This window comes from Nuphar pumila, chromosome 17 (genome assembly GCF_984573655.1).
Source record: "Nuphar pumila chromosome 17, dmNupPumi1.hap1.1, whole genome shotgun sequence".
NCBI lineage: Eukaryota > Viridiplantae > Streptophyta > Magnoliopsida > Nymphaeales > Nymphaeaceae > Nuphar > Nuphar pumila.
Window position 1 is genome coordinate 8,152,825 of NC_143265.1, and position 72,089 is coordinate 8,224,913.

The 72,089-nt window shown below is 38.0% G+C and overlaps 1 protein-coding gene across 1 annotated transcript; it reads right to left on the minus strand.

Annotated features, from left to right (window-relative positions):
- Positions 1-29,320: 29,320 nt before the first annotated feature.
- Positions 29,321-51,751, minus strand: LOC149811545 (uncharacterized). Its single transcript, XM_089993298.1, has 3 exons — positions 50,314-51,751; positions 32,574-33,099; positions 29,321-32,284 (listed from the first exon to the last, which is right to left on the minus strand). The coding sequence occupies exons 1-3, from the start codon at positions 51,296-51,298 to the stop codon at positions 29,800-29,802; spliced, it is 3,996 nt and encodes a 1,331-aa protein (XP_089849424.1). The 5' UTR covers positions 51,299-51,751; the 3' UTR covers positions 29,321-29,799.
- Positions 51,752-72,089: the final 20,338 nt, after the last annotated feature.

Here is a 72,089-nt window from a genome sequence, read left to right on the forward strand (position 1 = left end):
TGTATGTCTCACAAATAGAGCCATCTACTCTTGCTTTATTCCGAACCTCTTTTTTTAGGTCAAATATGCATCTGTCAACAATATACATCTCGGATTACAATAAATTTCTCAATAGCATTGAAAAGATTTTTTTTTAAAAACATATACCTTTCAAATGGGTACATCCACTAATATTGCACAGGTCCACCAACCCTAAGTTCATATAGCAAATGTATGATCACATGTTCCATAACATCAAAAAATGCTGGTGAAAAAATCTTCTCTAACTAACAAATAGTAGTTACTATAGATTTCTCAAGATTCTTTACCTCAGATACTACGATTTCTGATGCGCACAATGTTCTAAGAAATCTTCTCAACTCGAACAATACCCCCCATATAGGTTTGTCTAACATATCATAGAATGCTAGAGGTATCAACCGTTGCATAATGACATGACAATCATGGCTCTTCAACCCATATAATTGTCCTTCGTCTATCTTCACAGACCGAACAATGTTAGAGATGTATCCATCTGAAAATCTCAATTCTCTAAACTATTGACATACCTGCTTTACTTGATCTGGCTCACGCACGTACCTTGCCTTTGGTTTCGGTATTTTATCATTGTACTCTTTTAGTTCTAATTCTAGTCTTTACATATTACTTTTAAATCCATACGAGCCTTCAGATTATCCTTCATTTTTTCTTTCACATTCATTATCGTATTGAATACATTATCAAAGATATTTTTTTTCACATGCATGACATTGAAATTATGTCGTATCAATAAGGTCGACCAATATAGTAGTTTCTAAAATATAGATTTCTTTGTCCAATTGTGATCTTTCCCAAATACAATAAAAAGCCTCGCACTACGGGCATCTGTCAGTCCATATGGAAAGTATCGCAATCTTATTAAAATCTCTATGCCTGACAACCTTGTGAGTGAATCTTCCATTTCAGTTGTGCCTACTCGAAACACAGTCTTTTGTCGTCGAAATGGATGATCGCTGGGTAGAAATCGACGGTGACAATCAAACTAGCCCGACTTCCTTCCTTGCGTCAATCTAAACGATTTTGTATCTTGCATGCAGTACGAACATGCTAACCTCCCATGTGTGCTCCAATCAGATAACATACCATATACAGGGAAGTCAGTGATTGTCCATAGAACAACAACCTACATATTGAAGTTTTGTTTTTTATGGGCATTATACGTGAGAACACCATCATCCCACAGTATTTTCAGTTCATCAATCAATGACCTTAAATATACATCAAGATTGTGATCCGGATATGTTAGACCAGAGATCAATAGAGACAAAAAAAAGATTTTGACGCTTCATACACAAGCTTGGAGGAAGGTTGTATGGGGTGACAAATACCGGCCAACAAGAGTATGGAGTTGATCTACCCCCAAATGGATTAAAATCATCTATACATAAACCTAGCCTAACATTTCTCACTTCCAAAGTGAATTTATGATGAGTACGATCAAAGTGTCTCCAAGCTTCTGCGTCTAAAGGATGTGTGATATTGTTTTCATCATGTCAAACTTTATTTGTATGTCATATCATTTGTTTAGCTGTCATCGAAGACATATAAAGTCATTGCAATCTAGGGGTGAGAGAGAAGTAGCAGAGTGACTTATATAACACTTCTTTTGACCTTGTGCTACCATTTCCCTCTGTCTTTGGCTTGAACCAAGAATGTCCACATGATGGACATGATCTGCTATTTTCTTAATTTTTGAAATACAACATGCAGTGATTGAGACAAGCATCTATCTTTTGATACCACATACCCAAAGCATTGACCATAACCTTCACACGATAGAGATTTTGTAGCAATTTCTCATCTTTGGGCAACATACTCTTCACAATAGAGCACAGACGGTGAAAACATGATTGACTCAAATTATACTCTGACTTCAAATTTAGTAGTTGAAGAACTGCAGACAAGATAGTGTGACTCTCGCAACTATTCTACAGTGGCTCATCAGCATCTCTAAGTAACTCATAAAATATACTAGCAACATCGTTTGTTGCTTCTTCGTCTACCCCGGTTGGTGTACCACTATGTCCCATAGCAGATATTTTAACGCACGAGTAAATGTAGTGCATGATAATCCATATGTGGATTTGATATTTGATGTCGTAGGACCAAAAGTATTCATGAAGATATTGTAACTCTATATCTTCATGAATACATAATCAAATTAAAAAAAACTTCATGCAATACATTCAAATAATTCTAACACGTTACAATATATTCAATTCATAACTCTATACCCATCAAAGATACATAATCAAATCGAAAATAAGTTCATGCAATATATTCAAAATATTGCAATACCTTCAAAACATTCAAATCATTATAATACATTTCAATACATTCAAATCAATCTAATCATTCAGATCAAATATATGTATGTATTACAAGATGTATTTCACTAGCTCGAGAATGATTCTTCATCACTTGTTTGACTTTCATACTCTTCTTCTTCCTCCTCCTCGTCTTCATCATCATCTTCTTCTTCTTTATTTAGCGCCCATCTATTTGGTATATCATTTAGATCACATTCTTCCATGCATGTGGCATTGGACAATGGTGATATGACATGCATACAATGTGCCACATCGTGACTATAAAAGAAGTCATATATATCATCTGATTGATAGTAATCACCCTCTTCAGCAGTCTTGTCTTCCAGTAACTGATCATACTCAGAGTATAGTATAGACTTCACCATACAAACTGCCCATCATTCATTTGTATCTGACTTCCTTGTAGTCGGATATGATGTATAGTAAACTTGTTGAGCTTGGAAGGCTAATATAAATGGTTCATATGTTCCAAACCTTGATTTATGATTCACCTCCACAATGCCTCAGGCTTTGTCGACTCTTGTTGTTGTGGGATCAAACCAATGATACTTGAATAAAGTTAAGCTATTAATTGTGCCTAAGTAAGTCAACTCCATTATTTCTTCTATAACACCATAGTAGTCATGTTCATTTTCACAGTAGTTGTTACCCTTGACTCACACGTCAGTATTTATCGTTGACACTGTAGTCTTTTGTATAGAATCGGTAACCATTTACGATGTACCCGTTGTAACATTGCACAACTTTGGAAGGACCATTTTGTAAATCATATATTTCTTGATCTTTAACATCACCATGGCGGACCTACAAGCATAAACAATAATTGTGATCGCGACCAATTAAGTATCTTATTGTTGTTTACAGGGAAAGAATGTATATAATCGTCTTTACCAACTCTTTCAACCGTACCACAAACTTATTTTCATGTTCTTTTTGTACTTCTGCATCAGTGAGATGTGGAAGTTTTCTTCGCAACTCCAGATCAAATCCTTTGTATTTAACAAAAACTTATTTTACTGAACCATGTACGCATGTATAGAACTTAGTGTTACATACTAAGTATACTTACTCGATGTATGGGTCGATTGCTGAGCAATTAAAAAGAATATAGATTTGTGGTGCGTCTTGCTCTCGATCTTACAAGAGTCTTGACCGGTAACTGCCAAATGCATTCCCAAGTGGTTGAAATATAGACAATTTGTCAGTTACAGTTAATTGTACTCCATCGTCATTATGAGGTAGGCATGTATAGCGTGTTGGAATATGAAGTTCAAATTACATAGATAAGAAATTTGAAATCTCTTCCAAAGTGTATGTCTCACAAATAGAGCCATCTACTCTTGCTTTATTCCGAACCTCTTTTTTTAGGTCAAATATGCATCTGTCAACAATATACATCTCGGATTACAATAAATTTCTCAATAGCATTGAAAAGATTTTTTTTTAAAAACATATACCTTTCAAATGGGTACATCCACTAATATTGCACAGGTCCACCAACCCTAAGTTCATATAGCAAATGTATGATCACATGTTCCATAACATCAAAAAATGCTGGTGAAAAAATCTTCTCTAACTAACAAATAGTAGTTACTATAGATTTCTCAAGATTCTTTACCTCAGATACTACGATTTCTGATGCGCACAATGTTCTAAGAAATCTTCTCAACTCGAACAATACCCCCCATATAGGTTTGTCTAACATATCATAGAATGCTAGAGGTATCAACCGTTGCATAATGACATGACAATCATGGCTCTTCAACCCATATAATTGTCCTTCGTCTATCTTCACAGACCGAACAATGTTAGAGATGTATCCATCTGAAAATCTCAATTCTCTAAACTATTGACATACCTGCTTTACTTGATCTGGCTCACGCACGTACCTTGCCTTTGGTTTCGGTATTTTATCATTGTACTCTTTTAGTTCTAATTCTAGTCTTTACATATTACTTTTAAATCCATACGAGCCTTCAGATTATCCTTCATTTTTTCTTTCACATTCATTATCGTATTGAATACATTATCAAAGATATTTTTTTTCACATGCATGACATTGAAATTATGTCGTATCAATAAGGTCGACCAATATAGTAGTTTCTAAAATATAGATTTCTTTGTCCAATTGTGATCTTTCCCAAATACAATAAAAAGCCTCGCACTACGGGCATCTGTCAGTCCATATGGAAAGTATCGCAATCTTATTAAAATCTCTATGCCTGACAACCTTGTGAGTGAATCTTCCATTTCAGTTGTGCCTACTCGAAACACAGTCTTTTGTCGTCGAAATGGATGATCGCTGGGTAGAAATCGACGGTGACAATCAAACTAGCCCGACTTCCTTCCTTGCGTCAATCTAAACGATTTTGTATCTTGCATGCAGTACGAACATGCTAACCTCCCATGTGTGCTCCAATCAGATAACATACCATATACAGGGAAGTCAGTGATTGTCCATAGAACAACAACCTACATATTGAAGTTTTGTTTTTTATGGGCATTATACGTGAGAACACCATCATCCCACAGTATTTTCAGTTCATCAATCAATGACCTTAAATATACATCAAGATTGTGATCCGGATATGTTAGACCAGAGATCAATAGAGACAAAAAAAAGATTTTGACGCTTCATACACAAGCTTGGAGGAAGGTTGTATGGGGTGACAAATACCGGCCAACAAGAGTATGGAGTTGATCTACCCCCAAATGGATTAAAATCATCTATACATAAACCTAGCCTAACATTTCTCACTTCCAAAGTGAATTTATGATGAGTACGATCAAAGTGTCTCCAAGCTTCTGCGTCTAAAGGATGTGTGATATTGTTTTCATCATGTCAAACTTTATTTGTATGTCATATCATTTGTTTAGCTGTCATCGAAGACATATAAAGTCATTGCAATCTAGGGGTGAGAGAGAAGTAGCAGAGTGACTTATATAACACTTCTTTTGACCTTGTGCTACCATTTCCCTCTGTCTTTGGCTTGAACCAAGAATGTCCACATGATGGACATGATCTGCTATTTTCTTAATTTTTGAAATACAACATGCAGTGATTGAGACAAGCATCTATCTTTTGATACCACATACCCAAAGCATTGACCATAACCTTCACACGATAGAGATTTTGTAGCAATTTCTCATCTTTGGGCAACATACTCTTCACAATAGAGCACAGACGGTGAAAACTTGATTGACTCAAATTATACTCTGACTTCAAATTTAGTAGTTGAAGAACTGCAGACAAGATAGTGTGACTCTCGCAACTATTCTACAGTGGCTCATCAGCATCTCTAAGTAACTCATAAAATATACTAGCAACATCGTTTGTTGCTTCTTCGTCTACCCCGGTTGGTGTACCACTATGTCCCATAGCAGATATTTTAACGCACGAGTAAATGTAGTGCATGATAATCCATATGTGGATTTGATATTTGATGTCGTAGGACCAAAAGTATTCATGAAGATATTGTAACTCTATATCTTCATGAATACATAATCAAATTAAAAAAAACTTCATGCAATACATTCAAATAATTCTAACACGTTACAATATATTCAATTCATAACTCTATACCCATCAAAGATACATAATCAAATCGAAAATAAGTTCATGCAATATATTCAAAATATTGCAATACCTTCAAAACATTCAAATCATTATAATACATTTCAATACATTCAAATCAATCTAATCATTCAGATCAAATATATGTATGTATTACAAGATGTATTTCACTAGCTCGAGAATGATTCTTCATCACTTGTTTGACTTTCATACTCTTCTTCTTCCTCCTCCTCGTCTTCGTCATCATCTTCTTCTTCTTTATTTAGCGCCCATCTATTTGGTATATCATTTAGATCACATTCTTCCATGCATGTGGCATTGGACAATGGTGATATGACATGCATACAATGTGCCACATCGTGACTATAAAAGAAGTCATATATATCATCTGATTGATAGTAATCACCCTCTTCAGCAGTCTTGTCTTCCAGTAACTGATCATACTCAGAGTATAGTATAGACTTCACCATACAAACTGCCCATCATTCATTTGTATCTGACTTCCTTGTAGTCGGATATGATGTATAGTAAACTTGTTGAGCTTGGAAGGCTAATATAAATGGTTCATATGTTCCAAACCTTGATTTATGATTCACCTCCACAATGCCTCAGGCTTTGTCGACTCTTGTTGTTGTGGGATCAAACCAATGATACTTGAATAAAGTTAAGCTATTAATTGTGCCTAAGTAAGTCAACTCCATTATTTCTTCTATAACACCATAGTAGTCATGTTCATTTTAACAGTAGTTGTTACCCTTGACTCACACGTCAGTATTTATCGTTGACACTGTAGTCTTTTGTATAGAATCGGTAACCATTTACGATGTACCCGTTGTAACATTGCACAACTTTGGAAGGACCATTTTGTAAATCATATATTTCTTGATCTTTAACATCACCATGGCGGACCTACAAGCATAAACAATAATTGTGATCGCGACCAATTAAGTATCTTATTGTTGTTTACAGGGAAAGAATGTATATAATCGTCTTTACCAACTCTTTCAACCGTACCACAAACTTATTTTCATGTTCTTTTTGTACTTCTGCATCAGTGAGATGTGGAAGTTTTCTTCGCAACTCCAGATCAAATCCTTTGTATTTAACAAAAACTTATTTTACTGAACCATGTACGCATGTATAGAACTTAGTGTTACATACTAAGTATACTTACTCGATGTATGGGTCGATTGCTGAGCAATTAAAAAGAATATAGATTTGTGGTGCGTCTTGCTCTCGATCTTACAAGAGTCTTGACCGGTAACTGCCAAATGCATTCCCAAGTGGTTGAAATATAGACAATTTGTCAGTTACAGTTAATTGTACTCCATCGTCATTATGAGGTAGGCATGTATAGCGTGTTGGAATATGAAGTTCAAATTACATAGATAAGAAATTTGAAATCTCTTCCAAAGTGTATGTCTCACAAATAGAGCCATCTACTCTTGCTTTATTCCGAACCTCTTTTTTTAGGTCAAATATGCATCTGTCAACAATATACATCTCGGATTACAATAAATTTCTCAATAGCATTGAAAAGATTTTTTTTTAAAAACATATACCTTTCAAATGGGTACATCCACTAATATTGCACAGGTCCACCAACCCTAAGTTCATATAGCAAATGTATGATCACATGTTCCATAACATCAAAAAATGCTGGTGAAAAAATCTTCTCTAACTAACAAATAGTAGTTACTATAGATTTCTCAAGATTCTTTACCTCAGATACTACGATTTCTGATGCGCACAATGTTCTAAGAAATCTTCTCAACTCGAACAATACCCCCCATATAGGTTTGTCTAACATATCATAGAATGCTAGAGGTATCAACCGTTGCATAATGACATGACAATCATGGCTCTTCAACCCATATAATTGTCCTTCGTCTATCTTCACAGACCGAACAATGTTAGAGATGTATCCATCTGAAAATCTCAATTCTCTAAACTATTGACATACCTGCTTTACTTGATCTGGCTCACGCACGTACCTTGCCTTTGGTTTCGGTATTTTATCATTGTACTCTTTTAGTTCTAATTCTAGTCTTTACATATTACTTTTAAATCCATACGAGCCTTCAGATTATCCTTCATTTTTTCTTTCACATTCATTATCGTATTGAATACATTATCAAAGATATTTTTTTTCACATGCATGACATTGAAATTATGTCGTATCAATAAGGTCGACCAATATAGTAGTTTCTAAAATATAGATTTCTTTGTCCAATTGTGATCTTTTCCAAATACAATAAAAAGCCTCGCACTACGGGCATCTGTCAGTCCATATGGAAAGTATCGCAATCTTATTAAAATCTCTATGCCTGACAACCTTGTGAGTGAATCTTCCATTTCAGTTGTGCCTACTCGAAACACAGTCTTTTGTCGTCGAAATGGATGATCGCTGGGTAGAAATCGACGGTGACAATCAAACTAGCCCGACTTCCTTCCTTGCGTCAATCTAAACGATTTTGTATCTTGCATGCAGTACGAACATGCTAACCTCCCATGTGTGCTCCAATCAGATAACATACCATATACAGGGAAGTCAGTGATTGTCCATAGAACAACAACCTACATATTGAAGTTTTGTTTTTTATGGGCATTATACGTGAGAACACCATCATCCCACAGTATTTTCAGTTCATCAATCAATGACCTTAAATATACATCAAGATTGTGATCCGGATATGTTAGACCAGAGATCAATAGAGACAAAAAAAAGATTTTGACGCTTCATACACAAGCTTGGAGGAAGGTTGTATGGGGTGACAAATACCGGCCAACAAGAGTATGGAGTTGATCTACCCCCAAATGGATTAAAATCATCTATACATAAACCTAGCCTAACATTTCTCACTTCCAAAGTGAATTTATGATGAGTACGATCAAAGTGTCTCCAAGCTTCTGCGTCTAAAGGATGTGTGATATTGTTTTCATCATGTCAAACTTTATTTGTATGTCATATCATTTGTTTAGCTGTCATCGAAGACATATAAAGTCATTGCAATCTAGGGGTGAGAGAGAAGTAGCAGAGTGACTTATATAACACTTCTTTTGACCTTGTGCTACCATTTCCCTCTGTCTTTGGCTTGAACCAAGAATGTCCACATGATGGACATGATCTGCTATTTTCTTAATTTTTGAAATACAACATGCAGTGATTGAGACAAGCATCTATCTTTTGATACCACATACCCAAACCATTGACCATAACCTTCACACGATAGAGATTTTGTAGCAATTTCTCATCTTTGGGCAACATACTCTTCACAATAGAGCACAGACGGTGAAAACATGATTGACTCAAATTATACTCTGACTTCAAATTTAGTAGTTGAAGAACTGCAGACAAGATAGTGTGACTCTCGCAACTATTCTACAGTGGCTCATCAGCATCTCTAAGTAACTCATAAAATATACTAGCAACATCGTTTGTTGCTTCTTCGTCTACCCCGGTTGGTGTACCACTATGTCCCATAGCAGATATTTTAACGCACGAGTAAATGTAGTGCATGATAATCCATATGTGGATTTGATATTTGATGTCGTAGGACCAAAAGTATTCATGAAGATATTGTAACTCTATATCTTCATGAATACATAATCAAATTAAAAAAAACTTCATGCAATACATTCAAATAATTCTAACACGTTACAATACATTTAATTCATAACTCTATACCTATCGAAAATCATAATCAAATCGAAAATAAGTTCATGCAATACATTCAAAATATTGCAATACCTTCAAAACATTCAAATCATTATAATACATTTCAATACATTCAAATCAATCTAATCATTCAGATCAAATATATGTATGTATTACAAGATGTATTTCACTAGCTCGAGAATGATTCTTCATCACTTGTTTGACTTTCATACTCTTCTTCTTCCTCCTCCTCGTCTTCATCATCATCTTCTTCTTCTTTATTTAGCGCCCATCTATTTGGTATATCATTTAGATCACATTCTTCCATGCATGTGCCATTGGACAATGGTGATAAGATATGCATACAATGTGCGACATCGTGACTATAAGAGAAGTCATATATATCATCTGATTGATAGTAATCACCCTCTTCAGCAGTCTTGTCTTCCTGTAACTGATCATACTCAGAGTATAGTTTAGACTTCACCATACAAACTGCCCACCATTCATTTCTATCTGACTTCCTTGTAGTCGGATATGAAGTATAGTAAACTTGTTGAGCTTGCGAGGCTAATATAAATGGTTCATATGTTCCAAACCTTGATTTATGATTCACCTTCACAATGCCTGAGGCGTTGTCGACTCTTGTTGTTGTGGGATCAAACCAATGACACTTGAATAAAGTTAAGCTATTATTTGTGCCTAAGTAAGTCAACTCCATTATTTCTTCTATAACACCATAGTAGTCAGGTTCATTTTCACAGTAGTTGTTACCCTTGACTCATACGCCACTATTTATCGTTGACTTGTTGACACTGTAGTCTTTTGTATAGAATCGGTAACCATTTACGATGTACCCGTTGTAACATTGCACAACTTTGGAAGGACCATTTTGCAAATCATATATTTCTTGATCTTTAACATCACCATGGCGGACCTACAAGCATAAACAATAATTGTGATCGCAACCAATTAAGTATGTTATTGTTGTTTACAGGGAAAGAATGTATATAATCGTCTTTACCAACTCTTTCAACCGTACCACAAACTTATTTTCATGTTCTTTTTGTACTTCTGCATCAGTGAGATGTGGAAGTTTTCTTCGCAACTCCAGATCAAATCCTCTGTATTTAACAAAAACTTATTTTACTGAACCATGTACGCACGTATAGAACTTAGTGTTACATACTAAGTATACTTACTCGATGTATGGGTCGATTGCTGAGCAATTAAAAAGAATATAGATTTGTGGTGCTTCTTGCTCTCGATCTTACAAGAGTCTTGACCGGTAACTGCCAAATGCATTCCCAAGTGGTTGAAATATAGACAATTTGTCAGTTAGAGTTAATTGTTCTCCATCGTCATTACGAGGTGGGCATGTATAGCGTGTTGGAATATGAAGTTCAAAATACATAGATAAGAAATTTGAAATCTCTTTCAAAGTGTATGTCTCACAAATAGAGCCATCTACCCTTGCTTTATTCCGAACCTCTTTTTTTAGGTCAAATATGCATCTGTCAACAATATACATCTCGGATTACAATAAATTTCTCAATAGCATTGAAAAGAAATTTTTTTAAAAACATATACCTTTCAAATGGGTACATCCACTAATATTGCACAGGTCCACCAACCCTAAGTTCATATAGCAAATGTATGATCACATGTTCCGTCACATCAAAAAATGCTGGTGAAAAAATCTTCTCTAACTAACAAATAGTAGTTACGATAGATTTCTCAAGATTCTTTACCTCAGATACTATGATTTCCGATACGCACAATGTTCTAAGAAATCTTCTCAACTCGAACAATACCCCCCATATAGGTTTGTCTAACATATCCTAGAATGCTAGAGGTATCAACTGTTGCATAATGACATGACAATCATGGCTCTTCAACCCATATAATTGTCCCTCGTCTATCTTCACAGACCGAACAATCTTAGAGATGTATCCATCTGAAAATCTCAATTCTCTAAACTATTGACATACCAGCTTTACTTGATCTGGCTCACGCACGTACCTTGCCTTTGGTTTCGGTATTTTATCATTGTACTCTTTTAGTTCTAATTCTGGTCTTTTACATATTACTTTTAAATCCATACGAGCCTTCGGATTATCCTTCATTTTTTCTTTCACATTCATTATCGTATTTATACATTATCAAAGATATTTTTTTCACATGCATGACATTGAAATTATGTCGTATCAATAAGGTCGACCAATATAGTAGTTTCTAAAATATAGATTTCTTTGTCCAATTGTGATCCTTCCCAAATACAATAAAGAGCCTCGCACTACGGGCATCTGTCAGTCCATATGGAAAGTTTCACAATCTTATTAAAATCTCTATGCCATACAACCTTGTGAGTGAATCTTCCATTTTAGTTGTGCCTACTCGAAACACAGTCTTTTGTCGTCGAAATGGATGATCGCTGGGTAGAAATCGATGGTGACAATCAAACTAGCCCGACTTCTTTCCATGTGTCAATCTAAACGATTTTGTATCTTGCATGCAGTACGAACATGCCAACCTCCCATGTGTGCTCCAATCAGATAACATACCATATACTGGGAAGTCACTGATTGTCCAAAGAACAACAGCCTACATATTGAAGTTTTTTTTTATGGGCATGGTACGTGAGAACACCATCATCCCACAGTATTTTCAGTTCATCGATCAATGACCTTAAATATACATCAAGATTGTGATCCGGATACGTTGGACCAGAGATCAATAGAGACACAAAACGATTTTGACGCTTCATACACAAGCTTGGAGGAAGGTTGTATGGGGTGACAAATACCGGCCAACAAGAGTATGGAGTTGATCTACCCCCAAATGGATTAAAATCATCTATACATAAACCTAGCCTAACATTTCTCACTTCCAAAGTGAATTTATGATGAGTACGATCAAAGTGTCTCCAAGCTTCTGCGTCTAAAGGATGTGTGATATTGTTTTCATCATGTCAAACTTTATTTGTATGTCATATCATTTGTTTAGCTGTCATCGAAGACATATAAAGTCATTGCAATCTAGGGGTGAGAGAGAAGTAGCAGAGTGACTTATATAACACTTCTTTTGACCTTGTGCTACCATTTCCCTTTGTCTTTGGCTTGAACCAAGAATGTCCACATGATGGACATGATCTGCTATTTTCTTAATTTTTGAAATACAACATGCAGTGATTGAGACAAGCATCTATCTTCTCATACCACATACCCAAACCATTGACCATAACCTTCACACGATAGAGATTTTGTGGCAATTTCTCATCTTTGGGCAACATACTCTTCACAATAGAGCACAGACGATGAAAACATGATTGACTCAAATTATACTCTGACTTCAAATTTAGTAGTTGAAGAACTGCAGACAAGATAGTGTGACTCTCGCAACTATTCTACAGTGGCTCATCAGCATCTCTAAGTAAGTCATAAAATATACTAGCAACATTGTTTGTTGCTTCTTCGTCTACCCCGGTTGGTGTACAACTATGTCCCATAGCAGATATTTTAACGCACGAGTAAATGTGGTGCACGAAAATCCATATGTGGATTTGATATTTGATGTCGTAGGACCAAAAGTATTCATGAAGAATTTGTAACTCTATATCTTCATGAATACATAATCAAATTAAAAAAAACTTCATGCAATACATTCAAATAATTCTAACACGTTACAATACATTCAATTCATAACTCTATACCTATCGAAGATACATAATCAAATCGAAAATAAGTTCATGCAATACATTCAAAATATTGCAATAACTTTAAAACATTCAAATCATTATAATACATTTCAATACATTCAAATCAATCTAATCATTCAGATCAAATATATGTATGTATTACAAGATGTATTTCACTAGCTCGAGAATGATTCTTCATCACTTGTTTGACTTTCATACTCTTCTTCTTCCTCCTCCTCGTCTTCGTCATCATCTTCTTCTTCTATTTTTAGCGCCCATCTATTTGGTATATCATTTAGATCACATTCTTCCATGCATGTGCCATTGGACAATGGTGATATGATATGCATACAATGTGCGACATCGTGACTATAAGAGAAGTCATATATATCATTTGATTGATAGTAATCACCCTCTTCAGCAGTCTTGTCTTCCAGTAACTGATCATACTCAGAGTATAGTATAGACTTCACCATACAAACTGCCCATCATTCATTTGTATCTGACTTCCTTGTAGTCGGATATGATGTATAGTAAACTTGTTGAGCTTGGAAGGCTAATATAAATGGTTCATATGTTCCAAACCTTGATTTATGATTCACCTTCACAATGCTTGAGACTTTGTCGACTCTTGTTGTTGTGGGATCAAACCAATGACACTTGAATAAAGTTAAGCTATTATTTGTGCCTAAGTAAGTCAACTCCATTATTTCTTCTATAACATCATAGTAGTCAGGTTCATTTTCACAGTAGTTGTTACCCTTGACTCATACGCCACTGTTTATCGTTGACTTGTTGACACCGTAGTCTTTTGTATAGAATCGGTAACCATTTACGATGTACCCGTTGTAACATTGCACAACTTTGGAAGGACCATTTTGTAAATCATATATTTCTTGATCTTTAACATCACCATGGCGGACCTACAAGCATAAACAATAATTGTGATTGCGACCAATTAAGTATCTTATTGTTGTTTACAGGGAAAGAATGTATATAATCATCTTTACCAACTCTTTCAATCGTACCACAAACTTATTTTCATGTTCTTTTTGTACTTCTGCATCAGTGAGATGTGGAAGTTTTCTTCGCAACTCCAGATCAAATCGTCTGCACTTAACAAAAACTTATTTTACTGAACCATGTACGCACGTATAGAACTTAGTGTTACATACTAAGTATACCTACTCAATATATGGGTCGATTGCTGAGCAATTAAAAAGAATATAGATTTGTGCTGCGTCTTGCTCTCGATCTTACAAGAGTCTTGACCGGTAACTGCCAAATGCATGCCCAAGTTGTTGAAATATAGACAATTTGTCAGTTACAGTTAATTGTTCTCCATCGTCATTATGAGGTGGGCATGTATAGCGTGTTGGAATATGAAGTTCAAATTACATAGATAAGAAATTTGAAATCTCTTCCAAAGTGTATGTCTCACAAATAGAGCCATCTGCCCTTGCTTTATTCCGAACCTCTTTTTTTAGGTCAAATATGCATCTGTCAACAATATACATCTCGGATTACAATAAATTTCTCAATAGCATTGAAAAGAATTTTTTTTTAAAACATATACCTTTCAAATGGGTACATCCACTAATATTGCACAGGTCCACCAGCCCTAAGTTCATATAGCAAATGTATGATCACATGTTCCATAACATCAAAAAATGCTGGTGAAAAAATCTTCTCTAACTAACAAATAGTAGTTACGATAGATTTCTCAAGATTCTTTACCTCAGATACTACGATTTTTGAGGCGCACAATGTTCTAAGAAATCTACTCAACTCGAACAATACCCCCATATAGGTTTGTCTAACATATCATAGAATGCTATATGTATCAACTGTTGCATAATGACATGACAATCATGGCTCTTCAACCCATATAGTTGTCTCTCGTCTATCTTCACAGACCAAACAATGTTAGAGATGTATCCATCTGAAAATCTCAATTCTCTAAACTATTGACATACCTGCTTTACTTGATCTGGCTCACGCACGTACCTTGCCTTTGGTTTCGGTATTTTATCATTGTACTCTTTTAGTTCTAATTCTAGTCTTTACATATTACTTTTAAATCCATACGAGCCTTCGGATTATCCTTCATTTTTTCTTTCACATTCATTATCGTATTGAATACATTATCAAAGATATTTTTTTTCACATGCATGATATTGAAATTATGTCGTATCAATAAGGTCGACCAATATAGTAGTTTCCAAAATATAGATTTCTTTGTCCAATTGTGATCCTTCCTAAATCCAATAAAGAGCCTCGCACTACGGGCATCTGTTAGTTCACATGGAAAGTATCGCAATCTTTTTAAAATCTCTATGCCAGACAACCTTGTGGGTTAATCTTCCATTTCAGTTGTGCCTACTTGAAACACTGTTTTTTGTCGTCGGAACGGATGATCGCTGGGTAGAAATCGACGGTGACAATCAAACTAGCACGACTTCCTTCCATGCGTCAATCTAAACGATTTTGTATCTTCCATGCAGTACAAACATGTCAACCTCACATGTGTGCTCCAACCAGATAACATACCATATACAGGGAAGTCACTGATTGTCCATAGAACCGCAGCCTACATATTGAAGTTTTATTTTTTATGGGCATTGTACGTGAGAACACCATCATCCCATAGTATTTTCAATTCATCGATCAATGACCTTAAATATACATCAAGATTGTGATTCAGATACGTTGGACAAGAGATTAATAGAGACAAAAAAAGATTTTGACGCTTCATACACAAGCTTGGAGGAAGGTTTTATGGGGTGACAAATACCGGCCAACAAGAGTATGGGGTTGATCTACCCCCAAATGGATTAAATCCATCTGTACATAAACCTAGCCTAACATTTCTCACTTCCAATGTGAAGTTCTGAAGAGTACGATCAAAGTGCCTCCAAGCTTCTGCGTCTAAAGGATGTGTGATATTGTTTTCATCATGTCGAACTTTATTTGTATGTCATATCATTTGTTTAGCTGTCATCGAAGACATATAAAGTCGTTGCAATCTAGGAGTGAGAGAGAAGTTGCAGAGTGACTTATATAACACTTCTTTTGACCTTGTGCTACCATTTCCCTTTGTCTTTGGCTTGAACCGAGAATGTCCACATGATGGACATGATCTGCTATTTTCTTAATCTTTGAAATACAACATGCAGTGATTGAGACAAGCATCTATCTTTTGATACCACATACCCAGAGCATTGACCATAACCTTCACACGATAGAGATTTTGTGGCAATTTCTCATCTTTGGGCAACATACTCTTCACAATAGAGCACAAACGGTCAAAACATGATTGACTCAAATTATACTTTGACTTCAAATTTAGTAGTTGAAGAACTGCAGACAAGATAGTGTGACTCTCGCAACTATTCTACAGTGGCTCATCAACATCTCTAAGTAAGTTATAAAATATACTAGCAGTATCGTTTGTTGCTTCTTCCTCTACCCCAGTTGGTGTACCACTATGTCCCATAGCAAAACCCATTTTTGGTCCTACGACATCAAATATCAAATCCACATATGGATTATCGTGCACCACATTTACTCGTGTGTTAAAATTATGCCAAAATTCTTCACCATGGAGCGTCAAATTCTAATAACAATTAACAAAACCCTTCCTGTATAGGTGATGTTTAACTTCATGATGTTTTACAAATTGATTGTTCTTGCACATCGTGCAGGGGCATCTGATCCGACCGGTGGGATCCACTGTAGTGACACTTGCTGTTGCGAATTCAATAAAACTGACAACACCATCTATATATTCATGTGACACCTCATTAATAACAATCCTACGGTGCATTCATTCACGGTTTGCAGTCATTTTGTCCTATAATATTGCAGATATTATCATCATTAGTTAAAAGAGAATCTTAATAATTCTACGATGAAACAAATATCTAATTTATTTTTTAATTCTTATTTGGTGATTATTTGTGAGCAATTTTTTCTTTAAAGTAATACGTAGATTTTCGTGTGTAACATCATCACATCATATTTATACAAATCACTAGGATATTTAGAAATTTGAAATCACATTATATAAAATGATACATTCATTTGAACAAAAATTTCATTATACAATTTCACATAAAAGGCATAATCAAATGGAAAATTACTTCATGCAAGCATGGATACAAACACATCAAGCATTGCAATGCATTCAAATCATTCATATCAAAACAATATCAAACATGTACCTACAGCAAACACACTCCAATATCTCACTAACTACTATCATGCCTAGCATGGAATCCGTACTCCAAAAATAAGAACATTTCTATTCTCATATATTAAAATCATGCTAGCATGATCTCCAAACTCCATCAAAGCAGTCCTAAATATCCACAACTAAGTGAGTGTGTGAATAGAAAAGTGTTGCATCTAATAAATTAAATAACATGTGATGCGCTTGCATCACTTACTCTCCACGGGTATTTACCCAATTTGAATTGCTTTTGCCTTTGCATTTTTTTCTTATTTCTTTATGCATTGAATTTTTAGTCACATGTGATGCTTTGCACTAAGCATCGGGCAATTAGCTCAGCAATGTACCTGTGAAACACATATATAAAAAACAAAACAGGGAGGGGGCTCGACCCCTCCCTGGCGAAAAAAAATGCAAGGGAATTGGCCCCTCCCTCTCTTCTCGTAAGACAGGGGGCAAAAAAAATATAGGGAGGGGGCTCGACCCCTCCCTGGCGAAAAAAAAGGCAAAAAAAAAGGGGGGAGGGGGGCGAGCCCCTCTCGGGCATCTTGTAAGACAGGGAGGGGGCTCGGCCCTTCCCTGGCAAAAAAAAAGGGGAGGGGGTCGAGCCCCTTCCGAGCATCCTGTAAGACTGGGAGGGGGCTCGGCCCCTCCCTATAAAAAAAATGACAAAAAAAAAGAGAGGGGGTTGAGCCCTTCCCGCGACTCTCGTAAGACAGGAAGGGGGCTCGGCCTCTCCTTGACAAAAAAAAAAAGGAGGGGGCCGAGCCCCTCTGGCAACTCCCGTAACACAGCTAGGGGGCTCGGCCTCTCCCTGGCAAAAAAAACATAGGGAGGGGGCCGAGCCCCTCCCGTGACTCCTGTAACACAGGGAGGGGACTCGGCCCCTCCTTGACAAAAAAAACATAGGGAGGGGGTCGAGCCCCTTCCGCGACTTCCGTAACACAGGGAGGGGGGCGGGGGGCGATGGGAGGCGGGCCAAGGGGCGACGGAAGGCGAGTCGGGGGTGACGGGAGGCAGGCCGGGGAAACGCGGCAGAGACAAAACAAAAAAGAGAAAGAAATAGGAAAAAATTAGGGATTTACGGGAAAATTAGCGACGAATTCGCGATGGCCAAATTTCGTCGCTAAGTTGTCACTATTTGGTGACGACTTAGCGATGAAATAGTTATGCCGCTGATCCGTCGCTAAGTTGCGGCGGATATGGTGATGGAATAAAATCCATCGCTAATCCATCGCAAAGTAGCGGCGAATTATCCACATAATATTTTCCATCGCTAAAATCATAAATAAACGATATTTTAGCGACGAATATCTTTCTCTCATTAATTCGTCGCTAATTGGCGGCAGATTTTGTCTATCGCAAATATCCGTCACTAATTAGCATTTTTCTTGTAGTGATATCTTGATCCTAGCCATCCAATTGCATGCATCTAAACTGCTAACAACAGTCCACATTCCCAATTGTTCATATGAGCCGCATACTTTCGATGGTATGATAAATTGCACGTCATCTTTTGTTTTTGAAAAAGAGTAAAATAGATTTTATTTATGAATAAGGCACAAGGCCTATGGCGATGAGAGATCGACCCCCAAGCTTGCTTGAACAGATGGACGATCATTGAAAATGGGATGAGTCCAAGAGGCATCCATCCCTCACCATTTTAGTTTGACCATAAAAAATACATCATAGAGAATATAAAGTAATATGTCATAGAGTTCAATGTTCTTCCTGAAAATCTTACTATTCATGTGATCATATAATAAATTTGTTAATTTACCATAAAGCATGCTTTAGATTAACTAAGTTAAATGGTAAAATATTATTTCTAATAAGAATAAAATGACGTTGTGCATTGCACCAAGATGACACTATTTAAAGAATTTCTATGTTTAAATTGCCAAATGTGAACCAGAATAAATTCAGTCATGCAATCGGATCTGCTTGAAAATGCACAAGTAAACCAGATTCTACTGATTGATAATGTGTGTGTGTGCGCACATGCATGCATATCCGAATTATGACTTGAAAAACAAGTGATATTATGGAGATAAACCGTTTTGATTCGGATCGGATGTGGCCAATACTATATTCGGCAATAGGATGTTGGCTAAACGGATTTGAATTCGGATTCAGATTTGGTTTTGGATGGTGAAAAGCTCATAAATGGATTCAGACATCCGTGAAATTCAAATATTTCTCTTATACAGTAACAAAAAATGAAAATCATACATCCAATTATAATCAAATAATTTAGTCAGATATTAGATAAATTGATTCACTGACATCCCTAGGTGATATGCTGAATAAACAAAAGGGTTATTTACAAAAGCTTAATTTTTTTCTATAATTCATGTTTATACCCTGAAAATTAGGTAATTCAAATGCATACTCACTTTTATGTTTAGCTATTAAAATGATATGCCACAAAGATAAGATACGGATAAGACATGACATGCCAGTTGAGTTCAAAGAATGTTTGAAAATTAACATAGGAAGACAGACATTTTTAGCTTTAAAGCACTAAAAATATATTTTTTGATATTTTAAAATATATATATTAAAAATATTAATGCAATAGTTGTACATGTCAGAGTCGTGTCATAACGTGCCCGACTCATGTCACCTATGACACTTCCTCTAGATGGCATGCCACTGGGACATAGTTCAAATGCATCTGTGATAACTATATTTCACCTATGGATAATAATCAGTAAATTCCAAACAATACCAACCTTACCATCATTAATCTCTGTTTCTTTATTTATAACAAAATGGTACACCAACTCTCTCTCTCTCTCTCTCTCTCTCTCTCTCTCTCTCTCTCTCTCTCTCTCTCTCACAGGTACCGTTTTCTTTAGAGGAGATCAAGCTGTTAGGAATTTATCCAATTTCAAATCTTCTAGATCGGATGGTTTTTCGGTTGACTTTTACAAATTATATTGGGAGACAGTCACTCAAGACCTTCACGCTCTTTTTGCAGAGTTTCACCAGAACGCAAGATTGCCATTTGATTACCGTCGGTTCATGATGGTCACATTTCAGACCGATCTCAATATTGGGTGCTTTAAGAAGGATCGTTGCTAAGGTATTAGCAACGACACTAAAAGGTGTCATCTCATCTCTTATTTCTCACACCCAGCTCGGCTTCATCCCAGCTAGAAGCATCATTCATGGCTACATCATTGCATCTAAGGTGGTGCATTCTATGCAGGCCTTTGTATATGTCAAAGCTAGATATTTGCAGGGTCTTTGATTCAGTGTCATGGATCTATTTCTTTCAAACTCTAGAAGCTATGTGATTTGGGTAAGGACGATAGATCAAACAGATTATCTTTAAGGATGAAGCAGTGGCAGTGGTGAATGGCAAAAGGGGAGGGTCATTTTTGGTGGAGTGCGGGCTCCAACAAGGGTGCCCCTTATCACCATTGCTTTTTAATATTGCAGTCAAGGGGCTTGTCGTTTTGATGCATAGAGCAGTCGAAGCAGGACTTCTGAACCCCTTTTCTTTGATGGGTTTTTTTAGCATGTGGTTCAGTTTGCAGATGATATTATCATTTTTGGAGAAGCTTCTTTACCACAGATGACCATGATGCTTCTCATTCTAAAGATTTTTGTTACTATCTCAAGGTTGCACGTCAATAAAAGGAAAAGTTTCATCTATCTATTCAACGCTCACAGAGAGACACTCAAGCGGGAGCATCTACTATTTTTTGTTGTCCAATGAATGAGTTTTCGACCACCTACCTGGGGTTGCCATTACAAGTAATTCAGCTGCGTGCCCCGACGTGGACAAAAGTTATTGAAGTAATTCATCATCGATTAAGTTCTTAGAAGGCCAGATATATGTCCATAGGAGGTTGGGTTACAATGATAAAGTATGTGCTTTTTTCGTTGCCTTCTTATCTCTTATTGGTGTTGCAGATGCCTTTTTCAGTTGTCAAAGATATTAATATGATTTTAAAAAGCTTTCTATGGAACAGATGTCTTGGCGGCAAGAAGAAGCACCTAATTGCATGGCCATTGATAACACAACCTGCACAGCTAGAAGGCATGGGCATTCTGAACCTTAAGCTCAGAAATATGGCCAATATTCTCAAATGGTGGGCTGATTAGGATTCTTCCTCGGATCCCTCGGCTATTTTTCTTAGATGCAAATATCACCTTCATCAAGGTGATTTAATCGATTGTCTTAATATGATGCGCATGTCGAGTTCTCATTTGTGGAAAGCATAAAAGCAGGTCCTCACGTATTGTAGACATTTCGGAGGGACTTCACCAGATTTTTTTTTAATGGGCAAGGGACACATCTGGCGTAGTTACCATTGCTAAAGTTTATGGATCGCTGCATCCTCCTGGAGTCGATTGGTTACCCAGGGATCAACTATGGGAAAATGGCCCCACTTCACGATTTAGGATCTTAGCATGGCTTATATTACATGATCGTGTACAAACCCAACTCAACCTGAAATGGTGGAGCTTTCAATTTACCAATAAATGCATGTTGTGTGGGTCGCAAGAAGAATCCATGGAGCACCTCTTTTGGTACTGCCACATCACGCAAGAAATGTTTCAGGCTATGTGGACGGTTCTTGAGGTGCAAGTCAGAAATGACTTCATTTTCAGAGATCTCATTCGGGCCTACAAATAAGGCGTAGCAAAAAATGGAGATTCATCTAGAGAACATGATTGTTCAACTTGTGGTGGGTGATTTGGACTACACGACGTGATTTATTGGGGTGGGCGTGTAGTCTTGACGTTGCTGGTGCACCAGATCAACTATGATGTCTTGAATGCCATTCGCATTCGGTGGGAAAGTGCAGGGTTGCTTGGTTTGCTGGCTGTGATTGTTTAAGCTTAACTCCTTTGTTGTTGTTTTTATGTTTTGTTTCTTCATCTGGTCCTGGGTCCAGCTCTCGTTGGTCCAGGGGTCTTTTTTTGCAATGTTATTGGAATTCTCTCTCTCACTCACTCAGTGAATATGTTTTCTTTCTCTGTCCCAACTCTCTGAATATAGATCCCATCATACGACAGTATCCATCGTATGTTGATCTTAGCCATCCAAGAATGCTTAAGATTAATCCAAATTCTCACCTGTAATGTAGATTAATCCTAAAATCCAGATGCATTTGTTGGACAGCCAGGATCTATATGGGATCTGACGGCATTTTTTTTTTTAGGGAAGTAAAATTCATTAAAATAGCAAACAGAATAGAATAACAGCCCAGATGAAGAGATTAATACATGGGACATTGGTTTACTGTTTGGATCCCCATCTTTTGGATGCAGTCTTGTGTATTTATTCTTTAGGAAAATAAGGTCCAAGCAAAAAATCCAGCACGCGAGGAGGGCCCAACGCTCCAAATAGCTTCCTTGGGTTACAAACCCATGCTGTCATTTAGAGTAGCTGAATAACAGGAAGACACCGCTAACACACAATCATTGGAGAGGACACATTTGATGCTTGACAGTGGCTGATCTTGTGACCCATATTTGGGTTTACTTCTTTTTTTTTATCATTTGAAATTTAATTTAATTTATTTTGAATATTTTTTATTTAAGTCATTTTATAATGGATATTGGATCCTTGTGCTTGATTAGTATCTTAATTAAGATAAGTTTTATCTTTTCTAAGAGCAAGTTATGTAGTTTGCTTTGATTGAGATTTGGGAGACTATAAAAGTAGGAGAGATCTACTTAGAATTCAGAGTTGAATCTTTCGAGATTGTTATTTTTTTGTTAATTCTAGTTATTTCTTGTTTTCTTATCATTTTCAATAATTTTTTTGAGAGTTTTTTTTTAGTATTTTCTTGCTTTTCTAAATTCTGAGCATAAGAGTAACCTATAGCCCTCTTCTTAAGTCATCTTGCTTTACAAATTGAATGAAAAAATGAAAGACCTTGATGAGGCCTTTCCATATAATCGACCATTCTCCACTTGCATAGGAACGCCTTGTTGAGTTAAGAGAGCTTTCTATTTCTCAAACATCCTCTTGCAATGGCAGACTGGATGACATCCCAATTGACAAGAACTTTAGTTGGCCCCAAACAGAGCCGTACCTGTGTTTTATGGGGCCTAAGGCAGAGGGAAAAAATGGGCCCCTTATTAATAGTAGGAGTTCGGGGGCAGTGCCTCCGAATTTTTTTTTTTAAAGAGTCAAAATAACAATAAAATTTGCATTCACATTAAACAAATATAATATTCTAAATATTTATATTATATTAAATAAAAATAAGGGGAGCTCGGGCTTTAAACATGGGGCCCTAAAATTTTTTTGGGCCCAGGGGCCCTGAGGCCCAAGCCTCATTGGCCTCTTTACAGGTCCGGCTCTGGCCCCAAACCATCCCACATGCATAGTTTAAAAACTACAGGCGTTGACCCGACTTTAACAAAACTCGGCTTAGTCATAGGCTAACTCGGCCAAGTCATGGGCGAGTCATGCATATATATGCATCTATAATATATTTTATATATAATTACACATATTATATGAAATATAATATATATATATATATATATATATATATTATATAAAAATATGATTATACATATATTAATACAATTATACATTAAATATATTATATAATGTATATTATATATATAATATATTGATAAAATACTATAAAATATAGATAATGTATACAATATTTTATATATTTTATATATAATATAAAAACATGACTTAGCCGAGTTGACCCAGCTGAGCCACGAGTCACCTGGTTTTAAAACACTCCCCACAAGGTCTTAAAATTTGTTGTAATTCTTGCCTCAACCTTCTCCAGTAAAATGATATATGGCTAAATGGTAAATGAGAAGGCATCTTAGAACATGTCGACTGGCTGATTGGGTGCCGACCATGAGTCAATCTGTTTTTGAACCCTTTCCTCTGCTTTGACCAAATGAGGTGATAGGCATGACAAGTCCCAAATATTCAAGTGAACAGGGAAGCAAATCATCAGGTCATGCTGAACATGAGCATTTTTGCACATGCCGACATCGTGGCTTTGGATGAATGCCACGTCATTTTGTTTACTTTTGAGCTTTTTAAAATGCAAATCGGTTGGCCACGATATCGGCACGAGCAAAAACGCTCATGTTCAGCATGACCTGATCTGCTTTCGCTAAAGAATGGCAGTCAAAAAGTCTTTCAACAAGTAATATGTGTTGATGAGGTGTATTCAAGCATACAATTCTCTTCCCTAAGGGAGCTGGGTTGGGTGCAGTGTTGTGAAAAGCGTTGAGGCGTGTCGAGGCGCTCTACCAAAAAGTGAGGCGAGACATAAAGCATATGCTTTTAAAAAGAAAAAAAAAATTCAAAAAAAGATTTATAAAAAAAAAATATCTAAAAATATAAATAAATAAAGCAATACTTTATTGATGAAGTAACAACTAATAAGAAATAAAAACTCTCAAATAAATACTAAAAAATATGAGATCAACATATAAAAGTAACTAAAAAACTGATTATTAATTATATAATTAAAAATTATAATATCCTATAAAGCAATAAGCAATAGAAAATCTTAAATAAGTACTAAAAATATGAGATTAACCTATAAAAGTAACTAAAAAATTGATTATTAATTATATAATTAAAAATTATAATATCCTATAAAACAATAAGCAATAGAAAATCTCAAATAAGTACTAAAAATATGAGATTAACCTATAAAAGTTAAAAAATATGAGATTAACATATAAAAGTAACTAAGAAACTAATTAAATACAATTTTTTTTCTTTCTTCTTTCTTCTTTCTTCTTTCTTCTTTCTTCTTCTTCTTTTTTGAGCCTCACACCAAGGCGAGGCAAGGCGCACCTTTTGCACTTCAAGGCGCGTTTTTAATAGCACTGGTTGGGAGTTTATGCATTTGGTGTTCCCAAGGTAAAATCTTGGTCAAATTACTTTGGTGGTCCGGTTTGGAATCCGGTAGCTAAGATGAAAGTTTGTGCATTTGGGATGAGAAGTGAAGCCCTTTCTCCTTTGTATTTACACTAAAGAATATGGATTTGGCAACTGCCACTTCTTCAAATGCATAAAAGCACATGATTCCATTCCAAACATAGACATGTTTGACTTCGAGGTTAAACCAAAGATCAAAATATCATAAGATCAAAATATCATGGGCATATTGCAATTCATCGAGAAGTCAAACGAATTTGAAACTGAATTCTCAATGAAACCGGGCGATGTGATTTTGCGAAACAAAGGATAGTGATTCTTTGTGTGATCTTGTTAAAGCATTGAGAGGGGATAGAGGGCAACCCCCTCTTCATTTTAAGCCGTTCACCTCTTTCACCATTGACTGATAATGCAATTTGGGAAGTAGAGAGCAACTCCATTATCCAATCGACAAAGTGAATGGGTAAAGCCATGTTTAGTAAGCATTGCTTTAAAAAAAACACCATGTTGTATCAAAAGCCTTATAGATATCAAATTTAAGGAGGAACAAGGGCTTACCACAACCATTGAGAGAGTGCACGCGTTTACCATTAAAACTGTGGGTGTCAATGAGTCGAGTTTGGTTCGGACCCAGGTGGAACCAGACTTGGACCAGATTTTTGGGTATGGTATCGGGTCGAAACCCAGGTCTAATCGAATCCACTATAAAAAAAACAATACCCGGACCCAATAAAAACTACATGAACCAAACCCGGACCATACCCACTAAAACCATATTTTTATCATTTTTACATTGAAAATTTGTGGGTCTTAATTGGAACTCGGGTCAGATCTGGGTCCGGTATAAAATTTTACAAACTATGTCAGTGTCCATGTATTAATCAGACCTTCAGGTTTGGATCCGGGTCTTAATCGGGTTTTCTTATTTATCACCATATCCGGAATCTATAGGGTTTGGTTTGGGTCGGGTCCGGGTATAAACCAGACCCTTTGACACCCCTAATTAAAACCCCTTCATGGATCAGCCTACCCTTGATAAAAGCTGATTGAAACGGGGATGTGAGGGAGGGCAGCATCTCCTTCAAACGGTTAACAATCACTTTAGCAAAAATTGGCCTAAACCTGAGGCTTTTGGAATAAGAATAAAATTTGATTTGTTTAATTCTTTCAAGAAATCACAATTAGAAAAAAAAAATCTGGTTCCTTCATTCTTTCGAATCCACAATTTAATGTGTTTAGACAGAAATCCTGATTTACAGGCCAATCTGAAAGCAGAATTTCGGGAAGTCCAGCCAGTGAAAAGATCATGTATAATATGATTACACAAATATTTGTGCATTAAGCACCTGATCACCCTCCATCTTGGGGACATGACTATCAGTTGTAAGGCCCAAGGCCTGATGAAGGGCAATCAAAGTGCTTAATGCACAAATTTTATGCCATGTGATCGCACGAACTGAAATTGAAATTCGCATTTGATTTTCCTCATGAGTTCAATAATCAGGGGCTCATGGTCAGTTACCAGCCGAGTGCAAACATGTCCCAAGAGATCATGGAAGGACTCGAACAGAACTGGAGAGACTAGAATCTGGTCAAGACGCCTCAAGGGGAACCAGGGTTGGACCAATTTTGTATGAAGGTATTGAAGTCCTGCATCCAGCGCGAAACCTTGATCAAGAGATTGCATTCATCCATAGTGACAAAAGTTTTAAACACTTTTTTTCGGCAGTCAAAAACTCGCAAGAATTAGAATTTTGTTTTTAAAATCTTGCATTCTTTTGGCAAAATCTAGGCAATAAAAAATAAATTAAAATGTAAAAAAATAAATGTTTAAAGAAAATATAAATAAAAAGGTAAAAAAATAAAAAAAACGTATCTTATCTACCCATTTCTTCATGTGCTTTATCACATCGTTCAAATAGGCTTTCACTAACGATGTCAAGCACTAAGAGCATTAAGCAAATGTCACATTATATATATATATATATATTAGGCCTCATTTATCGTTCGGCCCCATAGGTTTTAAATGTTTTATGATAGATCTAGACCGTTAGATTTGTTTAGCATGCTTTATTTAGTGGGATTCGACTCTTGGATCTTGTTTTTTGACAACAAAAAAAAACATATTTTTATGAGGCGGGAAAAATTGGTACCTTCATAGCCATTGATTTTGGATCACCAGAAAAACCTATATGCAGGTCAGATTTCGGTGATCCAAAAGTCATTTTTCACTAAACAAAACCTATAGATCACAGTTACGGTGTTAGACATGAGAAAAAATACTTAAAACTATAATTTTTTAATGGGCCTAACATGACCTAACGAAAAAGTGGGACTAAGGAATGCATTACCCTATATATATAAACTTTTTAATGTTTTTTTCAAAATTGTGACCGTACATCTTGATTGATTTACTAAAGATGGATACTTGATCATGAATTTTGGATAGAAAAGATGGTATTTGGAGTCTTAAAAATTTATTAAAATTGTATGCCGTTGATTTTTTTAACTTATAAAAACCTATTCATGCACCAGAATCAAATGCTCCGAGAACTTATTCTTATAAAAACAAGTATATAGATCACATCTGTACGGTCAAAAATAAAAAACAACAATAAAAATCCAATAAAATGTGTGGTGAATAGGTGTTCTCTCTCTCTCTCTCTCTCTCTCTCTCTCTCTCTCTCTCTCTCTCTATATATATATATATATATATATATATACAGAGAGAGAGAGAGAGAAACTCATGTCTTCGAACAGCTAAAGTGTCCAAAAAAATTGGACACTTGTGCATTGCTGAACGTGCAGTGCACTTTTTTTAACACGCCTGAGACTTTTAGCGGCGGTTTCGAATTTTTTTGGTTGGAAGGGAAATCCGTTGGAAGAACTGATATATGTGTGTGTGTGCGCGCAACCTTCAATGATTCCGCACAAGTGAACCCTCGTTGTAATATCGTACATGAAGCAATAACCGAGATTGTTGGCAGCAGATCAAATTGTTTTATCCACCAATCAGCGAGTTTTCTTAGAAACAAAGGTAAGGTCCTTATTTTGATGAGAAAAGTACTCAAGAGTCGGCCAATTTATTTGAGCTAATCATGTCATACCAGTTTTGAGCCAGTCTTGCACTCGGTTTGGGATCTGTATTTGAGATGGAGGGGTAGATGGGGTTCCACTCAATCCATTACTCGTGCTGCGGTAGGAAAGATTTCGGACAGCAAATTTCTTTTCCTTTTTTTTATAAGGCAAGCTAGGGTTAGTACAAGAACAGCCGCACCATGTGACAGAGGGATTCGATCCTGGGCCTTCAGCTTGACACAGGACCCCGCTTACCACCACCTCGGTACATGACAGAAAAGATGCAGTTCACAACTCCACTCTCATCATCCAATTTTCTCTCCTCTCCAACACTGGCTCCCTCCCAAACAGAGCCTTAGTAATCTATGCATCCAATTAACGAAGAACCAGCTGCAATTCAAGGTTTAAAGTTAAAAAGAATTGCTAACCAGGTCGGATAAAAAGAGGACCCAGCGAAGCTAACGAAGGCATCTCAAGGGTGATCATGCTGTTTAGATGGTTGGGCATTATGGGTCACACCCATACACAACCACCACCGGCAGTGTTTACGAATAGGACCCAATTCTGGTCAATGCTCCGGCAATGCTTTGACACAATATATAGAAAACTGAGTACTCAGCACTTGCGAAACAGGAGTCAAATCCAAGGGAGAAAAAAAACCCTTACCGAACCACACATTGGCTGGCCTCTGGTTGGTAAAACGCTTTAAGTCTTCCCCACACCTTGCAGAAAGGGATGCCCATGGGTTTCAAACTTGTTACATCCCGTCAAATTGATGAGATTCACAAGGACCCCCTGCCATACATACATACAGCACAAAAGGCTCTCTCTCTCTCTCTTTATGTCTCTTTCAAAATTCTCAATGGAGTACTTAACAAGCAATGAAACAGCAACTGACTCAGAGTTCATGAAAATCTTGGCCCAAGTTTAAAAACAAAGATACAATTGTTTCTATCAGAAGCCACGCCCTGCTCAATCATGAAGAATTAGCACAAAAACACAAACTTCAATTTTAGCTAGCCACAAGGTCCGCATTTAGATTCTGCAAATCAGCAGCAAAATAAACAAAAAGATGTCCACTGAGCAGCAGCAACCCATGAAATTTCACCAAAAAATCTCACTAATCAGCTCCATGAAATTTCACGTCTCACTAATCATCCCCCTCCACAAAAGATTCAGTGGCTTCCTCATAGATTCTAATATCTCTTCCATCAGTTATGGACTTCCCAAGTCCACTAATACCTTCTCCATCACCAGATTTCTGCTCCATTAATGGGGATCATGGGCCATCTTCATTCATGGCAGGATGGCATCTCATGAGTGTGCATTCGAGGCTCCATGGCCAACGGGTCCATAGATGTTTTCACATCCACAGTTTTCTTTGCGGTACTCTTGGTAGGGAAGTCCAATTTTAGCTTCTTCGATCTCTCGGAATCATTTTGTTGATCTGGATCAGAATCATCCCCAGATGCTAAAGATCTAGATTGCCCGTTAGCATGCCTATGATGAGATCTACTCTTATCTTCTCTCAAGTTTTCCGAATCTTCCTCAACAGCAGATTGTTTGCTGATGATCCTCTTACTTCTCTCAAGTTCCCTGTTGTCTAATTTTGACTTCTCATAAGCACGCCTATGAGACCTACTCCTGCCATCAGTTGAATTTCTTGAATATTCCTCCGCTGATTGATCTTTGACCATGTCTCGGTCATCTGACCTTGACTTCTCATGACCACGCCTATGTGAATTGCTCCTATCATCTCTTGATTCTCTTGAACAGTCCTCACCAACTCTGTGATCAGACCGTGACTTCTCATAATCATGTCTATTGGATCTCTTATCATTCCTTGAATCTCTTGATTCATCGCCAGAGATAGACCTGATAGACCTGTCCCAAGTCTCATAATGTTTGGATCGCTCCTTCCGGTCTGATTTGGACATTTCATAAGCATGACCACGAGACCTCCTATCATCCCTTGAGTCCCCATCTCCATCAATATATCGGTCTCCAGAAGTCCCTTTATGTCTGTCGAGATCTTTGTTATGTGTTTTAGATCTATGAGATTTGCTTCTCTCATCCCTCAATCCACTTGAACCCTCCTTTGTAGCAAATTCTCTGTAATCCAGCTTTGATCTCTCATGAGCATGTTGATAAGATTTATGCTTATCATCCCTCGACACTCTCAAAACTTTCTCAGCATCAGGTCTATCAGTGACAGCCTCGTCTGTTCTACCACATTCTCTATCATCTATCTTTGATTTGTCATAAGAATAGTGAGACTTGTACTCTTTCAATTCTCTCGAGTCCTCTTCAGCATTAGATGGACTATCAATAATCTTATCAGCTTTTCCAGGTACTATACCATCTGACTTTGATTTCCCAGATGCAAGATTCTGAGGTTTGCTCCTATCTTTCAAATCTGTAGCACATTCCTCAGCAACAGAGTTGCAGATAATCTCATCCATTTTATCAGGTTCTCCAGAATCTGATTTTGATTTCTCATAATACTGAGATTTACTAGAATCATCACCCCCAGAATTTCTTGAACCTTTCCCAACCATAGATTGATCATCAACAGTCTCATAAGCTTTAGTGAGTTCCAAATATTGTGATTTTGATTTCTCACAAGTATGCCTACCTGATTCAGTCCTATCAAATTCTCGGTCTGCAAAATCTTCCTCAATGAAGGATTTATCTTCAAAGGTCTTGTTAGCATTACCACTTTCTCTTAGATCTGTTTTTGACTTCTCGAATTTGTCAGTGTCATCTGAGACACTTAGGTTACCATTTTCAACTGACATAGATCCAGCATGCCTTGCATGGTGGAGCAGACCATCCTTAGAACAGGTATCTTCCCTCAAGCCTCTCAAATCTTCCTCATTAATTGATTGATCACTTTTAGTCTCACAATTTTCACCAAGTTGCGAGAGATCTGTAACCAATCGATCAGGTTTATTAGCATTATCAGATTGGTCTCGACCTTCTGGTGACAAGGATCCAGAGCGCCTGGTATTGGAAGGTGATGCTAAATAGGGATCCTGCAAAGCATCCTCAGCAGTAGTTTGATCCTTGGCAGCTTCATCAGGTTTGGGTAAGTTAGAGTTAACACTCCTTGACTTCTCTGATTTAGTTGTACCTTCTTTATCATTAAGTTGATACCTATCCTCCCGTGATGAGTATCTAGAATGTCTGCCACTGCGAGATGTCTCACATGTGCCTTCTGTTACAGGCTTATCTTTAACACCATCAGCTTTATCATGCTTTCTGTTATCTGTTTTCAACTTCTTGGTTTTACCATCATCTCTCTTGTCATTATCATATTGCCTACCTTCTGCTGATAGAGATCTAGAGCGTCTACTATGGCGAGGAGACCTTTCATAGGCTCGCCTTGGAGATGATCTTGATTCTCGCCTATAGTTTGGTGACCTTGAACCAGCATGAGATGACCTTGTGCGAGGAGTGCTACTCCTGCTCTTGTTTCTTCTTGAAACAGATGAATAATGATCCCGTGATCTCTCCCTTTCGTGCCTTTGGGATCTTCGATAGCTACTTGTCTGGCCTCTGTAAGACCATTGTTCAGACTCATGGCTACTGTAATGATGTCGAGATCTCACCGGAGATCTTGATCTCCGCTCCCTGGAATGCCTTTTTAACGGAGATACAAAGCGGGAGAGCTGGTGCCTTTTTAAAGGAGATGCTGAGCGGGAGCGCTGGCTGTTTCTATATCTGATGGGTGATCTTGACCTAGACTTTGATCTTGGCCGAGGGCTGGAGTCTGACCTGCTCAGTTAGTTTTTCAAATCAGTACCTTCACAATCAGAATATGCAACTTCAAAAGATCTAAACAAATGAGAAATAAAAAGAAATATGCTAAATAGATATCAATAGAGGCAATAAAATCATGCACCAATCAAAAGATGTAATTGGAGGTAGAATGGTATGACATGCAATGTGTCAGAAAAATAAAAGAAAAAAGAAAATTTGTGATGAGAAGTTGACAGATATTTTGCTATGGAGATGCACAAATTTGAAATATCAAAAATTGATAAAACACCGAAAGAAAGACTACCGCTGCTTCTTGTTTGGTTCCTTATCATCCTCCCCACTCCCATCGCCATCAGCTTTTAGCATCTTGCTTATTTCTGCAGCCCTGGCTGATGCAATTTCTGCAGCAGACTTCACGGATGCTGCCTTGTTTGCAGCGTGTTGTGAAGCCAGAGTTTGTTGCATAATCAAGGCCTGCTGGAACTGCATTTGTTGCATGGCAACTGCTTGTTGCATCATCAGAGACAAAGATGATTGTGGTGCAGAGGAGTTAAGTAGACTCGTTTTAATAGGAAGAGACTTTGCCATTTCAACATTCAATGGACGGCCCCCAATATCCATGTTGTTTAAGGCTAAGGCTGCAGTTGCTTCTTCAGGCTTTGAGTATTCTATATATGCAAAATGTTTTGAATCTGTAATGCTACATTCAACAACGGTTCCACAATAGCTGAAAAGCTGTTTTAACTGTTCAACAGTTAGAAGGGGGCTGAGATTGCTAACTTGTAATGTTCTTTTCAGAGTATCACTCTTCCCCACTTTGCTCAAGGAATCTGCTAACAAAAAATAATGTATTCCATGTTAATGATCATTATTAAGATACAGAAAATGAACAATGCCACCGACATGAGACAAAACGTGTCAAAGGCAATTTAAAAATAGTAAGTGGATGTCCTATGGAAGGCAGTTTCTTGGAATCAGCAACTTTTCTTTTCTTTAAAATTGTGTTTTTTTTTCAAAGGAACGGTCAATTAAGATTCTGAAGACAATCACCTCCAACCCTATAAGGAAAAAGTTGAAGACTTCCAAGGTAGGAAGACAATAAAAACAGGCAACAGGTGGCAGCACTATAAAGATAATGCACAAGATGCCAACCCAATCAAAAATAAAGTGGTAAGATGGTTGTGCGGTTGAGCCACAGCTCTGGGTTTATTAACTTTAGTTCCTCTTGAACCCAGTGATATCCAATTTCAAGCCTGCCTTAACCGTAGAACACCTGGTTAAAGAAAAAAAAGGAAAAAAAAAAGAAAGAAACAAAAAAGGGGAAAAAAAGGAAAAAGAATTCTATCAGACCAGAGAGACTCATCTTTGACTGACATTATGAAGAATCTGACAGTTTCCTATCCAAAACATAGTGCCAACAATTGCACACAAATTTACATCCTGCACAAGATAAATGCACGTTCACCAAGTTTTAACACGAGTCCATTAGTAGGCATGAAAGCGCGCATCCATTCACCTGTAGATCAACTGGAATCAACAGTGAACAGAGCAGCACCTAAGATAGTAAGCACAAACATCAAGTGACAGATATCAGAGTGACATGCTAATCGAGAAAAAAGATACAGATCATAATGTATACATTCTATGCAGCATAATGCACCAAACTAAATATAAAATCAACAACATGCCTTAATAAAAGCATTCGTTCATTAGGTAATTAAATCATGCATACTAACTCTTAATGTCAACCAATTAACTATGACAATATCTATTAACAAATAGATAACAAATAAGAGAGAACAAGAAAATGCCTTGGAAAGGAAAGACAGAAAATAAAAGAGATGACTATACATCATTCTCATATAAATCTAGACTTCTAGTTTCTACGAGACGATATAGGCAGCACAAAGTTTAGAAACGTATATCAATCCTTTCATGATTAACACTGTATTCATTAGGGTGACGGAAGCTCAAAATTTATTCTAGTTTTCAAACCCTGCATATCAAGCAGAAAGAAAGTTATGAACAGCTATAGAAACCCTTGCAATAATGCTCGCACACAAATACACAAAGTGCATATACATGGAATTTCACACGAATGCACATAATTGTTGCCATGAATGGGTTAGGTATAAGGGGGCCTATCATCCAGATTCAACCCTATAAGGCCTAGTGTCCAAACAAAGTATAACCCCTTACAGATTTACATGCAAAACTATTATTGGTTTAGTCATATTCATATATACACTATCCACCCCCTATCCAACAAATGTTCAGTTGTTCACCAATATTGGTCACAATAATATCACTGAAGGTTTTCCTTGAGGATTTGAAAATAAGTTGTTTTTAATGGAAAAAGAATCTCAGAAATTTCTAAGAAATATCTAATAAATTGAAAGTAATAAATAACTAAATTATTCAGATTATATTACAATAAACACTTCATATGTTTATTTTTCAAACTTTTGTTAATTTACCAAAAGATTTAGGGTTTCTTATTTTAAAAAATTTAACAACAGAATAAATTAAAAAATGCTGCAAAATATTTGATTACTATGGACCAACAATATGTTCTTCTATATGCCATTGATCTTTTACCCAGAATATGTGGCCTCATTATCTCATCCTGTGATCAAGCCCTCCAATTCTCAAGCTTTTCATATATCATTTAGGCCATCGTTGATTCCAGCCTAACATAACATTTTCTTTGATGGTAGGGGGGGAAACAATTTTGGTGATTTATTAATGCGTTCTACAAGCAGTGGACACATGAAAACGTTCATATTATACTGTAAAATAATGCAAACCATCTATTTCTTTTAGTTAGCCTTTGACAAAAAAGCAACCGCCATTGATTTTCAGCAATCCCCAATTGGAAGAAGACTGATTTGTGAGAGCACCTATGTCACCTGGGTACGGGTGCAGGTACGGATGGTATGACACGGCAATTTTAAAAAATGAGGGTACAAGGACACAGCTATATATATATATATATATATATATATATATATATATATATATATATATAAGTCAGTCATGAGTTTGACCCATGACTGATTCAGACCTGGACCAAAACAGACCCAGGTCTAGTCCAAATATGGGTTGCTTTGACCCAAGCCTGAATCAGTCCTGGGTCTAAACAGATCTAGGTCATTTATACCAGGGATACCACCCCTAGGCATGTGGAAGTATGCTTCCCTGAAGGGCAAAACAAGGGCGGAAGCGCTCATTTTAATTGGGAAGTGTGTTTTCCATTATTGGGAAGTGTGATTTCTATTATTGGGAGTGTGCTTCCTCGCTAACTAGAAGCAAGCTTCCCTTTCCCTATTATCGGATTAGACTTTCCTTTTTTTAAAGGTTTAAACAGTTTTACCCTTTTCTTAAACTGTTTTTACCAAAAATATAAAAGAAATCATGTTTTTAACGAGGGAAAAATGGTCATTTATGAAAATTTCGTGAAAAAACCCCAAATTGATAGGGACTCTCTCTCTCTCTCTCTCTCTCTCTCTCTCTCTCTCTCTCTCTCTCTCTCTCTCTCTCTCTCTCTCTCTCTCTCTCTCTGCGACCTTCGCCGGCGATGGTTGTTTCAGGTACGGACGCTCTATCCCTTTTTGTGTCTCTCTCTCTGACTCTCCTGGTTCCTCTCTCTCGCTTGCTCTGTCTTTCTTATCTCTCACTCTTGTCTCTCTTCTCTCTCGCTCTTTGTCTCTCACTCTCTCTGTCTTTGTCTCTCTTCTCTCGCTCACTCACCACATTTGTTGTAATAAAGTCTCGAACTCTCACTCGCTTGCTTTCTTTAATATTCGACTCAAACTTGACTGACACTGAAAGTGTGTTTTCATTGTTAGAGGAGCATTACTTTCTTTTCACAAATTGTGTGTTCCCTATAAAACATGCATATGCGATTGGTACTTTTGATTAAATGTCTGAAAAATGTATTCAAGTAAAAAATGTTTCAGCTAATGTTTTTGTATCACTCTCGGCTTTCTTCTAATGCCACTTTCTACTTGCTTCCCTAAGCTTTATTTTGTATGCATCAAAATACCTCTTAGACACTTGTTTCTTGAGAAAACAGTGTGGATGAACTGAAATTGGTATATTTAATTACCTATCTAGAAAATGTCTTTGTAACATTGGTGATCCTGCACGCCAAAAGCACCATATTGGATCAACATCCACACTATGTATCAATACAGAGAATATATCTTGTTATGTGGTTGTGATTGAAGTACCTAGGCATCATAGCTGATGATGGTTTAATTGGCTGGGTTGCTTTTTAGGGCATGCTTGTTTAATCCCCATGAGAATCAATCTCTCACACAAATGAGATTGATTTTCATATTGCTCCATTTTCTCATGTCTAAGCAAACATGAGAAATGGGGCATGAGAGTCCATTTGTCATGTCCTTTGCAAATGTAAGTATGATTGTCATTTGCCATGCAAATCATTCTCTCATCTGCCCCCATGTGATTTTGATTCATATGAATCTATTTCTCACTCGGAAATGGACTCCAAAATGGTGGGGCCAAGCAAACATGTCCTTAATGTCTTAAGACAGACTATTTAATCAGTAAATCCTTGATCAAGTCGTGTATATTCTTCAAATTCTAAACCATTGGTATTTTTCACTGTTTATTGATTGTCTCTAACAAAACTTTTCAGACAGTCTTGAGTCTTGACAAACTTTAGAGTTTAAAACTTTACTTTTGTAATGCAGGTATCTTTGCTTCACTAAGGTATCTTGGATTGTTCTTTGCTTCACTAATGACTTTAACAAACGACGAGCCTGATCATGACGAGGCTGATTCTATAAGGAGCTTGATTGTTCATATGAGTTTGAGGAAGCAGATGAAGATTATTTCAACAAAGATGAAGAAGAATATGACATGGATGGGAACTATGAAGATGACCCAGAACAACCTAACATGCATAAAAGTACAGTACTATGGTGCCATGTATGTAGACAAAATAAAAGTGAGAAAGGCAAGCAAGGTGGAACTCATGTGTTTATGTGCAAGCACTGTAAAACTATATATCATGGGTCATAAACTCGAGTTTTTGCATATTTCATGAGAGCTCCAAAGGGAAAGTGTGTTGGGATTGCCTTTTGTCTTGTGGTTGCAAAAAGTAAAGAGTTGGCAAGGAAAATTAAGAGGCAACTTCAACGAGTGGAAGCTTCATCAGGCACATTTCAATTGAAAATATAAAAAACAGATAAACTAAAGCATATGACTCCTCCTACATCTTCTTTTGCCTCTAGTGGAAGTGTTGTTGATATTTGTGGTACCTTTAAAAGGTATAAAGAAACGATGCAGATCATAAAGTCATTAGGTTTTTTATGTACAAATGGCATACCTTTCAATTTCCTTTGATCACCATATTGGGAAGAAATGGCATCGACAATTAGTAAAGAGGCGGGATATAAGCCTCTGTCATATCAAAAAGCTCGAACATCGTTACTTGATAATGAAGAGTGTGTTTACATAGAGTTAAGTGAATTTCGATAAAAGTTTGAGGGATTTGGAATTCCCATTGTCTCAAATGTTTGGACAAATATAAAAAACAAGTACCTGAAAATATACTATGATCAAATTGTTTTGGGTTGATGTTTTTATATGCGAGTGACTTTTCTAATGTATGACAATCGCTACAAATATTGTCAAGTTCTGAAGACGAGATTTAAACTTGCGGGTCTTCTGACGTATTGCAAGTATTTACAGACAATGCAGCAAATTGCAAGTTAGCTGGTAAAGAATTATAGTAAATATGCAAGTACATTTTATAGTCACTTTGTGTCATGCACACCCTCAATTTGATCTTCAAAGATTTGGCACGTGAGTTTAATTGGTTGGGAGAAACATTTGCAGAGTAAAGAAGTCGTGAAGTATATCACAAATCATTCTAAAGCATTAGCAATCTTTAGAAGCAATGAAACATTGGAGTTAATAAAGATTGCAATAGCTTCACAATACACTACTCTGAAGCGCTTGCTTGATGTAAGTGAAAGCATAAGGCTTACTATCATATCAGATAGATGGAGTGAGTGAAAGCAATCATGCACTGATGATACTACGAAAAGGAAGGCTATTATGACAGAAAATATTGTTTTGATGAAAAATATTGAGATTTTGTTTGTTTAGCATTATTGATCACAAAACTCATCTATAAGATGATCAAATTATGTGATCAATAAGGCCTATAATTTGTGAAGTATATAAAAGCATGGACAATATGTTGGGGATATCAAAGGCAATCTAAAAGAACAACTAAATTTGTATAAAAAGATTCATAGGATTATCTAAAATAGATGGAATAGAATGAGTGTGCCCCTCCATAGTCTAGCCCACATGCTTACTATGAAATATTATGAGGCAGAGTATCTCAAGATCCCAGCACCAAGAAGGGACAAACAAGCTTCTCCTGGTAAAGGTTTAATTGTATTTATTTGATAAAGTATAAACTTTAAACTATAATGATTTAATTATTTTATTCTTTCATTTGCATTTTCTTGTTATAACTTAACAATCTTTTTTTTTCTGCAAAAAAAACAATGATATTTTAGATGGTGCAATGTTCGCGCTTGATATCATATCTAGTGGAAATGAAGAACTATCTTCACTTTTCAAGTCACAACTTGTGGCTTTTGCATTGAGAAGTGCAAGATTTAGCCGGAATGCAGCAAGAATGGATGCATTGAATTCTACAATGTTAGTCTTTAAGTGGTGGCATTTTTATGTTGGTGATACGCTCGAGTTGAGAATATTAGTCATTAAGGTTTTATCTCATCCTATCAGCACATCTTTTGTCGAAAGAGTACGGAGCACCTATACCTAATTTATAATGTTAAAAGAAATAGGCTCAATGAAGATTGTGTTGGTACCTTGGTGTATATCCATTTGAATCTTCACTTGATTGACATGTATAATTAAAGTTTTTGTACTTTTGTTTTAATATCTTATAAAATATTTATGTATCATTGATTATTTATTAGCATTCATATTTTGTATTCTTGTCATAAAAATGTGCAACAATCGCTACAAAGGACCTACTTGAAAATGAGATATCAATCCAGAACTTCTTATTGTATAAGAAAAAACATTGAGATTAGAGGATATGCACTTGAGAGACTTGGATGATAGTGCACAACAATCAAGCAATATTTTCAAAACCAAAGATGCACAATCAAGAGTTTCATTGCCTTCGATAATCACAAGTAGAAATGAGGTTGAAGAGGATTCAGATCAATCAAATAGAGTTGAGGATAGGACTAGTAATAAAGAAGAGCCACTGCCAGTTACCCAAGGCTGGATTGATCATTTTTTTCGCAGCAGACCTAGGCAAGGTATGCATTATGTATCTTGGGATTTTTTCACTTTCTTCTATATGTATATTATTTATATTATAATTTTAAATTAAGATTTTTGTACATTTTAAGCTTTTAACATATTTATTATAAGAAATGGAGGGTGTGCAGGCACGGAGGACATGAAGAGGCAGGAGGAAGTTTCTCCAAATCTATTACTGACCTGAAGGTAAAGAGAAAGATTACAGATTATTGCTTATTGACTATGAAATGAACTCTTAAATCTTGATTATTTATTTTGATTATATAGTTAGAGTGTTGGACTATAGAAACTCTTATGTTGCTTTGACCGTTTGGCGGTGATTTTTTGGTCACGGAGTTGTAATATTTTGTTAGTTTGATTTTGGTGATTTGAAGTTTGAAATTTGAATGTTGAAGTGAAATAGTGAATTATGTTAATTTTAAAGTTTAAAGTTTATACTTTAAACTTTGAAATGCTTGAGATTAAATTATGTTTTTTATTGCTTAAAGCCTTGAATGCATAATTTGTTTTGTGCATTTAAAAATTTAGCCATATCTTTATGTAATCTTTTAGTTTATTGATTTTTCTATCTTGCATATCACAATCTTAAAATAACAAGTCATTTGATTGATTTTTTAAAAAGGTACGCTTCTAAATCAAATTTATTAGTTTTCTTGATGTATGAATATGAATTATTATTTTTCTTGATGTATTATTTATCAAATGCTTGCAACATGATACATTTGTTAAATGGTGATTGCACTTGCAACAAGAATATGAATTATGAATTGCAATTGTTAAATGGTTGCACTTGCATATATGATTCAGTTTTGATATTAACAGAGCTTTAATGTTATCTACTTATGTTTTATTGTCAATGATAACATAAATCTTATATTTTGGTAAATTGCAACAAACATAATCACATTTTTCGCTTCTCTTTCGATTTTTATTTGCTTCCCACTCAATCCTAGGTCGCTTAGTTTTTTGTTTCCCCCTTTGAATCCTAGTTCGCTTCCCTTCTCACTTCCGAGACAATTCTCAGTTTGTTTCTAAGTCGCTTCCCGCTCCCTAAAATTTTAAAAGTACCTCGCTTCCGGCTTTCGCTTGCCGAATCATTTCCCGCTCCCGCTTCCTCGATTGGCAACTCTAATTTATACCCCGGCCTGATTCAAACTTGTGTTAGTCTCATGACGAAATCAGACATGGATAAACCCAGGCTTGATTCAAACCTGGGCTACATCAGGCCTGACCTAGATCAAAACTAGGCTTAGGGATCAAACCCAGGCCTGATTCAAACATGGGTCAGATTCATGTAACACCTGGCTGCTTCTTGAGCCAGGTGTAGTTGTTCTCTGCCTTTCACCGACATCAAACAAAAAAAAAAGGTTTGGGTCAGGGTTGGACCTGACCCGAAGCAGTGCAGGACCCGACCCACAGCGTACCCGCACTACGTCTGATACCCACACACTTGTCGACGCACATCGACACAGATAGGCCAACCATTTTGGTGTGTCCTGGTTAAATAGGAGAGCACTTACTCCTAAATAAGATTACAAAAACTCTACATAAATAATTATCTAGCTAACTGCAATACCAGGCATTGCCTACTCAACTTGAATCCCTTGATTGCCTAATTTGTCACACAGCCTAATGGCACGATTATAAGGACATTTTTGTCCTTTATCATCACCCATTCATGGGCAAAACACCTGAAACTATTTTTAAGAAGATTTTGAGAAGACGACCTTGGTTTTGAAGAACTTCATCACTTTTATATTTCTTCCAAAACCCTACGTTCTCTCTAGAACAATCCCTTTCAGGTATAACTTGTTACTCATTTATTTTGCTACTTTTAGTTGCCCAATCTGCATGTTAGTTATTAAAGGTTGATCAATGTTACAAGCAACTTGCAAGTGTCATGGGTCTACTTCTTCAATAAGTCAATGTGGCACGACGGTCCTTCCTTACCGACGTAAGCCTTCTAGTCGCTCGCTTGCACAAGAAAACGAGAAAATAGAGAGAAAGAGAAATCGCAATCACTCGAAAGCAATCACAACGAGAGTGAACAAAAGAAAGTTCTTCGCATTTACATTCATTCACATTTTTGCCCGAATGCTCATTACAGTTCAGACCTACGGGCTGATCCTTCAGGGTATTTTTCAACCTAAACCAAAGTACACGGGTGGCCCAAAGAAAGTTGCAAGTGACTCGACACTTTACATCAAGACTCAACCAAAGCAAAACAGACTCTAGACACAATTGTACAAAGTAGGTCGCAGGAGAACAGACTCCCCCCTTCAAGTCATGAGTCGCCCTCGGCACCATCTGCTTCGTGGTAGGCCCTGACTTCGACCGGATAGTGGTTCTTCATCCAGAATGCTGGCTCTCACGTCGGCTTCGTTGTCTTCTCCTACTGCACCAGATACTTCTTCGCTTCGCCCAAGTAATTGACCTTGTGGCAAAGGATCTTACTGAGACGTTTCTCGGCCCGTTGTGCTGCTGAGTCCCTCAACAGGATAAGAGCACGTTGTGACACGCTACGTTCTGGATCTCTCTCGTCTGCATGGAATAGTTTCAGGTTGCACACGTGGAACACCGAGTGGACCTTGAAGTTTGGGGGCAGGTCCAGCTTGTACGCTAAGTTACCCACTTTCTTGGTGATGGTAAATGGTCCCTCGTACTTCCTGATCAATATGTGGTGCCATCCACGGAAGATGTCTGCGCGATCCGAGTAGAGTTTCACCAACACCTGGTCCCCAACACAGAACCCAACAGGACGACGATGCTTGTCCGCCCACTTCTTCATCCTCTTGGTTGTTTTGTGCAGAAACGCCTTCATCAGCTCGGTATGCTTGTGTCAATCTCGAACAAACTGATAGGTAAATGATGGTCTTCCCTTCTCCTGCGCGACTAGAGTATGTGGGGTCAGCGACTGTTGTCTCGTGGCTATCTCGAACATGATGTGGCCTAAAGACTCGCTCTTCTGAAGATTGTAGCAGAATTGGGACATGTCTAGGAGCTTTACTCAATCCTTCTGAATGGCGCTAACAAAGTGCCTAAGGTATTGCTCCAATAGTCTGTTGATGCGCTTTGTCTGCCCATCAGTCTGTGGGTGGAAACTTGTTGAAAATAGTAGATCGGAGTCGAGTAGCTGAAACACTTCACGCCAGAATTTGCCCGTGAAGCGAGCATCGCGATTGCTCACAATGCTTCTTAATACACCCCAATGCTTCACCACATGCTTGATGAATAGCTCTGACGTCTTCTCTGCAGGGCAGTCTTTGGAAGGTGGGATGAAGGTGGCGTATTTAGAAAAACGGTCCACCACCACCAGGATGGATCCGAAGTCATCTACCTTCGGCAAGCTAACAATGAAGTCCATGAAAATGATTTTCTAAAGATGTTTTGGGATAGGTAGAGGCTTAAGGAGAACGAAAGTCTTATGGGTGGTCTCCTTGTCTTTCTGGCAAACTACGCACGTTCGCACATACCCCTCCATATCGTCTCTCATTTGTGGTCAATAGTAATCGCGCTCAAGGAGTGCTAAGATCTGCTCCTGACCTAGATAACCTGACCATAAAGTATCATGGCACTCCTTAAGCAATTCACGATGAAGGCTTCTCCACTGCGACACAAAGACGCGTACTCCTTTAGTCACGAGGACGTCGTCCCGAAGCCAGAATCACCGACTCTTTCCCGCTTATGTCGGAGAGACAAAGTGTTGCGTTGTTGTGTATTGTTGCATTCCTTCGCAGATGCGGTCTAGCAATGCGTCCTTCAAGTGAACTTCAAAAGGCTCTGCCCGTACATCTGCCAGTTTTGCCTTTCGACTCGGAGCGTCACCAACAACACTAGTCTTCCCTACCTTATTCTGCAAAGTGAAGTCGAAATCAGCTAGAAACATTTGTCATCGAGCTTGCTTGGGTGTCAACTTCTTATGTGTTTGGAAATAGCTCTTGGCGACGTTGTTTGTCTTGACAACGAACTTGGCACCCAGGAAATAGTGTCACCTGGTCCTGAAGCAATGCACGATTGTCGTCATTTCACGCTTGTGCACTATGTAGCACCTCTTTACATCCTTTAGCTTTCGAGTCTCATAGGCAATTGGATGACCCTCCTGTATAATAACTCCGTTGATGGCGAAGTCCGAGGCATCTATGTAAACTTCAAAAGGTCTGGAGTGGTTCAACATCCGCAACATTGGTTCCCTCATCAAGGCCTTCTTCAAGCCGTCGAAGGCGTCTTGGCAAACTCCTATCCAAAGCCATACCCGATTCTTCTTTAGAAAATCCATAAGGGGCGCAGCAATGAGGGAGTAGCCTTTGATGAATATCCGATAATAGTTGGTCAAGCTAAGGAATGACTGCAACTCTGGCACTTTAGTCCGCGAATTTCATTCTTAGATAGCTCTTATCTTCTGCCCGTCCATGCGCAGCAAACCACGCCTCACGACATGACCAAGGAAGCCGATCTCCTCCTGGCCGAAGAGACACTTCTCTCGCTTGACATAGAGGTCATTCTCTTTCAACACCTGAAACATTGTTTGCAAGTGCCCGACATGTTCTTCTATGTTGCTGCTCTAAATCACGATGTCGTCGAGATAGACTACCACGAACTTGTCTAAGGGTAGAAGATCTTGTTCATCAACGTTATGAATGTGGTCGGAGCATTAATCAACCCAAATAGCATCACTAGGAATTCATAGGAAACATAGCGAGTGACACAAGTCATCTTGGGCTCATCACCGTCAGCAATCATCACTTGATAGTAACTCAATCGTAGATCTAGCTTTAAAAAGACACGAGGACTGCCTAGCTGGTCGAACAAGTCCGCTATCAGTGACAACGGATACTTGTTTTTCACTGTGACCATGTTAAAAGCACGATAGTCCACACATAGCCGTTTTGAGTCATCATGCTTCACCTGGAAGAGTACTAGGGCACACCAAAGGGTACTTTAGAAGGACGAATAATGTCTGCCTTCAATATCTCGTCCAACTGCCTGAGCAGCTCCTTCAATTCAGTCGGCCCCATCCAATAAGGGACCATGGCAGGGGACTTTGCTCCAAAGGTCAACTCTAACTTGTGGTCGACCTCGCATCTCGATGGCAAACGCTTCGACAGTTCCAGGTGCATCACTCTCCGAAACTCAACCAATAGTGAGGCAAGGGTCGGCAGCACTACTATTTTCACCTTCCCTTCTTCGGTGCGCACGGCGAGTAGGAATGTTTGATCTCCACGCTTGACACCCTTCTTCAATTGCATAGCAGATAGCATTGAAGACTTGCCTCCAAGAGTAAGGCATTACACCGTGTGTGAAAAGTTTGGCCTCATGATTGTCAACGAGTTGAACTTCGATAGCATCATTACATTCTTGCTGCGAAGAAACCCCATGCTCAAAATCATTCTGAAGTCATCCAGGGACACCAATGAGAAGTTGGTTTTGTCGACCCAACTCCCAATTTGGATAGCCACATCTCTTGCTTCATCAAGGATTGGCTTGGCCTCAGAGTTCACCGTCTTGATGGTCATCTGCTGTGGCTCAAGCTTCAAGCCCAACCGCTCTGCCTTTTCCCGTGAAACGAAGTTATGCGTGGCCCAGAGTCTACCATTGTCGTAGTAGACTTCTCATTCGCAATGACTTCCGGATACATGAGCTCTTTGCTAACCGGCATACTCTCGGTTACGCAACTTCTAACTGTGTTGATCGCTTGCATGGCTCCCATCCTTGGTTGCACGACCTCGACGTTACTACTCTCTGTCTGCATTGTATTTGCCTATCTATCGTGCTCCACGAGGCGCTTTGGACATTGCCTAGCAATATGTTTCTTGCCACAAAACCAACAAGTCACAACTGACCTTTATTGTCATTATTGTTGTGCTTTCTATAATTCTGCTTCTTGTCATAATGGTGTTGGGTCGACGACTCACCTTTATTGTCTCGTTGATCCTCCTTGCTTCCATGGTCTGGCTTTCTCCCAACCTTAGTCGATGATGTGAAGGACTTGCGTTGTGTATCCACTAGTGGCTCAGTCGTCACATACGCATCTTCCAAAGTCTGGGGATTACTCATTTCTACTTCGGATTGTGCCCAAGGTTGTAGTTCCACAATAAACCAGTTGGGTTTGTCTTCATCAGGCATATTGGGTACGTCTAGCATAAGCTTCTGGAGCGTCCTAATGCAGTCTTGCAGGGCTTCAGTGTGCTTGAGTTCTGCCACCATCCGATAAGATTGGCGGTGTGTATTCCTTGGCATAAAGTAGTTTTTGAGCTCATTTTTTAAGGCTTCAAAGGTATCACATGCAATGGCTCATTTCCATGTTGCTACGCTTTCGTCTCCTCCAGGCTATAGCATCTTCGTCGAGTTGTTCCCGCATTCACCCTGAGGTCTTTGGCTAATACATTCTTAATGTCCAAGTAATCTTCTACCTAGAACAGAAAGCTTTCTATGTCATTGCTATCCCTTGAACCATTGAATTTAGCTGGCCTCGACACATCTATCTTTGATGGCCTATCGTCATGTCGGCCATTGAGGGTAACTGTCCACTGCAGAGTGCGGTTCTTCAACTGAAGTTCCTCAACTTTAGTCAGAAGGGTGGTCACAGTCGTAGTCAGTAAAGTAACATGTCCCATCAACATGTTTACCTGCTCTCGTAGGCCCGTCACATCATCGTACAGTCCTTTGAACGACTCAACTGCGCATGAAATCGCTTTCCCGTGTGAAGTCACATCAACCACCAATCTGTTGATGGTCGCAACCATCTATCTACTCATGGCCCCGAGGTGTACCCATCTCCTCGACCTCGGCAATTGCCTTTCCTTTGGTGCTCCGCAAGTTGTAACGGTGCACCACGAGGTCTTGCTCACAAATTGCGGCTTGTCGGCACCTCTCTCGATACCGACTCCTGAGTCTCTTCCCAACTCGAGAACAAACTCTGGTACCACTTGTCACGGACCTACTTCTTCAATAGGCCAGTGTGGCGTAACGATCATTCCTTATCGCCGCAAGCCTTCCAATCGCTCGCTTGCAACAGAAACTTTGATAACTGAGAGTGCAAGAAAGTGAGAAAATAGAGAGGAAGAGAAATCGCAATCACTCGAAAGCAATCACAACGAGAGTGAACAAAAGAAAGCTCTTCGCATTTACATTCATTCACATTTTTGCCCGAAGGCGCGTTACAGTTCAGATCTATGGGGTGACCCTTCAAGGTATTTTACTATTTTTCAACCTGAACCAAAGTACATGGGTGGCCCAGAAAAAGATGCTAGTAACTCGACCCTTTACATCAAGATTCAACCAAAGCAAAACAGACTCTAGACACAACTGTACAAAGTAGGTCGCAGGGGAACATGCAGAACGCAATTAAGTTAGCATAGAGAAAACAGCATAAACGCATAAGAGTCAATAATGAAGGCCACATCAATAAATTTCAGGAAGCATACTTAATAAGTTTGCATTTGGATATCATGCCAAAATTTCCAGTTAGCCACCAAGTTAATGCACATTGAAATCATGAAAGCTTCTTGCCCTGTCAGGATCATCTAGAGGATATATATTTTGGTGTTAGAACCAGAGTTACCGGAAGCTTCTTAGATAGGTGGGAAGCATGCTTCTAAAAAACTCGCTTTAAAAGTGCAATACTCTTCGCTTTCGAAAATTGATGAGAACCTCGATTCCCCACGCTTTTCCTATGCTTTCCACACTTCATCTATTTTTCTTATATGTTCTCTTACTCAAGTTTTTATGTGTTTTCTTTCTCTTCTTACACTTCCATGTGCTTTCTCTAAATTGGTAGTCATCATTTTTAGATTTAATTAAAAAAATTAATTTACACTAAAAAATTATGAAATTTAGTATTAGTCACTTTTATTTTAGTTTTTATTTGTGTTTCATTTTAATCCTCATTCAATTCCTATATATATATATATATATATATATATATATATATATAATTTTATTTCTCGCTTCCTGCTTCCTATACATTTTAAAATGTATCATCTCGCTCCCGCTTCCCATTTTATTTCTCATTTTCGCTTCCTAGTCTGGCAACCTTGGTCTAATCCAGGGTTACCGAAAATGCTATAGCACTCGGGAAAGCGCAGTTTCCCAAAACACGTTTCGGAAGTGCAAAATGCGTCACTTCCGAAATGCGTGGGAAACAACCCTTTTAAATGGGAAGCACGCTTCCCATTTCGCTACCCACTCGCTAAGTGAATTTTCTTCTTTTCTTTTTCTTTTTTTTTGGGGGGGGGGGGTGGGGGGGGGGGCTTGGAGCATTTAAAAAACAAATTGACCAATATCGAAAAAACTTGATTCCTATTCGCTTCCCACTCGAATCCTAGGTGGCTTCCTCTCCGCTTCCGAGACAATTTCAGGTTCACTTCTAAGTTGGGCGCTTCCCGTTCATAAAATTTTAGAAGTGCCTTGCTTGCCGCTTGCCGCTTCCTCGTCTGGCAACTCTGGTTGGAACATTTGAGTGTCTACATGAATTCATGAAAACACGTCATGTAATTCTATCATTCTCTCTTACCCTCTCAGTCACATTATATTTCAACACTAAGAAAAAACAAATAAATGGTAAAAGAACCTAACCAGAGCCAAGGTGTGAAAAAAGAAACCGTTCGAGACTCCCATCAACTGCCAAAAAGTTACACTCTAAGATGGAGCAGCATTCCAAAACCAAGAATGAAAAAAGATAGTAGTAAAATAGAGCTACTCTAGTGAGTATTTTGTCGAGTCACACCTACCCATACCATAAGCTGGTGCTTTATAGACGAAGTGACCTCCCTAAATTAACCATACTCAGTCAAGTGTCTCCACAATGATTGATCAGTCATGTAAGAACCTATATCACAAGTTTAATCCATCTTTACTGCAGCACTATTTCCCCAATAAAACAGTCCTTAATGCAAAAGCACACCAAAATATCTCTATCACACATCCTATCATGCCATGGTCGTATGCATGTGGCAAAGATCAGAAGTTACCACTTTCAATACCTGAAAGATTATTTAATCAAATTGATACAATCCAAAGCATGCCCTTGTCTTTATGATGAAAATTTATGATGGCAGAAATGCACCACACTCAGATCTATGACACAGATACTCCATTTTGACTGTTGTTCCATATCCCTTTATATACAATTCATACTGGAAACATCAATAAAATGGTTGTATCCCTGTATCTGCAGCTGTATCCATGTGATATAGTCTCATGTGCATATGATTTCAAAACAAGATGATGGTATACAACAAACAACAACAACTACGCCTTCATCCCAAAACAAAACAAGATGATGGTATCAAAAGAAAAAAAAAAGTTAACGCATAAAGTGTCGTACATATGAAATGGTAGATCAAAGAATAAGATAGGACTCCATAAGTATTATTTGGCACCTCAAATTTATGACATCAACACATTCTCTCTTTTTTTAAGGGTTTGAATATGGCAGAAGAATGGAGAGAAGAAGAAAAAACACTCTCTTTTACTACGATATATTGTCCAACTGTTGTACACTCTTTGCCATCATAGAACATTTCAAAGAGTAACTGTAGGCAAAATAATGAGCAGATCAAGGAAAATAATAATTTTTTTCTGCAAAGTGTACCCCAAAAAAAAGAGGGAAGCAAAACACAAATGCTTCACAAACACGCAACCAGTTGTGGTTCATTCAGATCCCCGGCATTGAATGCGACCAAGTTAGTAAGAATTTTCAAATATGCAATACAGTTCACAACTCTACATTATCACACATCAAGACCAATGTTCATCCTTGCATGTTAAACTTATTTTTCTCTCTATGGAGAAAAGGGATTCCACAAAAAAGACATGACATAAACCAAAGTTATGAAATGAGAATTATATCTATGGTGCTGGAGAAAACCAACACAATCAGTGCAAGAAACTAAATCAGAGACCCAGAGGGATGGTGTTAAAGCACGTTTCAGCAACTTGCTTTCTTGTATCTCCTTTTTTTCTTAAGAATACCAAAATAAAGAGCATAACGTTTTAACTGGTCAAAGAAAACAGCTTTTCAAGAGGAAATTTGCAAATTGAAATTTAAGAACATAAATCATGCAATAATAGCAAAGCAACTAGCTATTTTATCCACATTGAAGTTTACAACCCTTGCATATCAACATGTTTTGCCATCGACCTCGCAGAATTGCACTCACAGCATTGATGTAGAGCTTATTCCCTGAGAACTCCATATTGCAGCATAATACACGCTAAGTTAACAAGACTTTTTAAAAGCCCGTGACTCATTTCACAGCATTAATGCCTAGCGACATAAGCTTAATCCCAGATCCCTTGAGTTTGAGTATATCAAATATCATCATCATAAGCTTTGCTTATAATTCAACATGTAAAGCATACAAGAAAAACAAGCAATGCCTGGCATGAGAGTTGCTTATTGAGGTTCGCACATTCATACATAGACATGCACGTCTCTACGAGCATGACCACATCTGCGTGCAAGTGCATGCTGGTTTACCACCTAAACAGATTATAGAACATATATGACATCTACATTACCTACATCCCCATTAAAAATGCAGTTATCTTAAAGAGAAAAAACAGTTCGCATTAAGCAAGACTAAATACTAATTGAAAGTTATAATGCAGAAGGATAAGAGACGCACTATCAAGAAACTCAAAGACATACTCGCAATACGAAATGCAAAAAAAATGAAACAAAGAATTATGCAAACCTGATGAAGAGGCCTGAGCTTGGGCTTGGTCCTGAGCTTGGGCTTGGGCCTGAGCTGCATGAGCTTGAAGAGCTTGTGCTGCAACAATTGCCTGAGCCGCAGCCATTGCAGCCGCCGAAGGTGCCATTGGCACATGACTAACTGTTCCCAGTGTAGTAGTCGCCGTAAGTGCAGCCATCAGGAGATTATGAGGAGGATGGTTGAGTTTGCAATCTGTCTTCATGCACCGCCCATTCATGTACTCCCGGCAGATCTCTCCTAGTGATGCGCCAATCCCCGGTAAGATAGCCCCACCAGACGCTCCAGAAATAGTACCCGGGATCATTCCCAGCAATCCAGGGAATGCCCCTGATACCGAACCCGTGTAATTGGGCATGTTGGGCATCGTCTGGTTCACAAGATTGGGATACGTCGAGGTGTTCGAAAATGGGGCGAGAACTCCAACCGTTGGAGGTGTTCCAGCCGAGAAGAACACCGGAAATGGGCTCCCCATTATCGGTTTGCCGTCACATTCCACATTCACCATGTAGTCCCCCCTCTTGGGCACCACATAGGTCACAGTATAGGTACCATCGCCCTGGTCCTTCACCACTCCTTCCTGCTCGGAACCACTGACCCCTATGCCCGGAGTAATCTTCACCTTCAGTTGCGCTCCACCGGTCGGGATCTTCCGGCCGTCCGAATCCTTCGCGACCACAACGAAGGAGCAGGGGGCACATGCCGCCCCACCCGCAATACCAGCCCCAGCAGCCGTGCACTTTGCCGGATCGATGGGACCGATGGGCTTGTTCTCGAGGCTCTCGGAATCGTCCGGCTCGCTATCGGACGAGGCTACTTCCTTCTCCCCCGGATTCTGCACGCCCTTGAAGGTGGCTTCGAACGCCGCCTTCGCAGCGGCGGCTTTCTCCGCCTCGCTCTTCAGTTTCGCCTCCTCCGCCTGCTTCACCCATATCGTCCGCCCGGCCGTCGCGCTGCGGTCCGCCATCGACCCCTAAATCTCTCTCTCAACCCTGAACCCGAACCCTAATCCTAATCCTAACCCTAACTTTTGGGATTCAGAGATCCAGACGACGCCGAGTTACAGAAAATTTGGTACCGTGTCACAAGAGGCGCATCGCGTAGAAACCCTTCAAAACCTCCTTTTCCCCTGTTTTTCTTGATGATCTTTATCACAATAACGAATCAACCTCTCAACAAAACCATAACCCAAACAAAATCGAATTGGTGATTCAGGAACTACGATAGAAAACGATCTATGAGGAATGAAAAAGGGAAACCCCTAAAATAACCAAAATTGGGTATCAATAACCAAAAATTCTGGAAATTGACAGAGGAAAAAAGGGTTTCATCGAGAGTCAAAAGCGAGAAAATAATAGATTTTCAGCAGAATTCGAAGATAGAGTCTCGGAGGGGCACGTTAGGGTTTCTGGAGATAATGGACCAGAAACCGAACATCGTAACGTGAAGCCGTTCAGGCCACCAATCTGGATCGGGTTTGGGATAAACGTACGGTCCAGATATGGATCTGGGAAGATCTGGCATGGATGCGATACGAACTTAACGACCGGGTCCAGTTGACATTTTAATTGGAGTTCGTGTGAGCAATGGGCATGGAGCTTGGCCCATTGACAGGAAATATAAGACTGGCAACGGGTCGGGTATACGACTTATCAGGAAATACTTGATACCAAATTATCAGGTTCGGGGGTTTCGTCGGGTCACAAAAATGAAATTTTAAACCCGGATCCGTATAATTTCAGAGTTTACTTTTACTAAGAATGCATATGATATAATACACTTCGGGTCGGCAAAAAAGAACAGGTTAAGTCGGCTACGGGAAAAATCATAACCCAAACCCGACTGCATACTGCTCAGGTAGAGTGCGAGTCTACCCAAATATTATTCTTATAAAAAAAAATAGAAAAACTCTCTCATTTAGAAGGGTCGAAAAAATCGTCCGTGTAATGCTTCAGAAATTTAGAGACATAAAATTTTTATATATTTTTTTAAACATAATGAAAGTTGTTTTTAAAATATAAAATCTTCTTTGATCTTCAGGCCGGATATTTTCCTGTAGCGAGGGAAATGAACCTTTACCTCTCACATGTGACATTAAATAATATTCGTAAATAGGACGCATTTATTTTATGTGTTCTTCTATCATCAATACATATTTTTATTTTATTTCATATGAAAATCTCTTTAACATAACTCAAATTAAATACTTGTAATTAATTGAATAATCATAAAAAAATACTTGCATCTCACATTATCTTACGATTTATATAAATATAACCAAAATAACATAATCTAGAAAATTACATAATCAATTTAAGTAATTATTAAACAGATAATTATGTATCTACGTGCACATTCTATATGCATAAATCATATTATTATCTTTCAAAAAAAATAATTTTTTATTAAATGTCATGTTGGCAAACATTTCACGTAATTAACTATCGAGATTCAATACCCGAGGCACCACTAGCTTGGTACACTGGGAGTTTTTGCACCTTCAGGGACTGTTCATTCACACATTTCACTTTACATTTTACCCTTGTCTAGTAGGTGCAAGAGTCAAGAAACCTTCGTTAAGGATTCTCGCAATTAGCTATGATCGCAATGCAACTGCTAAACACACATACGTGGTTGGGCTACCAACTTCTTTCATCCGAGCTTGAAAATCTTCCTAATTCACCATAGTTGAGGAAAATGATTCATTGTCTTTTTCTGATCTTGGATTTTCATCCTCACAGGGAACCTAATTTGAGATTTTCATCCTCATACATAAAATTGCCTTGACTACTTGGTATTGGGAATTACCCCTCACAATGACTACTAAAATTTTCATGGGATTAATGCGAACATTCTATTCATATTTAACCGACTCACTCATTTTCAATGTGACAAACTCCAAGTCATTAATGTAACTATTCTTATATTTTTTGTATCATAATCTCAATGCATGTCATTTTAAAAATAAATACAACATGAATAAATTCACAATAGTTGCACTTTTGTGTCAATACCCACAAAAACTGTTTATGTTATTAAAAATATATCAATACATATATACAATATCAACTATAATTCAAATTAAACACAAATAGCATGAATTGTCAATATAAGGCTATATTCAATCACAAATGGATCTCCGAACAAATCCAGAGTCCTAGGTCATCACTCATGGCTCAACCACAATCTTAAGTACGAGTGTTGATTTTAACATATATATTATATACAAATATCATAAAATTATTTAATTAACTTAGGTTTTTAAACCCATAATCATTGAAAATAAGTATACTAGATATTTTCAATTATATTGAAAAAATTAGTGTCAAAACCTATGGGCCTACATTTTTTTTTCATATTATCTATAGTATATCAAATTAAATTCTAAAATTAAATCCTTGGACATGTTTAAAATTCTCAAAAGATAGTAATAATTATTTAAGATTTAAATAAAATAAAATTATTTACTTTGTCTTCAATCCTCGGTATTACTTACCCAATCTCATACCATAGTATTAAAAAACTAAAAAAAAAAATAGATAGTATCTTCTCTGTTTTTTAGTTAGTATGTGATTTATTTTTTAACAATAATGCCTATGAATTCACTGGAATTTAAACAATATCTTGCATATTTGATTTGGAAAATTCAAAAATTGTTTTGAAATATTTGATAGAAAATTATTATTTTAATATGAAAATATCAAAAGTTGTTTTAATTTTTTTTACAAAACCTCTTCTATATAGGAATATAATTGAACAACAAATTTGACCTAATTAGCGCATTTTGATATATAAAAAAAAAAAATCCTAAAGGTTCAGGGGAGAGCTAAAAGATGTTGTAAATCCATACCATGACCCAAATGTGTTCTATAAGTACATACCTTAATTGTTTTGGGAGTGTGTATTTGGGCAACACTTCCGCAATGCTTTCTCAAGTCCACTTTTGAGTGTGACGATTTTGACAACGCTTTCACGATAGAGTCTTAAATTTGCCTTAAAAAAGACAAGACTTCACTACTGAACCATAGATGACCGAATTTTATTTTAGCTAGGTAGACAACGGGGTTGAGATCAAATAGAAGGAGAAGTAGGTAAGAGAACTCGGTTGAGTATTTATACAAGGGAGAGAAAGCGGATAGAGAGAAGAGATAGAAGCACTAAATGGATCAAAGTTGTAGCGAGAGAAACCACACCCCAGGGTGTTCCCCCCATCCTCTCTTGAGTGTCACTCCTATAAGAGGAGGTGATTTTGAAGGTTGTGAGGCATTGGTTAATGCTTAATATTTATTATTGTATTTAATAATTTTGTCTATAAAATTTAAAAGTAAGTCTTGTATTTTTTAATATTTTATATTAAGCACCTAAAATTGTATTATTTTGCCCATTTTTAATTTGAATATTTATAAGCATGCTCATAGCATATAGATTTGGACAAATATTCAAATATGCAAAAACTACTCATTTTGATAACATTCAAATCTATTAAAAATATCCTTTTAGACAATATCCAGATTCATAAATTATCTCTTTTTATTTTTGGACAAGAGTTTGGACCACTATCTAGATTTGGTAAAAGATCCAGATATGAATATTGTTTGGATTGAGCTTTTGTACTTCATATCATACCCAAAACTTATTTAAGATCAAGAAGGTTTGATTTCATATAATAAAATTAGTTAACATTAAAAAATGATAGTTATTATAGTGCACATTTATTATTTTTATCACTTTTATTACATCTTTCTCCCTTCCAAACATGCCTTATAGAAAGAGAATTGGTTGCTCTTATAGAGCATTAAATAAAGAGAGAGAGGAGGTGTTATCTTTTAAAGAAAAATAGTAGGTAGGGTCGTTTTTGGGTTGTGCGTGTGTGGTGTGGGAGGGGTTGTAATGATAGGGTTTGGGTGCACTATTCATTTAGTAGAGGTATGTTTGTTTGATTTTGTTTATGGATTGAGGTCGACAAAGACGTGGCTCATGTATATGACTGGTATATGAACCAAACCAGCATGTTCAATCTCGACTTGTATACTAGTTGATTGAGCTCATGAATTAACTTATGTTCGTGTTTAGTCGAGTTGAGCTCGAATGAGATGAGATGAACATGACCTAGCGCATGTAAAAAACATTTAATATCATTTACACACTATATATATAACACCTAACAATTCATATTTTATGTATATTTTTTGTGCATATATTACACTTAGAATATATATTATACATAAAAATATGTATATTTTATATATACAAGCTCTTTCGAGATGAACCAAGATAAACACAAGTTTTTGACAAGCCGAATCACAAGCTGCTCGGTTCATTTAGCAGCCCTACTCATAAGTGAACCATTTGCTCTATAACCAATTTATTTTTGAAGTAGATGATTCACATCAATGTGACAAATATCGAGAGATTTATGAAAATATAATGAGAAATTATCTAAACTTCTAAACTTTAATTTCTAGCAATATTCTTACAAATATTACAGTTTTTTCATAGAAACATAATTACCACAATTCAAATGCAATAGATAAGTTTATATTGGCTATTTATCATAAAAAATAATGTATTTTATTTATATTTTTATAAAAAATATAGATTTTTTTAATTTATTTTTTATTGTTGACACTTTCTTAATAAAACATATGGTTTTAAAACAAATATATTTATCGCAAGTTTTTTGGCTACCAATATTTTGCCAAATTTTTTACTTTTGTCACTATGGTTTGGATGAGCAGTTTATAAGTGCTTTTGTTATTTGTATGTTAGATCTCGGTAAACCCTAATTCCTAACAAAAAACAATGATACTGAAGTTATCTTTTTTTTTTTTACCTTTTTTATTCTTTTATAACAAGTTTTTTTTACTTCTCAAAAGTGCGTAATAAGTGAGCAGTTGAGACAGCCATTAAGAAAGCTAACCTCGATTAGAGCCCTGCTTGGAATATGGTAGTTGGGTTGGAATCATGTGGGTTTATGCATTTGAAGAAGTATCAGCTGCCAAATCCGTTCTTTAGTGTAAATACAAAGGAAAAAGGGCCTCACTTCCCATCCCAAATCGAAGCAGGTTATATGTTCCCCCCCGATGATTCACTGAATCCCACGTCTGTGTTCGGGGCTTTGAATGAGCACCACGTATACAAGCACATGGGGCTCGTATTCCCGTGTATGTTGACATAACTTTGCATCGGACTCTGGTGATGTTGCAAAGACTTAATCACCCTTACTTGCTTTTCTTGCCCTGAAATGTCGAGGAAATGACAAAAATATCCTCCATTCAAAAGTTGTGAAACGACGGGTGGGGAAAAGGACAAAAAAGCAGAAATTCCAGAAAGTTTGATGTTAACCATTTAAAGTGGAGACGTTCGCATGCGCCATCTGCTGTAACGGTGCTCCCATTATCAACGTTCCAGTGTTACAAAACATTCCAGTGTCTTCTCTTCATTACTGCTGTCGTTAGGCATCATGGAAGAAAGCAATGATTCACAAACATTCCAACCAGTGCCATCAACCCTCTCACTCTCTCTCTCTCCCTTTTATTTCTGCTTCTGTGCACATCCATTAGAAGATCATACATTGCTCCATCAAGCACCGACTGACCTGCACATTGACTGTTGTAGAGCCTGATTCAAAGTTTTTACCCTTACAGGAGGAGGGTTTGGGGGCTCATCCCAGCGTGGGTAGCATCATTCAACTCTCACTCTCTCTCTCTCTCCCTTCTATTTATGCTTTTGTGCACATCCATTAGAAGATCATACATTGCTCCATCAAGCACCGACTGACCTACACATTTACTGTTGTGGAGCCTGATTCAGAGTTTTTACCCTTACAGGAGGAGGGTTTGGGGGCTCCTCTCAGCGTAGGTAGCATCATTCAACTTGAAGAGTTGTGGAGTCTGATTTAGAGTTTTTACCCTTACAGAAAGGGGGGTCTGAGAGCTCCTCCCAGTGTGGGTAGCATCATTCAACTTGAAGAGTTATGGAGTCTCATTCAGAGCTTTTACCCTTACAGAAGGGGTGTCTGAGGGCTCCTCCCAGCGTGTTCATGGCCTTTTGCCCTTACAGGAGGGGGGTCCGGGGGCTCATCAACCCTCTCTCGCTCTCTCTCCCTTCTATTTATGCTTCTGTGCACATCCATTAGAAGATCCTACATTGCTCCATCAAGCACCGACTGACCTGCACATTGACTGTTGTGGGTCCTTACTGATGAGCTGCCTCTAAATTTATTCGACTCTGGGTCCTTACTGCACTTGAAGTTGAGTCATTGTATTTTTTGTTATTCGGTGGGTGGTGAGGCCCTCCTCTACTCTCTCAAGACTCTTAGCTTGGGCAATCTTTCTTTTGATGATTGTGGATACATTACAACCACAATCATCAAAAGAAAGATTGCCTAAGCTAAGAGTCTTGAGAGAGTAGAGGAGAGCCTCACCACCCACTGAATAACAAAAAATACAACGACTCAACTTCAAGTGCAGTAAGGACCCAAAGTCGAATAAATTTAGAGGCAGCTCATCAGTAAGGACCCACAACAGTCAATGTGCAGGTCAGTCGGTGCTTGATGGAGCAATGTAGGATCTTCTGATGGATGTGCACAGAAGCATAAATAGAAGGGAGAGAGAGCGAGTTAGAGGGTTGAGATTCCACCAGTAAGATTCGTAGTCCTTCTTGCTGCTAACTCTTTACATTTGCAGGTTGTTTCTTCAAATGATTATAATAATGACAAATATGCGAAGGAGTTCAGTATCAGTGTTTCTAATGCGCTTGCTACTTGTCCTGCTCGGGTTTTGCCAACTCCTCGTGTGAGTTGATCAGAATAATGAACAAAACAATAAATTACATATGATCAACTCACACGAGGAGTTGGCAAAACCTGAGCAGGACAAGTAGCAAGCGCATTAGAAACACTGATACTGAACTCCTTCGCATATTTGTCATTATTATAATCATTTGAAGAAACAACCTGCAAATATAAAGAGTTAGCAGCAAGAAGGACTACGGATCTTACTGGTGGGATCTCAGTAATCCAATCGAGATGAGCATGAGGGCCAGATTCTGCTTACTGAGAAGCACTTAAGCAGCAAGCAACAAACACAAACAATCAAAGCAAGAAAGAGATGCTTCAAACATTGCAATCAAAACAAATTCAACTAAAGCTGGCATTATGATAAATAACCTTTGAAATGTTGTTTTGCCTATCAGTGGGACGTTGACATGTTGCTAAGAGCATAGCTATTTGGAAGGGTGAAGCCCAACTGTTGCAGCCAATCGTTGGAGAGGTGGAAGAAGAAGAGGAGGTTGCGGCGTTTGAGACGTCGATGGAAATGCCACCCCTCGAAGCCGAAATCAAGTCCGACAGGGCAGATTGGTCTGGAAATTACAGGTTAGAAGGTTCAATGAGGCCGCTGCCCGGGCTGTCCGACTGGTTCCGGCGACTGGAACCCAAGTTCAAAGGAGGTTGGAACAAGGTTGGGATCTACGGGGCTTTGAAGGCATCCTTAGGGAACATAAAGTGTCAGGCCAACGTGATAAGGGCTCTGTTTGAAGCATGGTGCTGGGAGACCAACACCTTTGTGTTTCCGTGGGGAGAGATGACGATCACCTTGGAAGATTTGGCGATAATGGGACTCCCATTGCTTGGAGAGCTCGCTCGAGAGGACCCCAACAATTTCTAAAGCAACAGTGCAGAATCCGGCAAGGCTTGGGCAATCTTTCTTTTGATGATTGTGGTTGTAATATATCGTTGAAGTTAAAATGGGAATGAACTGACAATAGAAATCGCTGAAAATTTACAGAAATAAACTAGACTCAATAACGAAGACACCACTTTTTACGGATTTGGAATATGACCTCCGGTTAGGGAGATATGGCCCTGACAAGTTGGTCCTAATTCGGGTCGGGATTTACAGCGATTTGCTTACTAAATAACACTACAAATCGCTATAGCGATTTGCGGAAGACACTACAAATCGCTATAGCGATTTGCAGAATTATTTACAGAGCCGGTACTGAGATCTCATGTTCGGGGGTTCCAAACTGGGCCACGTATAAGATGCAGACCGGCATGTATCCCCATGTGGGTCGTCATCATATTGCATCGTAATTTGGTGCTGCAGCAAAGACTCAAGTAACCTTTACCGCCATTCGCTTCCTCTTCCTCGGACGGACATAAATGCCCTCCCTCTAGAAAACTGAATCGGCGGTTCGTGAAAATGACAAAACTGCCCTCCATCGATATCGCGGGAAAACGTTCCACAGGTGGTTGTAATGTATCGTTGAAGTTAAAATGGGGAATGAAATTACAATAGATATCGCTGAAAATTTACAGAAATAAATGCCCTCCTTCTAGAAAACTGAATCGTCGGTTCCTCTTCCTCGGACGGACATAAATGCCCTCCTTCTAGAAAACTGAATCGTCGGTTCATGAAAATGACAAAACTGCCCTCCATCGATATCGCGGGAAAACGTTCCGCAGGTGGTTGTAATGTATCGTTGAAGTTAAAATGGGGAATGAAACTACAATAGATATCGCTGAAAATTTACAGAAATAAATGCCCTCCTTCTAGAAAACTGAATCGTCGGTTCCTCTTCCTCGGACGGACATAAATGCCCTCCTTCTAAAAAACTGAATCGTCGGTTCGTGAAAATGACAAAACTGCCCTCCATCGATATCGCGGGAAAACATTCCGCAGAGTTTGCGTATGTAGCAAGCGTTATGTTGTATGATACAAATAGTTCAAAAAATTCCTTTTCCGCTCTAAGCACTCTACCGGAGATTCTTTGCTTTCATCTCGAGTTGCCGGAGCATCCTTTCCTTTTTACCAGAGCATCTGTTTCCGTCTTACGCGCAGTCGCAACATCGTTGCCACCTTCTGTTGCGTATTAGTTGTTACTGTTGCTTACTCTACAGTTGGAATATTCAAATTCCCATCGTTTCGGTGAGTTTCGTGTAAGTTTTCTTTCTTCAATCTGAAGATTGGTTCTTATACAAGGATTTGTATTATGAACCCAAATATTCCGACGATTTCTAATGATGATGATCGTGTATTGTGTTGTGCATGTTAGCAATGTCTGCGCCTCATCAGATTAGAGATACCCCGTCGTTCTATGGGTTGTCTATTAGAGAAGTGATCCGCCAGTCCCATCTATCTAAAGTTTTTGAAAGATACCAAAATATACTTAAGATTGAGAACGATGAAGACAGGGAAAAAGCCTTGGAATCGTATTTTGCGGAGGATTATCCATCAGATATTGAGGCTGCAGACCAAAGGAAGAACTCTGAAGAATGGAAGATGCAGAACAAGGATGACGAAGAGAAGGCAAAGGCAAGAAATATTGCTGAGAATTTGAGAAGAAGGTTGAGTATTGACGCACATGCGAGGGAAAAGCGGAAGAAGAATGCGGAGGAGTGGGAAAGGGATGTTAGCAATATGATGGCGGAGGCTCATAGGAGAAACTTGGAGAGTAGAGCAATGCGACAGAAGGAGGCGGAGGAGAGGCAAAGGCAAATGAATAAGGAGGAAGAGAAGGAACAGAATATTCCTCAGTTTGAGAAAGAAAAGGAAAGGCGAAGGAGGGAGTTGGAGTTCGATGAAGCTAAGGAAATGCAAAGGCTGCAGAAGGAGAATGAGGAAAAGAAGGAAAGGCAACGGAAGGAGATGGAGGAGGGGGTAGAGAAGGAAAGAGAAAGGAAGAAGCAGGAGGAAGAATTGCAGGAAAGAAGGAAACAACAACTGCAAGAGAAAGAAAGGCGGCGGAAGGAGAAGGAGGAAGAAAAGGAAAGGGAAAGGAAGAAGCAGGTGGAAGAACTTCTGCAAAGAAGGAAACAAGAAATCGAGGAGAAAGAAAGGCGACTGAAGGAGAAGGAGGAGGAAGAAAAGGAAAGGGAAAGAAAGAAGCAGGAGGAAGAGGCGAAAAGGGAGAGACAAAGGAAGCAGAAGGAGGAGGAGAAAAGGCAGAGAGAAAGGAAGGAGGAGATAAATGAGAGAGAAAAGAAGGAGGATGATGCAAAAAAGGAGAGAGAAAGGATGCAGGAGGAGAAAAGGGAGAGAGAAAGGAAGGAGAAGGAGGAGAAAAGGCAGAGAGAAAGGAAGCAGAAGGAGGAGGAGGAGAAAAGGGAGAGAGAAAGGAAGCAGAAGGAGAAGGAGAAAAGGCAGAGAGAAAGGAAGCAGGAAGAGGAGGAGGAGAAAAGGGAGAGAGAAAGGAAGGAGAAGGAGGAGGAGGAGAATAGGGACAGAGAAAGGAAGCAGAAGGAGGAGGAGATAAAAGAGAGAGAAAGGAAGGAAAAGGAGGAGTGTGCGAAAAAGGAGAGAGAAAGGATGCAGGAGGAGAAAAGGGAGAGAGAAAGGAAGGAGAAGGAGGAGGAGAAAAGGCAGAGAGAAAGGAAGCAGAAGGAGGAGGAGGAGAAAAGGCAGAGAGAAAGGAAGGAGGAGGAGGAGAAAAGGGAGAGAGAAAGGAAGGAGAAGGAGGAGGAGAAACGCGAGAGAGAAAGGAATCAGAAGGAGCAAGCGGAAAATGAGAGAGAAAGGAAGCAGAAGGAGGAGGAGGAGAATAGGGACAGAAAAAGGAAGCAGAAGGAGGATGAGAAAAGGAAGGCGAGAGAAAGGAAGGCGACGGTGGAGCCGGTAGAGATGGAGATTGAAAGTCAGTTCGAGGCAGTGGACCCACCAGAAAGTCCCAGGTTGGAGCGAGAACAGCAGAAATAGCGACCAAGGTAAATATATCTGTCCTGTCTGCGAAGATTTAATAATATGTTTAGCGATTTTGGTATAGCGATTACTGTGTTAGGTATTGATATTTATAGCGATTACTGCGATAGTATGTCTGCAACCGATATTATTTATAGCGGTTAGTAGAATAGTATTTATAAGTACAAATGGAAGTAATTTATAATTTGTAGGAATAATATGTTATTTTGTGTTACAGGGAGGTCACAGGAGAAGTAGAGCACCAGGTGAAAAGCTCGGAGGTCGCTGTCAATGGCCTGTAGTTCTGTCTTGGTATGGTCAACTGAGTGCATATCAGAAGGACCGACTACGAAATATGCACTTCGGTGGCCTTTTGGACCAGCAATATTTTGAAACTTGCTGGAATACCATGACTCACCTGGTAAATAAGTGGAATGATAAGACTAACACATTCCAGTTTGATTCTTTTAATATCACCATGACTCTAGAAGATGTGGCGAGGATCACTGGCCTTAAGTGCGCTGGCAGTGCTGTCCTATTACGGCATTCAAACTATAACGCAAGGGAAAACTGCACTGCCCTTCTAGAAATGTCGATGGACGAATGGAGTCAATGTATTTCTGGTGGAAGCAATTCCACATCAATGAAGGTCTCAGTTTTCCGTAATAAATGGGAAGGCCACTCCGCTACTTGTGCATCTGAAACAGCTGACCAAGAGTTGCGCGGCTTCCTTCTATATTTTTTTGCTCTTACATTATTTTCCGATTGTTCTGGTTTGAGAATAAGTTCCATGTGGCTGCAGTACCTGGCAGACTTAGACGAAGTCGACAACTATGCCTGGGGTGCCGCTATGCTCGCACACCTGTACAGTCAACTTTACCGTGCGAGTAATGGTACGAAAACAGTTGGCGGATTTTAGTCATTTGTTCAGGTATTTGTTGATTACATACTTAGTATTTGTAGACAAATCTCATTGCAGTCTGTGGCGTTGCTAATAATATTTTTTTTTGTTAGGCCTGGGCGTTGGAACATATTATCCCATTGCGTCCACGGTGTGGCCCTCCGATTTGTGGTTTTCCAAAGATCGGTCGCTGGGCCAGAATAAACGTCGCAGTTTATAATGCTAAGTCCATTTTGGATGGTCTGCAATTAAACGAGGTAAACGTTCTAAAATTGTTTACAATCGCGTCAGCATTTACCATTGAGTATTATAAGTCGTTGTAATGTTCAGCATTCTTAAGTATACATCGCTGCAGGATTGTCTTCCGTAGTGCATATCGTTGTTGCCATATCATGCGTAAATAAATTTTAATATATTTGTCATTCGTTATTAAAATGAATTACCAATGTACAGGTTTTGTGGAGACCTTATGGAGATGGGAAGGACGATGATCGAAGACGTTGTTGCGGAGGCTGCCAGATTGTCTGGCCGCGATTTGTGGCTATTCTGCAATTTTGAAGCCGAGATGCAGCAAGGTAGTCGAGTTCTCCTACAATCTGGCTTGGGGCAGTCTATCCCAAATAAGCCTTTGGAGGTAAGAAGGAAGATGAATAATGGTGGGGGCAGGCACGTGAATTGGAGCGATCGGTACAGGGACGAATTATTGAATTGGAACTCAGGTGATGTCCGTGCCGTACCGTATGATCATGAAGGACGACAATTTGATCCCTTCTATTTCGAAAGCTATTGGGAACCAATGCGGCGAAATCGGAAGATTGAGAAAATTGTCAACCCATGCCTCCCAACTGTCCCTTCTCATGTTGTAGCCCAGCCTTTACAACCAAAACATCGTCTCGCTCTGGTTAATACGACTAGTCCATCAGTAACAAATCACGAGGAAGACCGAACACTTGCTCCAAAAGAGAAGATTGTCTCTGCCGCAAGGTTCGAACTTATTGAGAGGGAGAATAAGAAATTAAGGACAGAAGTAAGCACTATGGGCAATCAATTGAATGCAGTGGTGGACATGATGACCAGTCTTCTTAGGCAAGGTTTCGCAACGAAGAGGCCACCCAGGATAGACAGTCCACCAATAAAAATTGAGAGACAAGTCTATGAAATTTCATTAGATTCGTCCAGTGACTCGGAATAAATACTAGATTTTATTTTTTATCACGCTATACATTTGTTGTAATTGTATAATGAGTTGCGGTAACGTGAAATTCTTTTACTTTTTAATTCTTTATTATTACATCTTTCCGACTTTGGGTCTCGGTAATAAATAAACTTTCCTCTATGGGAGGATTAGTAGGTTGATAAGAAGGATGGTTGTCTTCATCTATATTTTCTTTTTTACTAAACTAATTGAGTTCATCATCAATAAAAATATCATCATTTCTAGATAGTAACTTAAACAAGAAAGAGTAATCCATATTCTCTTTATGGGATTCATCCTTCTCAAAACCACTAACGTTATATAAGAAAGTCACATTCCTAGAAACGTATAGTTTGTCGTTCTTAACATCATAGCATCTAAATCTTTTTTGAGTTTCAGAATATCTAAGAAATGCATTAGGAATGACTTTTGGTGAGAGTTTGTCATTTTTGTCGGTAAGGACAAAACATTTACATCCAAAGATTCTTAACCTATTTTAGTCGGGTTCCTTTTGGTATAAAATTTTAAAAGCTGAAGTTTTGTTTAGATTTTTTGAAGAAATGTGATTTATAAGATAAACGGATGTAAGAGCCGCCTCGGCCCAAAAACTTTTTGGAATGTTTTGAGAAATGAGTAAAGTTCTAGTTGTTTCAATAATATACCTGTGTTTTCTTTCAGCTAGACTGTTTTGTTGTGATGTTTTTTGACAAGATCTATGATGAACTATTCTATGGTTTTCAAGATAGTTTTTAAAATCATTTGAAAGATACTCTCCTCCGGAATCAACTTTAAAGATTTTTAAATTATCATTAAATTGATTTTTAATCATCATATGATATGTCTTAAACGATGCAAAGACTTCATGCTTATGTTTAAGGTAGTATATCCAACAAAATCTTGAATAATCATAAAAAAATAACATAGTAAGCTAATCCTCCCTTAGATACTACGGGTGTCTTCGCCTCGAAAGAATAACGCGCAAAGTATTGGCGAAGACAAATACAACGATTGTTTGCCATCGCTGACTACAGCGATGCAAATAATCAATAGATAAGGAAAGGATTTGTTGCCATCGCTGGATACTTCGTGTTTTGAGTCGGAGAGCGATCTGTGGCATCGCAGCATAAATCCGAGTGCACAAGTTGAAAAGATTTGTTTATAAACGTAGATCTTTGTTCGGAAGTCAAGCTTCTCATTTTTCCAAAAATGCAATGATTACAATTGAAATTACTATTACAGAGATCTTTGTCTTCGCAATCGCTGTATTTGTCTTCGCCTCGAAAGAATAGCGCGCAAAGTATTGACGAAGACAAATACAGCGATTGTTTGCCATCACTGATTACAGCGATGCAAATAATCAATAGATAATGAAAGGATTTGTTGCCATCGTTGGATACTTCGTGCTTTGAGTCGGAGAGTGATCTGTGGCATCGCAGCATAAATGCGAGTGCACAAGTTGAAAAGATTTGTTTGTAAACGTAGATCTTTGTTCGAAAGTCAAGCTTCTCATTTTTCCAAAAATGCAATGATTACAATTGAAATTACTATTACAGAGATCTTTGTCTTCGCCATCGCTTTATTTGTCTTCGCCTCGAAAGAATAGCGCGCAAAGTATTGGCGAAGACAAATACAGCGATTGTTTGCCATCGCTGATTACAGCGATGCAAATAATCAATAGATAAGGAAAGGATTTGTTGCCATCGCTGGATACTTCGTGCTTTGAGTCGGAGAGCGATCTGTGGCATCGCAGCATAAATCCGAGTGCACAAGTTAAAAAGATTTGTTTGTAAACGTAGATCTTTGTTCGAAAGTCAAGCTTCTCATTTTTCCAAAAATGCAATGATTACAATTGAAATTACTATTACAGAGATCTTTGTCTTCGCAATCGCTGTATTTGTCTTCGCCTCGAAAGAATAGCGCGCAAAGTATTGGCGAAGACAAATACAACGATTGTTTGCCATCGCTGATTACAGCGATGCAAATAATCAATAGATAAGGAAAGGATTTGTTGCCATCGCTGGATACTTCGTGCTTTGAGTCGGAGAGCGATCTGTGGCATCGCAGCATAAATCCGAGTGCACAAGTTGAAAAGATTTGTTTGTAAACGTAGATCTTTGTTCGAAAGTCAAGCTTCTCATTTTTCCAAAAATGCAATGATTACAATTGAAATTACTATTACAGAGATCTTTGTCTTCGCAATCGCTGTATTTGTCTTCGCCTCGAAAGAATAGCGCGCAAAGTATTGGCGAAGACAAATACAGCGATTGTTTGCCATCGCTGATTACAGCGATGCAAATAATCAATAGATAAGGAAAGGATTTGTTGCCATCGCTGGATACTTCGTGCTTTGAGTCGGATAGCGATCTGTGGCATCGCAGCATAAATCTGAGTGCACAAGTTGAAAAGATTTGTTTGTAAACGTAGATCTTTGTTCGGAAGTCAAGCTTCTCATTTTTCCAAAAATGCAATGATTACAATTGAAATTACTATTACAGAGATCTTTGTCTTCGCAATCGCTGTATTTGTCTTCGCCTCGAAAGAATAGCGCGCAAAGTATTGGCGAAGACAAATACAGCGATTGTTTGCCATCGCTGATTACAGCGATGCAAATAATCAATAGATAAGGAAAGGATTTGTTGCCATCGCTGGATACTTCGTGCTTTGAGTCGGATAGCGATCTGTGGCATCGCAGCATAAATCTGAGTGCATAAGTTGAAAAGATTTGTTTGTAAACGTAGATCTTTGTTCGGAAGTCAAGCTTCTCATTTTTCCAAAAATGCAATGATTACAATTGAAATTACTATTACAGAGATCTTTGTCTTCGCAATCGCTGTATTTGTCTTCGCCTTGAAAGAATAGCGTGCAAAGTATTGGCGAAGACAAATACAACGATTGTTTGCCATCGCTGACAACATTAGAACAAATATATGCAAGATTGAATCACTAGAATTTTTTTGACAACCGTAGAACACATATATGCATGATTCAATCACTATAATTTTTTTTTACAAACTTAGAACACATATATGCATAATTAAATCACTATAGCATTTTTCTACAGCGGTAAAACACATATATGCATGATTGAATGACTATAAAATTTTTTCTTCAAAAGCTTAGAACATATTTATGCATGATTGAATCACTATTAAATTTTTTTTTTTACAACCTCAGAACACATATATTCAATATTGAACCACTATGATATTTTTTTGACAGCCTTATAACACTTTTTTGCGTGATTGAATCACTATGATTTTTTTTTATGAGAGCCTTAGAATACATATATGCAAGATTGAGTCACTATGGAATTTTTTTTGGTTGCCTTAGAACACATATATGCATGATTGAATCACTATGATTTTTTTTCACAACCTTAGAACACATATATTTAATCACAAATATATGCATGATTCAATGTCTAAGATATTTTTTTTTACAGCAATAGAGCACATATATGCATGAGTGAATCACTATAATGCTTTTTGACAAGCTTAGAACACATATATTCATGATTGAATCAATATAAAAAAATATTGACAGCGTTAGAACACATATATGCATGATTGAGTCACTATAAAATTATTTGGCAACATTACAACCCATATATGCATGATTGAATCAACATAATTTTTTTTTTGACTGACTTACAACACATATATGCATGATTGAATCACTATGAGTTTTTTTTTACAACCTACGAACATATATATGCAAGATTGAATCACTATGATTTTTTTTAGGGCCTTAGAATACATATGTGCAAGTTTGAAATTTTTTTGAAAGCCTTGGAACACATATATGCATGATCGAATCACTAAAAAAAAATTTAACAGCCTTAGAACACATATATGCATGATTAAATCACTATGAAATTTTTTTGTCAAACTTAGAACACATATATGCATGATTGATTCACTGAGTTTTTTTTTACAACCTACGAACATATATATGCAAGATTGAATCACTATGATTTTTTTAGGGCCTTAGAATACATATGTGCAAGTTTGAAATTTTTTTGAAAGCCTTGGAACACATATATGCATGATCGAATCACTAAAAAAAATTTTAACAGCCTTAGAACACATATATGCATGATTAAATCACTATGAAATTTTTTTGTCAAACTTAGAACACATATATGCATGATTGATTCTAAATGAACTTTTCTTTACAGCCTTAGAGCACATATGCATGATTGAATCACTATGAATTTTGTGTCAAACTTAGAACACATATATGCATGATTGCTTCTAAATGAACTTTTTTTTACAGCCTTAGAACATATATGCATGATTGAATCACTATGAATTTTTTGTCAAACTTAGAACACATATATGCATGATTGATTCTAAATGAACTTTTTTTTACAGCCTTAGAGCACATATGCATGATTGAATCACTATGAATTTTGTGTTAAACTTAGAACACATATATGCATGTTTGCTTCTAAATGAACTTTTTGTTACAGCCTTAGAACACATATGCATGATTGAATCACTATGAATTTTTTGTCAAGCTTAGAACACATATATGCATGATTGCTTCTAAATGAACTTTTTGTTACAGCCTTAGAACACATATGCATGATTGAATCACTATGAATTTTGTGTCAAACTTAGAACACATATATGCATGATTGCTTCTAAATGAACTTTTTGTTACAGCCTTAGAACACATATGCATGATTGAATCACTATGATTTTTTTGTCAAACTTAGAACACATATATGCATGATTGCTTCTAAATGAACTTTTTTTTACAGCCTTAGAACACATATGCATGATTGAATCACTATGAATTTTGTGTCAGCCTTAGAACACATATATGCATGATTGCTTCTAAATGAACTTTTTTTTTACAGCCTTAGAACACATATGCATGATTGAATCACTAATTGGCCACATCGATTTATCATACTCAGGTTACAATTTACCGAATGGAACATACCCATCAGGCTATGTTTTACAAAAATGAAACAGTCGAAATCGGCTAATGGAAATTAACATAATCAGGTTATATTTTTCAGAAGAAAACACATGTTATTGACAACATAGATTTATCATACTCAGGTTACAATTTACCGAATAAAACATACCCATCAGGCTATGTTTTACAAAAATGAAACAGTCGAAATAGGCTAATGGAAATTAACATAATCAGGTTATATTTTTCAGAAGAAAACACATGTTATTGGCCAACATAGATTTATCATACTCAGGTTACAATTTACCGAATAGAACATACAGGTTACATGTTATTGGCCAAAAGCCGTATTTATATTTTTTTTAAACACAATCAATTAATTAGCTTCGTGCTTTGAGTCGGAGAGTGATCTGTGGCATCGCAGCGTAGTGATTTGTGGGTATTGTTCGAATGTCAAATCACACGTGGAAAACGTATTTTTGAATATTTAAAACCTAATGAGCGGCATGGAAAGACGTATTTTTGAATACTTCGAAGGCAAGCATTTAATTTGGCGCGGTTATCAAAAAAAGGCGGCATGCGAAAAGCCATATTTATATTTTTTTTAAACGCAATCAATTAATTAGCGGGTTGTTTTCAACAAATGGCTGCACGTTAAAGGACTTTACCTTTGGACGGCGTTTCAGTATCTCCGTTGCAAAGGTGCCATCGATATCTCCGTCCAGGCATGTCGCCGAAGAAGGGGACAATTGGAGCAGTACGACCAGCCATGGCGGACAAGAAGAGGACTAGTGGAGCAATACGACCCGACACGACGCCAAAGACGATGAGAGCCCTACGACCGGACACGGCGCCAACGGAGAGGACGATGGTAGCAAAATGACCAGGCACAGCGCCAGAGGAGTGGACGAGGGGAGAAAAACGACCAGGCACGGAGCAAACGGATAAGAGGATGGGAGCTAAATGACCAGGCACGTTGCCAATGGAGTGGACGATGGCAGCAAAACGGCCACGCACGGCTCTGAACAAGAAGACAACCACATCCACAGTCTCGGGTGGGCGGCAACGCCCTGACGAGTTCGTAGATGACATCGAGCAGATGCAAGATGAATTTGCAGATGGGAACACTATCAGTAATTTTATAAGTATTTGTCCACTATCAATTTCTAGGTCATCGGTTTGCATGTTCTGAAATTCGTAACTTTGTGCAACCAGACAATGTATGATTTTGTCAATTATATTCAGAGCAACCCAACGAGCAATACAGTACGCATCCTCAGCCCGTATTTCATGGTATGTCTGTGCCGCTGTTGTTCTGTTTGCTTTCATGACGTACTCACGTTTCTTGGTGGTTAAACCTTGCTATTTCGTGCAACAGATGTACATCCGGCGAAAGCCATACGGCATAGGATTCGACGATGCACTACCTTGTTGGAACAGCGATGATGAGTGCATAGACATTTCGAAATTTGGAAAGGTAAGTGAACAAACCTCTTATCCAAGGTTTATTCATAACATCCCCATCACGATAAGTCTCTGGAACGAAAAATGATTTTATCGATTCGCAGATTTTACTCCCTACACTCTGGCAACATCCAGACCATTGGGTCCTATACGAGATGAATTTTCAGCTAAAACAACTATGGTGCTACAACTCATTGGACTGCCACAGTGGCGTTGAACGCGGTGCTATGCATTTGGTAAGCTTGTACCCAAAGGTGAAGTAGCTATTCGCGGTGGACCAGACTGTAATATATTATCTCTTTTTCACAGGCGGGATTCCTTAACGGGCAAATGAGTGTCGACATTGGTGAGTGGATGTTGCTCTGTGCTGACGATGCTCCGTTACAAAGTAATGGGGTCGATTGTGGCATATTCGTAATGAAGCATATTGAAGCAATATACAATGGAGAACAACCTTGTTTCCACGCTGTATGAGCTTCGTATCCGATGTTATTGGGTATTCCTGTTATATATTGGATTTCACATTACCTGTTTTGTTGCAGAAACATATTCCGGTAATACGCGACGAAATATGCGGAAAATTGATTGAGTTTAAAACGAATGACAGACAGACAGAATAGTATAAAGTGAAACCTATCGATTGCTCTGTCTGTACAACCTAACGAGACCCTCCATCACCGTTCTCGCCGTCCTCCTCGACAGTAACCCAGTGGTGCAGTCGCGCTGAGGGTGGCCAGCAGGAGCTCCGCCAAGTCATGTAGTGTATAACTGTAATGTTTCAAGGTGTTAGTGGGTATCTAAATTTTTGTCATGTAGTGTAAAAGAGGGTCGACCGCTATATGTTGTAACCTTTTCAGGGTTTTGCGCTAATGAAGCTTAAGTTGTATTCCCTCTCTCTTCTCCTTTATTCTCCTTTTGTTGTTGCTGGTTTCCCGATTTCAATATGGTATCAGAGCTCTATTGAAAATGAAAGGGTGCTTTGTTGAAGATCGGTGAGAGGAAGAAGCTTCATCTGCATCGGTCGTGCTGGGACCCACCTCAGCTTGTGTTCTCCACAGCTGACGTCCGTACCAACCTTGAAGTCTTGAACTTTTGGCCGATTGATGTTGGATTCCATTAGCTCTTGATTTTTGTGATTGAATGAATCAAGAATTTTAATGGTCGGATGAAATCTCAATTTTTAGTGGATTTAATTGTATTTTCTGAAAAAACTGATGAACAGTACCCTGAATGCAAAAAGTTTGTGATTGTGATGCTATCGGTGGGTTTTGTTTGCCCAAATCAATTGTAATCTGATCATTTTTTGGTGTGATAGATTGGGACTGATTTGAAGGGCTATTTGGGTGTTTGGGTGAAATTTTGATGATAGATTTGGGTTCCTAGTTCAGGCGGTAACCCATTTTCTGTAGTTTTTCTCTGTTTCGACCAACATATTGTGTTGGGTTGCTGGTGCTTTCGACCAGCACAAGTACGACCAACATATTTTTCTCTGGCAAAAGATATTTCTAAATATCGCATTACGTGAACTTATCAATAAGAAAGGTTTGTTCTTAGAAATCGCTGTATTGATGAACCGACGGTAATGTACACC

Bases quoted from the DNA above. Each gene is read 5' to 3' on its own strand.
- LOC149811545 (XM_089993298.1), bottom strand. From the start codon at position 51,298: ATGGCGGACCGCAGCGCGACGGCCGGGCGGACGATATGGGTGAAGCAG. The intron at 33,100-50,313 runs GTTTGCATAATT...TTTTGTTAGCAG, and splicing joins AGCTCAGGCCTCTTCATCAG to ATTCCTTGAGCAAAGTGGGG. The intron at 32,285-32,573 runs GTAGTCTTTCTT...CTAACTGAGCAG, and splicing joins GAACCAAACAAGAAGCAGCG to GTCAGACTCCAGCCCTCGGC.